At 40.0% G+C, this 72,089-nt stretch overlaps 1 protein-coding gene across 3 annotated transcripts; it reads left to right on the forward strand.

Moving 5' to 3' along the window:
- The first annotated feature begins 13,250 nt into the window (after positions 1–13,250).
- Positions 13,251–49,854, forward strand: LOC148020748 (uncharacterized). Of its 3 annotated transcripts, none has more exons than XM_087698567.1 (3): positions 13,251–13,565; positions 13,638–14,173; positions 14,269–14,834. In XM_087698567.1, coding segments are annotated over exons 1-2 (531 nt in total). In that variant the 5' UTR covers positions 13,251–13,563; the 3' UTR covers positions 14,167–14,173; positions 14,269–14,834. The 3 variants fall into 3 exon arrangements, with proteins under 3 accessions (XP_087554693.1, XP_087554692.1, XP_087554691.1); XM_087698566.1 differs by lacking the exon at positions 14,269–14,834 and adding an exon at positions 48,654–49,854 and having other exon boundaries at positions 13,253–13,565; XM_087698565.1 differs by having other exon boundaries at positions 13,263–13,565; positions 14,260–14,834.
- Positions 49,855–72,089: the final 22,235 nt, after the last annotated feature.

A 72,089-nucleotide genomic window follows, 5' to 3' on the forward strand; every position in this document is an offset into this window, starting at 1 on the left:
CAACAAGGATCAGAACCAACTCAAGTAAATTTAAATAAGAGGTACTCCTTCCAATTGAGCTCTTTTTATTGTGTCTTCCTTTTGCTTCCATTGCCTTTTGCTATTGGGTGGTCTTCCTTTTACTTCCATTGTACTACTAGTGAAGAGACTTCTTTCATTGCCTTCTTTCTTGCCCAATGGCAAATGAAAGTATGATCCCTTTTGTCTACTATTTGGTGCCATGTGGTTGGTCCTACCATGTGTCTAAGAGATTGGGTTTTTGGAAAGACAAAGTTGTTGGACTAGCTATATGTGAAGGTTGTTTTCCACATTTTGTCTTTTTAAGGCTATTGGAATATTTGGACTATCTAGAATGTGTTCATTTTTTATTCCACTTCTAAGTGCATAGTCACATTGCCCATTTGAGAGGGACTCTTTATTGGCAATTTAGCATCATTCAACTTGCAAACATTCTTCCCATGCATGCCTTTCTTTCTTGGCATGGTGGGATTTCTTAGTCTCATTCTCACTCATATAGTCCAATTGTGACTCTTGTATTGTCAATCCTATAGTGAACTTATTTCTTATGCTCTCAGTAATTACTATTTGGCACCATGTGGTTGAGCATGCCATGCATCCAAGAGACTAGGTTTTGGAAAGCCAAACTTATTGGAGTTTGTGTAGCCACATGTGAAGGTTTTTTTCCACTTTCTACATTTTTGGGGCTATTGACATATCTAGACTATCTGAAATGTATTCGTTTGTATTTTGCTTATGGAGTGTGTAGTCACAGAGGTGTTCTTTATTGGCAGTTTAGCATCATTCAACTTGCAGACATTCTTTCTGCAAATGACTTGCTTTCTTGGCATGTTGGGATTTATTAGTTCTAGGGATATTGACATATTTAGACTATTTGAAATGTATTCATTATTATTTTGCTTCTAGAGTGTACAATTGAAGGGAATGAGCCCTGAAGTGGAAGCAGGAGTGGAAGCAAGAGCACTCCAACAGTCGCAATGTGTGACTAGCCTTCCCTTTATTCAAATGTCACTTAAATAATAAAAAATGAAGTGGCAAGGATGGGTGCCCACCAACCTGCAATGTAAGGTGTGAGGATATGCAAATATTATCAGTATAACTAATACATGGGCGGCTAGGCACAAGCGCCTTTACCCCCAAAAACCTCCCACTTAAAGGCGAATGTACCACTAGTGAGGAGAGAACAAGCAAAAAAAGTGGCAAAGTACAAATGTACATAAGTACAACAAGATGAGGAAAGGCATCATCTCATCCAATGCCCATCAACTTCCTAAGGAAGCCAAAACGCTTCGATGAGAGACTTTAGTGTGCAAATCTACAAGATTTTGATCAATGGAGATCTTGACAAGCTCAATGGAATTGTTCTCAATGACCTCTCGAATAAAGTGGTAATGCACCTCAATGTGCTTCAACTTTCCATGGAAGACTGGAATCTTGGCCAACTGAATAACATGAGAATAACACTCATAGAATCCGAATGTACTGTAGGGACCACATCAATAATATCAAGGTCTACCACCAGACGACCTAACTAGAGTGTCTCCTTGCAAGCCTCAATGGCTGCAACATACTCTGTCTCTATGGTAGACAGGGCCATGCATTTCTACACTGACAACATCCTAGTATCGTTGGCTAGGTGTAGCTATATAGCATGCCACAACTCCCACTGCAAATGCTATTTTAGGACAAGTGGCTATCATGGCATACATCAAACTACCCACTATGGATGCATAATGCATCTTGGCTATCTTAGCCTTCTACTCATCAAACTATGGACAATCGGCCAGACTAAATTTCACATGAGAAGGTAAAGGACAACCAATAGGCTTAAAATCCTACAAATGAAACCACTCAAGGACCTTCAGGATGTACTCATTTTGTGATAAGTAGAGGAGGCCCTTAGAGCAAGCGCATATAATGCACATCCCAAGAATATGTGAGGCATGTCCCATGTCCTTCATCTCAAAGTTCTTATTGAACTGACCTTTCAAAGCATCCAACTCATCATGAGCACTCCTAGCAATTAACATATCATCCACATAAAGGATCAAAATCACAAGGCCACCATCACGAGCCTTCTTTGTGTATAAACATGGATCTATATCACTGCATGAATATCCATGTGAATGCATAAAGGCATCAAACTTGTGGTACCATTCCCTACGTGTCTACTTAAGGCCATAGAGGCTATTCCTCAATCTACATACTAGGGTTTCCCTGCCATGTTCTGCAAAGCCCTTAGACTGCTCCATCTAAATCTCAATCTAAATATTATCGTGCAAGTCCCTATGAAAAAAAGTCGTCTTAACATCCATCCAATAAAGATCCAAGTCAAGCTAAGCAACCAAAGACAATACCAAGCATAGAGTAGTCATCTTTACAATAGGAGAAAATACTTCATCAAAGTCCACACCATGTTCATGCTTTAAGTCCTTGGCAACCAATCTAGCCTTGTATCCCAGTTTGGGGCATCCAGGGGTAATTTTCAACTTGTACAACTACTTGCATGGCAAAGCACACTTGCCACTAGACAAAGGAACCAAATCCCACATATGATTTTGTTATAGTGAGTCATACTCTGACTGCATGGCCCTCTCCCAAGAGTGACTATCACCTCTGCGCATGGCCTCATCATAAATAAGAGGCTCACCAGCATCTGCCACCATAACATAATCCATAGAGGGCTCAAACTACATAAGCTATTGTCTATCTCTAGTTGACAACCTCAAAGTTGGTTGTGAGGCATATATATCATCTCATGGAGCATCAAGGACCTAGGCCACTAGGGCATCAGCTATTGTTGTAGGCTGTCTAGTTGGCCTTACAATAGTTAGAGGTTCCTATTGAAAGATCACCCTGCGTGCCTCAACAACATGCTCAAGCTACTTATGCATTTTCATCATGGAAAACATCATGGATGTGGATAACCTTCTGAGCCTACGAATCCCATAGGGCAATAGCTCATCTCACATGCATCCCTATAACCAAGAAAGATGCATTTCCTAGACTTAAGATCCAGCTTATTGCTCTTGTTCTTGGATACATGGCATAACACCTCACAACCAAAGACATCCAAATGAGCATATGAGGGAGGTTTTCTAGACCATACCTCCTCCACAACTTGATAGGTAAGAGCATTATATGGGGACCAAATTATCAAGGGTATGATAGTACTAACTGCCTCAGTCCAAAAATATTGTGGTAAGCCTATCTGGCTAAGCATACTATGAACTCATTCCTCAATTGTCCTATTCATGCACTCAGCCATACCATTCTAGGGTGGGGCGTTCATGGCGGCAGTCAACTGACACTTAACACCCCTCTCGTCACAAAATTGCTCAAAGGCTTTAAAGACATACTCACCCCCATTATCTAACCTTTGACATTTTAGCCTATGCCCAAATTGGTTCTCAACCAAACCAAGCTAACATTGAAATGTAGCCAAGACTTCCAATTTTTGCTTGATAGGATATGCCCAGACCTTATGCATATAATCATCAATGAAGGTAACGAAATACTTCGCACCACCTAATGACTTGTAGGGCATGGGTCCACATACATCTGAATGAACGAGTCATACCTAACTTTTATGCGTATTACATGTCTGCCTGTCATATAAACAATGATCGCAAGACTCAAAGCACTTATAGTCAAGGGGTGGAAGATATTGTAAACGAGTAAGCATTTTCATTTCTTTCAAGGACATGTGCCAAAGGTGACGATGCTAAAGAGATACATGTGGAACTGCATCGACTGCCAAAAATATGGTCAACTAGCCTAGATACAAGCAAGGGGTAGAGAGTATAGGACTTAGCACCATATGCAATGACAAAATTTTCATGGGTAATCTTCCATGAGGAATCATCAAAAGAGACTACATAATCTGCATTATCCAAAGTACTAGAGCATAGGTAAGGCTCTTAGTGAGAGCTAGTACTACATGACATGCATTATGAAGAGTAAACATGCAACTTGAACCAAACTGGACATCACCAATACCAACTATCTCCAATGCTAGGTCATTACCCAAACGGACAGATCTAGTCAAATTACAATAGGAGTGAAACCACTCTTTATGAGGGGTCACATGAAAAGAAGCATGTGAATCTATCAGCCAACATTAAGTATACCCTGACAAAGCATTGGTCAGTGTGAAGTATCAAGAGATGAAGTTGCAAATATGAAATCATCATTTGAATCAGTCTATAGAATATTAATCTCTTCAATATTAACAGTGGACTTGCTAGGGGCAATGCTACGATCATCATTTTTGTCATGTACTTTGCCCTTTCCCTTTTCTTTGTGCTTATCCTCGCGCACCTTATGGCACTATGGCCGAATATCCCATGTTTTCCCACTATAATGACAAGTTAATGAGGACTATAAAAAAAGTGAAGATGTGATTGGCACCGAGAACTATCAAAATAAAACATTTGTCCTCCCTTTTGATGTAAAGATTTGGGTCACCAAAACATGCAACAAAACCTTTAGATGCGAGGAACTGATCAATCTTAATATACCAAGCACGAGAGGCTTGCTTCAATCCATATAATGCACGATGAAGCTGGCATACAAGATGCTCCTTTCCTACAATCATAAAACCTTCAGGTTGCTCCATATAGATTTCTTCTTCAAGATCTCCATTGAGAAAATCCGTTTTGACATCCATTTGGTGAATTTCTAGATCAAATAGTGTTGCAAAAGCCAAAATCGTACAAACAGTTGTGTCAAACCTCATAGGTAGCAGAAGAGACCAACTAATAAAAGGCACAATAGATTGAGCAATGTAGCAGAAGCTTAGTACATGACCAACCAAGATGCATACATAATTAACAACATCGTGAGAGGGATAGGTTCCGGCCCAAAAGTAATGTCAATCAACCCATTAAGCATCAACTACATACATAAAGCTTAACAAGAGTATGTACATGTCACCAAGTCCCATGGTCTCACTGTAAGCCCCTCAAGCTCAACCGTGTAACCAAATGCTCAATGTAACATCCAAGTCTTAAATAGTAGCTCCCATTGGAACAAAAGTCGAATGCCAAATGAGCAAACAAAGCTCAAAACATCATGTGGAAGGCATCTATATATCCAATATCCAAGTAGCATATATTTGGGATTATCTGACCCAAAGTAACTTACAAAGCTCTTATTGGAGCATCAAATAACCATACATAACAGTGAATGACAATCAATGTCAAGTTTCAAAGCTCCAACTCAACTCAAATGCAATCCAAAAGCATAACCAAGCATATAACATGAACCATAAGCATTGGTACATCAACCCAAGTAGTCCACAAAGTACTTGGGAGCAATAGGCATATGCATTCATTGATAAAATAACATTTAGCCTTGCTTATTATAGTAGTAAAAAACCTATGTAAAATTGAGCAAAAGAGTGCTCAAATCAATCCCATAGCATTCCAATACATTGGCATAACATCCCCAAATGATCCAACATCAAATAGACATCCCAAGAAGCATAAGTGACCTCCAAACAATGAATGAAGTGATGTCTTGAATTGTGATAGCAAACTATCACAACTTGTGAATCAATGGGGCTAATCCCAAGAGCTCCAAACTCATGCCCAAGATGTCCAGAAGGTTCCAAGGATTGCCAAGTACCAGGGGAGGAGTGCCAAGAGCTAGAGGATGGGGCAAATTGATCAAGATGAGGGGGCAACAAATAGGTGCAAATCACATTGATGTTGTTGTTGTTGCTATTGCCTTTGTTGATGGTACTGGGGCACTCTAAGGTGCTCAAACAAACCAAGTGATGCCGTGAAACAAGTTGTAAAGGGGGGGAAGAAGTCTAGTAAAAGATAGAGCTCAATGAATACCTTGGGGTGAAGAATCCATGGATGCCATTGAAACTGTGAATTGAAGATTTTCTTCACAAGCTGAAGCAATGTCAGGTTCATCTCCTCAATGCCAGTGCAATGGCTCTGATACCAATTGAAGGGAGTGAGCCTTGAAATGGAAGCACAGAGTGGAAGTAAGAGCTATGGTGGAAGGAGCAACAGCAAGAGAGAGAGAGACACACACACACAAGATGTGGAAGCTCCAACAGTCACAATGTGTGATCGGCCTTCCCTTTATTCAAATGTTTATGAAAGAATAAAGAATGAATAGATAGTGATGGGCGCTCGCCACCTATAGTGTATAGGTGTGTGAGTATGTAGGTACTATCAATGTAACTAATACATGGGCAGCTAGGCACATACGCCTTTACCCCCAACAACAATCACATTGCCCATTTGAGAAGGATTCTTTATTGGTAATTTAGCATCACTTAGCTTGCAGACATTCTTTGGACGGATGACTTGCTGTTTTGGCATGTTGGGATTTCTTAGTGTCATTGTTGGTCACATAGTCCAATTGTAACTCTTGTATTGCCAATCATGTAATTGGCTTGTATTTTGTTGGGGGAGAGAGAGAGAGAATCTCCATTAACATGGCTGATGGTGCATACCATCAAGCTGCACTCTTTGGAGTTGGGTTAGCAATCCAAAATCCAAGCCGGCATATGCCTCATAACACTACCTTCCTTGAGTCCCCTCATAGCATTGACATTAGCTTTGATAAATGGCAACAAGCTCAACCACCTCGTCAAAGTAGTGGATTTGAAGAGTAGATGACTTCCTTTCTCATCCTTTGGCAAGTTTAGGTGGTTAGATGGGTGGGAGCATTAGCATGGAAATGCAATTGGATAATAAGGCAAAGGCAACTTGGTAGAGGAGAGTAGGCCATGGTGGAAAATTGGATGATGGATCCATTGGGCAAAGGAAATTTAGAGAGAGAGAGAGAGAGAGAGAGAGAGAGAGAGGGGGGGGGGGGGGGGGGGGGGGGCAATCCATCCTCCTCGAATAGTCTATGACATTCAATGCACCTATCTTACAAAGAGTTGGAAGTTGGAGCATTCCCTTAGCTATTAGGTTAGATGTGAAATTGAAGATACGGGATGCAAGTTGTGATGGAGACTCCTCAATGCCTTGCGCATCTCAAATAAATAAATGCAAGGTGGATGGGGACAGAGCAAGTAATAGAGCCCAAATTTTCTCAATTTAAGGCATTTCTTTATACATATATTTTTGAAAACTTTGGACCACTATGTGGGTGCCATGTAGGCTGAGCTCTCATTTGGCATTTTGGGTGCTTCATGCCTAGTGCCTAGCGCTTCATGGTGGGATTAGGTAGGTGTTGAGTCTATGTGGGTAGGTGTGCAAGAGGTTGGGAGTGCATTTTGTTGGGGGGAGGAGGTGCATGTGTGACATGTGACACTCCAAAAAAAAACATTTCAAAGATAATATAATTAGGTGCTCCAAGCATAGATTCCCTCAGTCACATCAAGAGAATGGCCAATGCTTTGCATTGGTGTTAGTAACAATTAGGGTATTTCACATCTTGAGGCACCCTTCAATATGCAACAAGAAGGTTTATACGAAAATATGGTATTTGGGTTGTCTCTCTTCTTTTTTTTGCTCTCTCTCTCTCTCTCTCTCTCTCTCTCTCTCTCTCTCTCTCTCTCTCTCTCTCTCTCTCTCTCTCTCTCTCTCCTACCATGTAAAATTGTCATCATCCTTGTCCTCTCTCTCTCTCTCTCATTGTAAAATTTTAAAAAATAATTATTATATGTAAAAGATAAATAAAAATGTTAATATTACATGCACATAATAAAATCATGAATACACATACAAATATGAATGCATGTATAATTATAATGAACATTTATATTTGTATGAAATATAACATACATATACATTACATATGAATATCTATATACAACCTTGCATTGAGGGTTGGGGCCCGCAAGGGGGGGTGTAGGTGTGGTACATGGAGTCTATGGTGTGAGAAGTCATCATATGTGGGCGGGGTGGGGGGTTGTAGGCAAGCACATGGCACCCACCTTGGCAACTGTGGGAGGGGCTTTGCATGCCATGTGCCCCCCACCTTCTCATGTGAGGTCCATCAGAATCATTTCATATACTAATTTGAGGTTAAAACGTGAGGCTCACCAAGTAGTCATGTGTAGCAAGGCTACACATGTGATGCCCATCAAATGCATGCATGAGGGGCATATTATAGGCTCTCTCTTTGGCACATCATTGATCACACACACACACACACACACACACACTCTCTCTCTCTCTCTCTCTCTCTCTCTCTCTCTCTCTCTCTCTCTCTCTGTGGACTTGAGAGTTGGGACTTTAATATTGCATCTAGCAAACAATAAAGGTTACATGTAGGGGTGATGGATATGGTGGTTCCAAAGAGCTTGGTGTCTATGACAGATATGTAGGTTTTAGTGGATATGCATACATCCATATGAAACCGATCCTTAGAGTAGTGGTAAAAATGGAAGTTAGCAACCAATATGATAACCAGCAAATCAGTGCAAATAAAGGCACAAAAATGTGCTAAACATGGAAACATCCTTTGCAAATTGACACTTTGCTTTTGTACTCTCTTGTAAAAAAATCAAATATGAAGCAATGTAAAATGTGTAGTCCAAAAGGCTCACATTAAAAAAATGTTGAAAGGAAAAGGGAAGGTCAAACCCTTTTGTCTCATGCTAAAATTGAAGGGTCTTTTAGACCTTAGCCAAGATGTATGCATTTCAATTTTATAATATCAAGAAAGGAAAAGGAAGAGGTTTGTCGGGTGATTTGGGGAGGTGGGAGGTTGAGGTGGTTACACCCTCTCTCTTCCTTTATCTTCTCCTCTCACGCTACATTTCCTTCTCTCTCATTTTGGCACAACACTTGCCTTCTTGTTCTTGCTCTTCTCTCTTGTGCTCCTTTGTCAAAACTTATGGAGAGTGAGGAAGAGGAAGAGGGTGAGGATGGAAGAATTGTCCAATTTCTTGTGTGCCTTTCTCTTGTGTGTTTGGAGAGCATGGATTCTTGGTGAGAAGGAGAGTTTTCTTACAGGTTTTTGTGGCTAGCAATGTATTTGCAGCGTCTACCTAGCCGGTTCGTGGTTCTATTTGTGCCGTGGCAGGGTGCTGTTCATTTGGTGCACTGGCCGGGAAACTGAGGTGGCTATGGAGCTTGCAAGGAAGAAGGGTTTAGAAGTATTATTTCAGCCATGACAAGGCTTGAGGATTTCAAGGTTGGAGGTGTCCACAAAGCCCACTTAGAGGCACCCTTCCAGCACGAAGAGCAGCTTGGTGGCACGCGGGTAAGTGTGGGGCAAGTTCTAGGAGGCTATTGGGAAGTCTAGCACGGCCGCTGACACACCCAGCCTAGGAGCTCGCTCACGAACGCCTTCCTGCTCTTTAGGAACGTGCAGGTGCTGCTACTGCTGTTGAACAGAGAAGCCCACCAATCGACCTATTCTCCCTCTCTATCCACCAAGCCGTTGCTCTACCATGCAGACAGAAGCTCCTTCATCTTCCATCATTTTACAGAATCATCTCGGCCCATCCCTTTGATGATGGAGAGGTTCGTGTGCGTGTGGCCCGCTGCAAAGACACGCTTATGACAGTAACGACGACGAATTCTTGACCTTATCCTATCCTGCAATTTCTTTCATTTTTAATGACGTTTTACATTATCTCAACCATACTAAAGCCAAGATTTCAAACCCATATGAAGAAAACCTTTCCTAAGGCTCATTCACATGCATCATCTTCTCTTACATAACCTTCACACCAATAGCACCTTTCTCCAAAATAAATGCAAGACTCTTTTCTATTTCTGCTTGTTTTATATTCTATAAAGCCAACTTCCCTTTCCTTTTCTCAAACACATTTTTTTTGGGTGGGAGAACCATAATGTAATATCTTTCGCAAGGGTGTGCTTTATTATTATTATGTCTTTCTGGGTTTTCTTGTGTGCTTCATTGGTGGTTATCTTTCATTCTATATTGAGTGTGATGTTGCTCTTGTGCACAAATTGCTGAAAAGCCCTATCTTTCGAGTATTTGCTTGAAGTTTTATTTGGCATGCTTTTAACCCTAGGCTTCAACGTCCTAGTTGTGTATTTCAATTTTGTGTGTCATTCCCCTCCTTATCCAATGGAAATTCAGAGATCTAAGAAGAAAATGAAGACCGAAGATTGAAGATGAAGTTTTTCAAGGAGCTGATTGTGGTTCTTCTTCAATTTTGTTCGCGGGGACGCTTCACACTTAAGCGTGGGAGGAAAATGATAACCAGCAAATCAATGCAAATAAAGGCACAAAAATGTGCTAAACATGGAAACATCCTTTGCAAATTGACACTTTGCTTTTGTACTCTCTTGTAAAAAAATCAAATATGAAGCAATGTAAAATGTGTAGTCCAAAAGGCTCACATTAAAAAAATGTTGAAAGGAAAAGGGAAGGTCAAACCCTTTTGTCTCATGCTAAAATTGAAGGGTCTTTTAGACCTTAGCCAAGATGTATGCATTTCAATTTTATAATATCAAGAAAGGAAAAGGAAGAGGTTTGTCGGGTGATTTGGGGAGGTGGGAGGTTGAGATGGTTACACCCTCTCTCTTCCTTTATCTTCTCCTCTCACGCTACATTTCCTTCTCTCTCATTTTGGCACAACACTTGCCTTCTTGTTCTTGCTCTTCTCTCTTGTGCTCCTTTGTCAAAACTTATGGAGAGTGAGGAAGAGGAAGAGGGTGAGGATGGAAGAATTGTCCAATTTCTTGTGTGCCTTCCTCTTGTGTGTTTGGAGAGCATGGATTCTTGGTGAGAAGAAGAGTTTTCTTGCAGGTTTTTGTGGCCAGCAATGTATTTGCAGCCTCTACCTAGCCGGTTCGTGGTTCTATTTGTGCCGTGGCAAGGTGCTGTTCACAAGAATGGAGGTTGCAAGCACTAGCTTATGTTGATCTTACCAATGACCTACTACAAATCAACCATGCTTGCTACATCTTCCCCCTCTCCTCATTTGGCAAGCTCGACAAGTTCAGCCTCCCTACTGAAGCCTCACCTAGTTTCAACACTTTGCCAATCTTGTATCCACATTAGTAATGATTTATTTGCCTCTTGCATTTGACTACTTCTTGCTCTACACATATGCACGTGGGTCTTAAGTAAGCATGACTTGGAGAAATCCCTTGTGGTGCTACACTATTTTGGCAACATATATTGTAATGATGGAGGACTCCTACAAGAAATCATCAATGCTTCTCTCTCTCTCTCTCTCTCTCTCACCCCCACCCTAATCATCAATACGACAATTGACTAAGAGGTAAGTCATCTTCTTTTCTCCCAATCTTTTATCCAACCATGTGAGATATTAAATCACCCCCCCTTTTCCTAAAACCATGGGTTTGTGATCCTAAATAATGTGGCAAACCCCCGTAGCCATGGCAAGGCCTTTGTTGATGTGTTCTCTCTCTCTCTCTCTTCAATGCATGGAGGTACATGCATGCTTGGATCCATGGAGGGAAGGCTAGACACAATTGACCTGGAGAGGACATTATAGAGGCAAACCAAGATACTGGTGGGCTGGAAAGCTTAGCCTAAAGCAACAATGAAGAAAGTAGAGGCCCAGTGATCTCTTGAGACACTTTCCTAAATCAAATCCACATTAATGCAACATGGCTGCACCGGGTTTTAATTTAGTTCAATATATTATCACACACACACACACACACACACACACACACACACACACACACACACACACACACACACACACACAAAGCTTGCCCTATTTGTGCCAACCTACAAGCTTTAGCTATTGAGGACCTTTTGGTGATGGGCCCCCCTCTTTAGTCCCTTTGTTTACTACTATAAAAGATTGTTAATTGTAAATAGATGTAAAGATGTCTATGGAGATGGATCCGTGAACTTTTGATCAACTCTCTTTGGGGTAGTCAATAATTGTTTTTATAGGACACCATTAACAACATGATACATTAAAATAAATATGGTTTGACATGGTCTTTTTGACTGGCTACCATGCTAGCCAGTCAAAAAGACAAGATAAGAGCAATAAAAAAACATAACATGTAAAGAATATTTTGAAGAGGAGGTTAAAAATTATTTCTTCCTTGAGTTAAAAGCAAATCCTTTTAAACTTGAGAAGAACCCACTATGCTTTAAGAGGTCCAATGCCATGCCAAGAGTTCTATGAGAATCAAGTTGCATTATTGGGGATATTCTTATAGAACTCATATTTAATTAATGTATATATGCGCATGTGTTGGTGTAAAAAGATCTGTTACTAAACTTTTTGATTAGTATTAAGTACTTCAATGCGCAAATGAGCCGTTTCCCAGTTTTGATAGAGGTGGGTGTGCGAGTCTCATAATCACCTACCATCCTTCAAGATGGTGTTTGAGCAAAATCCCGTTAAAGTATATACCCATGAGGCAAAAAAATTATTCATTGCAAAAAAACTTCCATGGTATTTATTAACATGGATTTAAAAGTTTTTGCCTCAACAACTCAAGATAGGAAGGAGGCATAGAAGATTCTTAGAGCCTTCTTGTGGTCTCATTAAGAAAGAAAACAAATAGCTCACTGACAAAGACTCAAAATGGCTACCTATGGGTGTGATCATAGAGAGCTTTCAGTTGATAGGAAGTGAGTAGGATTGGCTCAATTCAACTTGGATGTAGGTTAAGTAGGAGTAGCCCACAACAATAGTCAGGATGAAGGATAGTGTCCTTTAGGACATAGCTACACCTTCTGGCAAGCAATTGTGTCATTGCAAGTTTGTAAGGGATTATGTCGTCCCATCATCAGCCATTTTACTTAGCTTGCTCACCAAGTGGAGGAAGGAGTGCCCTTTGGCAACCAACACCACCTGGAAAATGAGAATTAAAAGAGTATGGAAAGCCTCTTCATTGTATAGGATCAATGTCTTCTTATGGCGACTAATATCAAAGAAGCTACCCCTTCTAGCAAGGCTAGCTAAGTGGATGAGAATATCACCTCTTTACACCTTCTGTGGACGAGCATAAGAAACGGAAAAGCATCGATTCTTAGATTGCATACATGTATTGCCGCTATGGAGGAATGTTAAGAGGTGGCTCAAGAGTGCCAATTGGAAAGACAACTTTGGCCTTCTTTGTTGACGTAATTGGATGAAGGAAGTTGGAGGTGGGTCAATGTCATCTCTGCAATTACCATTAAATTCATATGGTCCAAGCGGAATTCTAGTCTCTTTGGTGGAGGTGGAAATGAGCAGCTCAGAGTCTTGTCTAAGGCAGCTAAGACAGGAATTACTAGTTGTACTTGCTCAGTCCCGGAGTCTTGGATTTTTAAGTTGTTTTTAAGGAAGTCGAGTGCCCCGGCAATCGTTTTCTGATGCTTTATTTACTTTACCGTGACACTGCGATAATATATTTCACCGCATTACAAAACAACTCGAGACAGGGTACCGTAGCACGGTTGAGTGAGAAATAGCATACTGAAGGGGACGAGAAGATGGATATATTTATGACGAACATATGACGAACCACATCGGAGGATCCATTGCATTTATTCTATTACTGCAGATTAGACATTGCACATTATAGATATGGATTGATCAACTGAATCCATTGATCCTCTGCATTTCCCCAATCACTGCCCGAAGAAGCATTGCTGAATAAGACAATCATGTATGTATGTATTCTTTTTCTTCTTCTTCTGCCCTTTTTTCAGCATTCATGATAGGAAAACTCATGATGCAGGTTCAGAATATGGAGCCAAGCTCCTCTCCACCAGAGCAGGTCGATAGCATCACTGACAGCAGCGTCTAGCCATGGCCTGCTGCTAATACGAAAAGAAAGGAAGGGGAACCGAGCCTCCAACAAGCCTGTGAGGCATGCCACAACAACAGCGGCAAGGACATTAATTAGGGCTTTGCAGGGAGAGCAGCAAGGGGAAGGAGGAGGAAGGCAGAGGCGGCGGCTTATCGACTTCGTGAGAGTGATACCAGCATTAGCACAGGACTATTTCAAGAGCCCCTTCCGCAAAGCCCTCTTTGGCGGGATCTCCCTCCTGGGCGGCTTCTATGTTGCTCAGACTATCTCCCTCTCTTTTGGTGCCCTCGGCGTCAATGATGTCATTGCCGCAGTCCTCTGTGTCCTCTTCACCGAATATGTCACGCGGTTCTACTACACCCGGGCCGACCCGTCCTTCCCTGTGGCCCTCCTCAACAATTTCAAAATGGGGTTCTCGTATGGCCTGTTCATCGACGCATTCAAGCTTGCCAGCTGATATTGAGGTGAGCTTTTATCCCTTCCCTCTAAAATTGGCTCTGGAGACCCGTTGTACATCTCAAAACAACCTTTATTTTTGCCTATTCTGAAGAGTGCACAGGAAAGGGCGAGCTGTTTACACCAGCAAAGTGGCTGAGATTGATTCCCAGGGATGGCTCAGTCTTAATTTACCTCATCGTATGGGGGGTCTTGGCACCTTAACAAAACCAATCGCATTACAAAGGAAAAGCTATGCGTGTTTACACATAGTTTAGTATTTTTGCCTTCAGCTGCTTTTCAATGGCTCTAGTTTCATTCTCGCGAGCATAGATTCTGCATGCAGATTTGCAGTTGGATATGGTTGAATTCTGTTAGAGAGATGTTGTGGATCTAAAGAATGTCAAACAAAGATTTCCTCCCAGTCATGCTCTGAGTGTGTGCGATCACAATTTAGAGCTTTATTGACATAGGTAACTAGATTGACCTTCTAATGTGATCGTCTCCAGGGCTTTGGACAATCTGTTAAAAAAACAACAGTTTATGTACCTGAATAAGTAGACAAATCTGACATTGTATTGGGTCTTAGTCCTCTGGTGGGATACACAAGAAATATATTCATGTTTCTAACATACCCTTTAAGCTCCTTGGTGGTGATGCTGAATAGAGCGATCCCTTTTCTTGATTCCATCCTAGGGGTTGACACCACTTTGTATTACTATTCTGAATGATGTTTTTGTGGATGAATCAGCATTGTGATTAAATGGTTTGGTCTAGATGTAGATCTCCAACATTTTGATAGCAGATTGCCTGGAAACTTCCCTTGAAGACTATACAAAATAGGTGACTGGCCTTCAGGAACTACCCAAGGCCAGTCTAGGTGTTCCCAACCCAAGATTTCTTAGTTTTTCTTTCCTTTCAGATTAAGACAGAATGTCACGTAAAGACTAGTTGGCACACGTGCAGCTTCCATGTTACATTCTTGCTGCTGTACTTTGTCATTAGAAAACTGGTCTTTTTTAGCCTTTTTCTTCTCCTCATGTCTTTAATAATGGTATAATTTTTCTATACTAAGACATTTGATCTCATTTTAAGGTAAGAGACATGTCCTTGTGCAATGTTGTTAGAGTACATAGTAGGTCTCCGGTAATATTGAAGGGAGCTCTCTCGCTCAACCCCCGAGACCTACGGATCGCTTATTGGTCAAGTGTTTCAAGCCGAGCGGCTATGGCTACCTCTCACATAGCCGAGGCGCTCTCCCTACCTATGGGGTGTAGTGAGCTTACCTTGATGCTCGATCGAGTATCCTCTTTCTTACACACTGGTAGCTCCACGATCCTTGAGGCAAGCTCAAGCAACCTCAATCCCTCTCCTTCAAGCTCCATCCTCCATAGCCGTGTAAGACTAGAGAAGAGAAGAAGATGAAGAGAGGAGATGGGGAGCTTTTTCTCCTCGATCCCTCACTCTCTCACACTCACTCCCTCACTCTCACACTTCCTCACTTCCTCACTTAAGTACACACAAGAAGGCAAGAAGAAGAGAAGAAGAAGAATAAGCTTTTTGTCACACACTAAGAATGAGCTTCTCATTCACTTTTCAACTTTATATGCAAAACTCTAAATCTCTTTTGGGCGGTTATCCCCTTATTCCCTTTTTTACATGGCCAGCCGTAGCCTAGGCCATTTTTTCCATTGTCCTCCTATCTTCTTAGCTTTCTTCCTATTACCCATCTATCTTTACAATTTGCATGGGTGAGAGCTTGGTGCTCTTAAAATAAATCATGGTGCGCCTTGCGCTCTTTTACAAAAGTATTGACTTGCACTTTTTCTTGTACGCTTCTCTCCTTGATTTTATTGCACTTTTTGTGTTTCCAGATTTTTCTTGGCATGCCTTCGTCTTCCGTTTCACTTTTTCCTTGGCCTTGTCTTCTGCTTTAGATTTTCCGGATTCTCCACCTTGTTCGTTTGAGGGCTAACATTACTCCTCTTCTAGATGAATGCCAGTCCCATGGTACTCACCATCCTAGGTAGCAGGCTTTGGCATACACCGAAGACGTGGGTGGAAGGGACATCTATGGTTTGCCTTGGAGGAGTTTTGGTGGTGGTGCGGATAAGGTCGTTGGGGGTACGTTGTTGGCCTGGTTGGTTGGTGGTGGGGTTGTTGGAGTCGGTGATAGGGCTGTTTTTTGTTGGGAATTACATTGATGGTGGCTGGCACAAGTATTGGTTTTTGGGGGTTCTGTACGTGACGATTCTTTGGTGGGCTTGCATGATGATAAATGACAAGAGTTCAGAGTTGAGTGTTAATGAAAAACTGACGGTACTTTTGTTGGAGTCTTCAATACGTGCAATTGAAAACCTCTCGTATGGTCTCTTCCTAGGGGTTTGTGCTAGTCTTCTTATCTTGCACAAGATGTAGTTTGATTAGTTTGGGAGACAGGTCAAACTCTAAGCAAGTTGAGAGTATTGTCTTGCACTTGAGGACCCACTGTGTATAGATTGTGGTGCAGTTATTATGTGAGTGCACATGCATACTTAGATACTACGTAGCAATGTGTGGATGAAGCGGGGTTCAATGAGGTGGAACAAATTGTTGATGTTGAGGAGAAGTACACTTGAAGGCTTCTTGAGCCATTATTTGTGCTTTTGTCAACAGGATATATGATAATTGAGCTCATTGACGCCTAGATTAGATTGTAGAGGCCAAGATTAGATTTGATCGAGTAGTGGGGGTCTTCAATGTCGGTGGTTGATCGCCATTGTTGAGTATACGTGAAAAAAGAAAAAGGAAGTGCACTACCTGGGGGTGCGTCTACCTCACTGTGCAGTGTTGCATGGTGCCCGTGCTAGTGAAACTGGGAGTTGGTCGAACCTCAGGGAAGCGTGTGGTGAGATTTACCAAGGAATGCATGGCTTGGCATGGAGCCCTTTTCTCTTCTAACTGTACTTATTGTGGCCACGGAGGGGGACTTGGTTTCCTGCACTCACTCTTTATTTCGTTTATCTGTTGTAGAGTCATGCCCTTCTTCGTGGACCAGCTTCAGTGGCTCTTGTTGAGGCGGCTGCATTTGCTGTGTTGGCTCCCCAAAACCCTAGCAAGGAGAGTTCTTGTGAGGTTCAGCTAGTTGAGATTAGGGAAGCATGTTGCTCCTCTACTCCTAAGCCAATGTTAGGCTTAGGTGTCATGGCATGGAGTCCATGCTGTAGCGATATGCCAGCTTGTAGGGTAAATCTTTGATTCCATCTTCATTAGAGTAATCTCCTTCTCCCTTTTGCCTTAGTTCTTTTTTCTTCTCTTTTGGCATTTTCTTGTGCTCTTCTTTTAATCTCTTTGATTCTTTCTTTACCCTTTGTAGCTCTTCGTTTGATTCTAATCGAGTTCGTATGGGGATTTTGAGAGTGTGATCTTTCCTTTCCGCTTGACCTAACAATTTTTGAGCCTTGCTGCTCATGGATTGTCCTCTCACTCTCTTGTTGTTGAGATGGTTGGTCATTCTCCTTTTTATTAGTAACTCTCTCCATGTTGTCCTGCTGTTCCTTGTGGACTTTGTTTCCCTTTTGTTCCCGGATTGGTGACGGCTCACGCCCCAGTATGTTATACACATCCCTCCTTGGGCGTTTCTCAGTCTTGCTGCTGGCTAAACCCAGGGCCTTCTCCACCATTGTAGGGCTTAACTCCACCTCTACTTGGCGAGCTTCTTCTCCTCTTCTTATCTTCACCATGCCACAGTTTCTTTCGGTATCGAAGCTTCTCGGAAATTCTATGCACTTGCTGTAATCAACAGCCTACCCGACCTTCTCTACATGCTTTTGTAGATTGCACTGGTCCAGGGGTTGTTTTACGGCTTGCTCCTCCATGATGGCGTCTTCTAGGTTTAGGGTAAGCTTGAATGTGAACTGGCTGAAACTCCTCATTTCTACCATCAAGCCGTACTTTGCTTGCTCTTCCGTTGTGAATGGGAGCTTGCCACCTTAATCTTGCCACGGATGTAGAGTTTGGCCAAGAAAGAGAGAGTAGCCAATGACTATGCTTTGGACCATGCTCAAATGCAATGTATGCTTTCTGCAAGGGGGATTTTCTCTTCCAGCAACAAGCGGGGCTTCCGTCATGGCTCTTTGTGGGGTTGGTGGTCTTGTGGTGACTCGGACATTAAATGCTTCCGTATAGAGACTTGTGTCGTCTTGCATTCACTTGGCAACTCGTGAGAATACATGCAAGTCATATGCTTCAACCATAATGAGTAGGTGTAGCTCAAAGAGACATTACTTATTTGAATCCCATAGCATTGACTTTGATACATATCTCCTGCACTTGATTATCATTGCTTATGTGTGTGATGGCTTTGCTTCTTTTGGTATTATCTATACACAATCACAAAACACATTGTTTATTTATGTACACGTTTATAAATCCATGTCGCTTTGTGATGATAAAAACCAATTGTAGAACTCAGGATTATACTGAAGTGTGGCATACACATCCAGTAATTGTGGCAGCCTACTTAGTAATGACAGATATTTTGCAACATCGAGTAGCATAGTGCCTTGTTTGAGTCTACTGGCAATATGTAGCTTCTCCTCAGTGAGAATTTTATCAATCAGAGAGTTCTCTTGGCTAGTTCTAGCTAAGTCCATACCTCGAACGCTAGTCAGTACTTGAAAGGAAGTTGGCGGCACATAGGTCGGGTCTCTTTGAGACCGCCATTGGGCCAGTCGCTTCTTTGAGACTGTCATAATCTGGGCTCCGGGTTCGGCCATCGTAGTGCAGTTTTCAAACCAACGTTTTTAAAATTGACTTAGACCCTCTGATTGTTGCTTTAGTTGCTCTTATCTCTAAGAGATTTGGTTGGCAAAGCACTTCATTGAATGTCACAGCTAAGTATAGTTTGTCGGCTTCCTCGTTAGAGATGAGTTGTATGCATTCATATAAGAGTTTGCCATAGTGCTTGTTAAGATATTCTTGCTCTTCCCAAAATAGCGGATATGACAAATATTCCTCAAGCTGCTCCCCAGGGAATGCACCCATGTCCGTAAGGACGTAGGCACGTGCACATAATTTGAGTTTAGCATCCAACTCAGTTAAGCACTCTGTGACACTTCTATGTTCGATGAGGGCTTGCTCGGTTGCTATCTCATGTAAGGTTCTAGGAGTTTTCCTAGGCTTTAGCATAGCTGGGGGCTAAGGTCTAGATGAGCAAGATTGGTCACTACTAGGATTGCTTCTGTTTTCGGGTTTTTCATGTTTCTCCTGAGGCTTTGCTACTATTGGATCATGGTTCTCCTTAGATGTGACAAGTATAGTTTCGTCAACCTATTGTGACAGTGTTGTATCCACTCTTAATCGGTCAATGTAAGTCTTGCTATCGGTGGATTGAGCGTTGCAAGATGGTAATGGTTGCTTTGATTTATGAGAACACATGGATGTGTATGAAGTTTCACCGCCGTTAAGAGAGATGGCAATGGGTTCATTGGTGGATGGACTCCATGCTTTATTCCTTAGCTCTTCAGTACTCTTGGTCTCAATCTTCTTGGTGTCTACAACCACTTGCAACTCTCGTTGTTTTCGTTGTTTTCTCCTCTTTTTCTTGGGCAATTGAGGTGTATCCTTTAAAGATTCAGGACCCTGAACTAGGTGAGCCGTTGATGTGCTTGGTTGGTCCTTAACATTCTATTTTTTTGGCATGTCCTTATGGTTCATAGCCGTGGCCTATTGAACAACCTTGTTAGGTTGTGAGGGTACAATTGTCTCTCTATTTGGAGAGTCTAGCTCTTCAGCTAATTTCCCCATGTTTAGCCCCTCATCCAATTGAATTGGCAGTTGCTCGTGGTCGGGTGTTTGCTTTAGACTCTTGTCCTTACCCATTGCAACATGTGAAACCAACCTTCCTTCTCGGATAGGGTGGTTTAACCTGATTAAGCACTTAATTACAGCAATCAACAAATGAACATAAATTGAAATGCTCACTATACCTTCATAAACTTGGATAGTGGACACCCTGTTGGCCCCAAAACTGGCGCCCCTTTCGGTATTTCTTTAATTTCAATTGCTAATGGATAAATTACAAGTCGAGATTTCATGATCTTCTTTGCTGATTCAAAAAGCCGCTTGCTGTTCCTTCACCCAGGACTTGCTCTAATGGAACCCAAACTGGTCAAATGCTGCTCCAAATTCACAATAGATGGACTGGCATCTGAAATCCTCACAATTTCACGAATTTCCGGTGCTGATTTCAATGTACAATGCCTTTGACTGATGGCACGGGTCCCAAGGTGGCTGCTAAACCCTAATTACTGCTGTAATTTAGGGTTTACAGCAGTAAACTCTTTGTTGTCCACCAAATTTGGCTGTACTTTGCTACCAATGACTGAGAATTACTGAGAATGCTTGAGCATAGACGGGAGGAGATGAGAGAATGTTGTAGAGAGAGAGAAAGTCATTTGAAATGTATCTTTTGATTCGTAGCTCTGATGACAAATCTGATGGCACCAACAGCTTCAAAAGGTGGGTAAAACATTGGCTCTGGCGAGCTCACCTCTTCTACTGTCGCCTCTCTTGAGGCGGAAGAGAAAACCTGTTGTCCCCTGTCCTGTCGCGGCGTGCGATTCGTCGTCGCCTCTCAAAGCTAAATCTGATCACCTCCTCCCTCCACCAAGCTCAGAATGGCTGCAATTCAGCTTTCACCACCCTCCAACAGCCTTCTCCCTAGTTGCATGGGAAAGTTTTGCCAAGTGGCAGCCTTCTTGATGCATTTTCAGTCATTAAATTAAAATTTTAGAATTAATTAATTCTGAAAATTAATTTCAGTCCTTTTAACCCTGCCCAAAATTAAACATGCCCATCTGTAATGAAATTGGCTAGGCCATTTGCAACTTGGAGTGGTTCCCAACCTCTGTTAACCCTTAGACTAGCATTAATTAATTAATTAATGCTAGTCCCTAGTGTCACCACTGACACTTAATGGCCAAACAATTGTCCTAGGGTCCAACCTGGCACCAACTGACCACCAAAACCCAATTGGCATAACTTAACACAACTTTTGCCTTTAACACCCATTGCATCCCCGGGGTCCTTGGCCCGTTCCCATGAAATAACTGCCATGTGCATCACATGTGCTAAAAAGCCTTGCACATTCGATTAATAACTTAATCAAATGTACTAGCAAGATTAAAGCATCTCAAAATTTCACGTCCCCGTGATAGACCTCCCCCTTGAAAACCTTGCAATCGTCCTTGATTGCACTGCATTGGGCCAAAGCGAAAGTATGTAGCACTGGAATTTCAATGTGGCATGACAATCACCACAACATTGGCCACTGTTGTCGAACTGTTGCATATGCGCAAAACTTATTGAAAATTTCCAGCCATCAAAACATAATAGAAAACTGAAAAATAGTCCAAAACTGTTGCTAGAAACCATTGGATGCATCCATAACTCATGTTTCTCAACCGTTTTGACTTCAAAACCACAGTAAAGCATATTCTCAGCATAAACCATGGCTGAAACTGTCAATGACATTTGTTTACATGCGGCTGTCCATGGAATCAGCTGTAAACCATTAAAAACTGAGCATGACCTGATCATAAGCTGATCATGGACTGATATGAGAACTGATCACAAATGGCTGCGAATGTGATTCCAAACTGATCACAAGCTGATGGTAAAAAAAACAGATGAGAAACTGATGCAAAACTAATCCCAAAGTGATCATAAACGATTCTCAAACTGATCAAAAAATGAGTTGAAACTAATTAGAAATTGATCTCAAAACTGAGGCGAAAACTCATGCCAAACTGGTCCAAAAACTCATGCATAAGTATAGTCTCAGAGCCGCGACGACAACCATACTCATATATATGTGTCTCACAGTGACTAGTACACCGAGTAGTGACCTTATGGCAGACATACTATCAGCATAGTACCTTGGATGCATGCTGAATACATATGAGATCCACTACATACGAGAGCTGTCCAAAACCGGTGGAGTGGAAGTGCTACCTCCCCCTTAAGCATAAAGCAATGCTCTAGACCCCTGCTCTGCTGAACGTGAGTAAGCGCGATCCAAAGTCGGCTCTAACTGAAAGGCATCGAGATAATGTTGCAACAATTGAGGATGGTCTGCCAAGTCATCCTCTTCCATCCATTTTGCATCCATTGGTGAATAGCTTTGAAACTTCACCAAATATCTTTTGGAAACTTTACCTCTGACCTTCCTTTTCTCATGTGCCAAAATCTGCTGGGGTACCAAGATCTCATCTAGTTCCTCAACCTTTGGCTGAATTTCAGCAGATACATCTTCTGGCACATCACCACGAAAAGGTCTCAACAAACTGACATGAAAGGCATTGTGTATCCGCCAATGTGGAGGTAATTTCAGCCGATATGCAACATCCTTGATCTTTTCCAACACTTGAAAGGGCCCATATTATCTCATGCTTAACTTCGGATACAACCTCTCTCTTCCCTTCATCTTTTTCAGCCTTGCCTTTTCGAAACGCAACAATACATAATCGCCCTCTGCAAACTGCAAAGCACGTCTATGGCGATCAGCTGCCTGCTTCTGCTTGTCCTGTGATCTCTGAAGTTCATACTTTATCTTTGCATAGGCTGCATCCACGCTTTCCACAAAGCAATCAGCCTCAAAGATCTTATCCTTAGTGTGCAAAATAGGTGGAACCTTCTTGCCACCCTCAACCACCTCAAATGGAGCCTTGCCAATCTAACTATGCACCGTATTGTTGTATACAAACTCAACCAATGGCAAATACTGCTTCCACTGTGTCTTGTGGTCTGAAACATAGCACCTCAAAAGATCCAACACTGTGGAATTTGCTTCCTTAGATTGATCATCTGTTTGCGGATGGAAGGAGGATGAGAATTTCAGTGTGGTACTCATATTCTCAAAGAACCCCTTCCAGAATAGACTGGTCATCCGAGGGTCTCGATCACTGATGATCGACTCAGGCATACCATGATACTTGAAAATGTGCTGCATAAATAATTGTGCCATATGATCAGCCTTTATCTTCTTCCTCACCGGAATGAAATGGGCTTGTTTGCTAAACCTGTAAATAATAGTCCATATCCCATCATTCCTTGTAGGTGTCCTAGGAAGCTCAAAGATAAAGTCCATAGCAATGCTCTGCCAAGGCCTATTTGGAATAGGCAAGGGCTGCAACAAGCCCGACATCTTTTGCCTATCATGCTTTACCTTCTGACATATGATGCATGCCCTAACATATTGCTCTATATCATGTCTCAAAACTGGCCAATAAAAGAAATGCTCCACTGCCTTGACTATGGCATCAATACCTCTGTGTCGTGCATACGGAGGAGCATGACTTTCAATGATCACTCTAGGCCTCAATTGCTTTGTGACACACAGTCGTCCATGCATCATCAGAAATTCATCTCTTAGCATAAAATGCTGATGCCTTTGGCCATTGCAAAGTTGATCATAAACATTAGCAAAGTTCGAATCAGCAGCATATTGCTCTTTCATGGCATCCAACTCAGTGTGATAAACCATAGCGACGGCTGAAATTTGTGGCTTACGTGACAGTGCATCAACCACAACATTCTTTTTACCATCAATTTGTACAATCTGAAAATGAAACATAGAGAGAAAATTTGCCCATCTCATATACTTCTTTGACAACTTTGTTTGCGTCAGAAAGTACCTCAAAGTCTTATGGACTGTCTGCACTGTAAAATCAACCCCCAACAAATAATGTTTCCATGTAGACAGTGCATGAATTACAGCCAAGAGCTCTTTCTCATAAACCTGTAAATTCCTCTCTGCACCGTGGAGAATTCGGCTCTCATAAGCCACAACTTGGCCATCTTGTATAAGGACAACCCCAATGCTGTTACCACATGCATTACACTGAACCACAAATGACTTCCTTAGATCATGCAACACAAGCACAGGGTCTGAAGTCATCTTTTCCTTCAACTTTTCAAATGCTAAAATTTCCACTGCTGTGCATCTAAATGGCACATCTTTCTTTTGTAAAGCATGCAATGGAGATGCAATTTCAGCAAACCCGCATACATACTTTCTATAGTAAGAACATAAACCCAAGAAGCTGCAGATCTCATGAACATTCTTCAAAGTTGGCCATGAACGCATTGCTTCAACCTTAGCAGGGTCCATACGAATACCATCAGCCGATACAATATGTCCCAAGAAGTGGATTTCATGCAAAAGGAATTCACTCTTCTTGTCATTGATAACCAGCCTATGCTTATGTAGCTCATTGAAAACAATGTCCAAGTGCTTTCTATGCTCCGTCTCATTCTTTGAATAGACAATCATGTCATCAAAGAAAGTACCCACAAATGCTCTATGCGGCTGAAAAATGCGATCCATCATCCGATTAAAAGTGGCAGGAGCATTCGTAAGTCCAAAAGGCATGACAAGAAATTCATATAACCCAAAAGATGTCATGAAAGTTGTCTTAGGTACATCCTCTGGTCTAATGTGTATCTGATGATACTCACTTTTCAAATCTATACAACTGAATATTATTGCCCCCTGCAATCTATCCATAACATCATTGATCCGAGGGATCGGAAAGCGGTTCTTTATTGTGATCTTGTTCAGAGCACAATAGTCAATGCACATACGCCATGAACCATCATTTTTCTGCACCAAAAGCACTGGAGAACAGAAAGAAGATGAGCTAGGCTGAATTAGCCCTTTTTCTAACAGCTCATTTACCTGACTCATAATCTCCTGTTGGGCTGCACTGACTCTATAGGGTGGTTTATTAGGAGGGCTACTTCCAGGGATAAGGTCTATGCTATGATCTTTGGGTCTTTCAGGTGGTAGCTACCCTCGAAGTGATTGAGAGAAGCAATCAGCATACATTTTCAGAAATGACATGCGATCCTTTTCTAATTTAAACATATTCCCAACATTCTCACTATCATCCTTATCCTTAGCAAAAACTAAATACGCTAAAAGATGATTTTTCATTACTTTAGAAATAGCAGCTGTAGATACAACAGGGACAGATTCCCCTTTCAACTTTACATCAAGTGTGAGTGTCTTTTCCTTATGTTGAATAGTGATCTCTTTTGCATATGAATCAATCACTGCATGCATACGGTGGCACCATGGTATACCAAGCAATACATCACAACCCTCAAGTGGAGCAATGTAAAACTCTTCGCTGTCCACATATCCCTGTATGTGCAACCAAAGCTTTCCAATGAGTGGTGTGAGAGGTTCTGCATGACCCTTACATGCCATTTCAACTTCCCCCATGGCTCCCATCTCATCCTCTTCGATGCCTAGACGGGTTGCCATGTTAGTAGAGATGAAGTTGGCTCGTGCACCATTATCAAAGAAGATCAACGCATGCTGATTCCTAAATTTGCCCGATGCTCTGCACAACTCAATAGCATCATCATTGGGCTGATCACTAACAACATCGAGCACCAATCCCATTGATGTTTGGGCCTTTTACCCTTAGGATCTCCCTAATTTTCTGATTTTGCAGCTTGCTGCCTATTGGGACAGTTCTTTGCAATATGACCCTCCTGCTCACAAATAAAGCATTTATTTACAGCCATCAATTCCCTACGTTGTGCCAATGTTTTCGAGCCCTTTCTTTGTTGTTTTGGTCTCTTTTCAGGTTGGTTTTTAGATATGCCCCTTTTTTCAGCCTTAAACAACTTTTTATTCGGCTTCTCCCCGCTCTCTTGGAAGCCCAAATCCTTTCCACGTAGCAAAGCATCGTCTGTAGCAGCAGTCTCTATGAGCTGAGACATGCTAGACATGGTGGATTTTATGCCAAAATCCCTGATTCCTTTGGATAGCCCACATGCATATTTTTCCACTTGCTCATGAAGGGGTATGGCACGATAAGAAGTGACGGGCAGCAATGCATCCCAAAACTTCTTATTGTATTGCTCTAAATTCTTGCATTCCTTTGCATCAAGCTTGTTCCAAGCTGTTATGATGTCCACCTCAAAGGTACTAGTCAACCAATTCGATGCAAACATTTGCTTGTATTGTACCCATGTTGACGGTGCTCTACCTTGTATCAAGAGCATGGACCATCACTGCAATGTATTCCGCTTCAAGAAAGTGGCTGCCTTTCGAATCTTAGAGGATTCGGTGAAGTTTCCCCCTGAAGGCCAAAGCTTTCAGCCTATCTTGTGCACCATTGAAGGACTCAAACTTCATTGCTTTTCCACCCTCATCATAGTCTTTTGCTTCCCCTTTGGGAGTCAAGTTGTCATACACTGGTTGCTGCAAAAAGGGTGCATTTGCTGTATTTACATCATGACCAAGCCCAAATGAAGCATTTGGATGACCAGTAGTCATCCTTTGAGCCCCATAAGCATTCGGAGGTGCAGATGCATTGCCAAACATTCCACTTTGTGCCCCAGGCATCAAGCCAATGCTACCATACATAGGGTTTTGCACATTTCCAGCCATACCTGAATACAATGGGCCTTGCACACCATGCATTGGCTGTTGCATACCATAGGGATTTGTGCCATGCATTCCCGTATGCGACCCTTGGCCAACCATTGCATGAAAATTGTGCTACCACCAAAGTATCCTGGCTGCCCCATCATAGCATGCATGCCCGATTGTCCAAAATCCATTGGATTGGCATTTCCATAATGGCCTTGCATTTGCATTCCTTGCCCCATAGGTACCAACTGTTTAGCTTCATTGGTCTCTTTAGGAGCTTCAAGTGAAGGATTTGGCACTACCTTTGGTAGACCTTGCTGTCCCGAAGGTGTAGAAGTTGACTTCTTCTTCTTGCCCTTGCTGTCCTTCTTCGGAGCATTCAAAAATCAGGTGAACTGAGGATCCTTTGCCAATTCAGCTAAGAGATTTGACTTGCACAAAGCTTTGACTTGCAATCAGGTGAACAAAAATCAGCACTAGCACAAAGCTTTGACTTGCAATCAGGTGCCTCGGGCTCAAATCAAGAGATTGAGTGATTATCCCGGCGATGGAACCATGAAACCAGCCTTCCTTCTCGGATAGGGTGGTTTAACCTGATTAAGCACTTAATTATAGCAATTAGCAAATGAACATGAACTGAAATGCTCACTTTACCTTCATAAACTTGGACAGTGGACACCCTGTTGGCCCCCAAATTGGCGCCCCTTTCGGTATTTCTTTAATTTCAGTTTCTAATGGATAAATTACAAGCCGAGATTTCACGATCTCCTTGGCTGATTCAAAAGCCCCTTGCTGTTCCAATAATCAGCAAAGCATTCGGGCAAATTGCCCCTTGATTTTCACCTAGGACTTGCTCTAATGGAACCCCAACTGGTCAAATGCTGCCCCAAATTCACAATAGATGGACTGGCATCTGAAATCCTTACAATTCCACCAATTTCCGGTGCGAGCAAATTGCCCCTTGATTTTCACCTAGGACTTGCTCTAATGGAATCCCAACTGGTCAAATGCTGCCCCAAATTCACAATAGATGGACTGGCATTTGAAATCCTTACAATTCCACCAATTTTCGGTGCTGATTTCAGTTTACAATGCCTTTGACTGATGGCACGGGTCCCAAGGTGGCTGCTAAACCCTAATTACTGCTGTAATTTAGGGTTTACAGTAGTAAACTCTTTGTTGTCCATAAAATTTGGTTGTACTTTGCTATCAATGGCTGAGAATTACTGAGAATGCTTGAGCATAAACTGGAGGAGATGAGAGAATGCTGCAGAGAGAGAGAAAATCAGCTATCTTTTGATTCGTAGCTTTGATGACAAATCTGATGGCACCAACAGCTTCAAAAGGGGGATAAAACACTAGCTCGGTTGGCGAGCCCTCCTCTTCTACTGTTGCCTCTCTTGAGGCGGAAGAGAAAACCTGTTGCCCCCTGTCCTGTCGTGGCGCGCGATAGTCATTGTCGCCTCTCAGAGCCAAATATGATCACCTCCTCTTTCTCCACCAAGCTCAAATGGCCGCAATTCAGCTTCCACCACCCTCCAACAGCCTTCTCCCTAGTTGCATAGGAAAGTTTTGCCAAGTGGCAGCCTTCTTAATGCATTTTCAGCCATTAAATTAAATTTTTAGAATTAATTAATTCTGAAAATTAATTTCAGCCCTTTTGATCGTGTCCAAAATTTAACATGCCCATCTGTAATGAAATTGGCTAGGCCATTTGCAACTTGGAGTGGTTCCCAACCTCTGTTGACCCTTAGACTAGCATTAATTAATGCTAGTCCCTAGTGTCACCACTGACACTTACTGGCCAAACAATCGTCCTAGGGTCCAACCTGGCACCAACTGACCACAAAAACCCAGTTGGCATAACTTAACACAACTTTTGCCTTTAACACCCACTGCATCCTCGGGGTCCTTGGCCCGTTTCCATGAAATAACTGCCATGTGCATCACATGTGCTAAACAACCTTGCACATTCGATTAATAACTTAATCAAATGTTACTAGCAAGATTAAAGCATCTCAAAATTTCGCGTCCCCATGACAACATGCCTCCATTGCTTCTTATCAGAGCGGTGTTGTGTTTAGAGCTGTTTTTCTCTTGCTCAGGAGGTTCGGATGACTTTAGTGTAGAACCAAGAGATGGTTTAGGGTTCCTGTCCTGTAGGCTTGGATGAAACCAGCTAAAGAAGTCAGGGTTGTATTGATGGGAAGCATAGAGTTCTAGGATTGCAGGGTTTCGAGTGAGGCAGAAGACATATGCGCTAACATCAAGTACCATGCTTCCTACCTCAAGCCTAGTAGCCACATGTAGATCTTCTTCTAGAAGCAGTTTATCGTACAAGGGATGTTTTTGGACAGTGGCAAAAAGCTGGACCATTGCCAACACTCTTAATGAGGTTGGGGCAACGTACGTGGGATCATGTATTGATGTCCAAAGGGCTTTTCTTTGCTTGGCGAGTGTCATTAGTTGGTGGCCAATTTTGACTGCCAGACTCTGGTTGAAGTACCATTTCTGCACAAAGTTACCTTGTTCTTTCCCTTTTCGTTTGATTGCTTCGAGCTTTTCCTTATTTGGCTCACATTGAGTAATATAGAGTGAGGGTATCAAGCGCAATTCTCTAGCTCTGGCTTTTGGGATACCCTTTATGACTTCCTCAACAACAACTACATAGGGAGCAAACATGTTGTTGCTTGTCCCAAGTCAGGAGTTCGGCTATGAGCTTTGTGTGCTTTGGTCTGGCCTTCCAATGTCCACATGGACGTATGCACGTGTGATGGCTGTCAGCTTGTGATCAAGCTTAATGAGGCACTTCATCTCTGGTTCATTGGTTAGATGCACTATCTCTTTGGCCAAATCTTTGAGAGATTTCTCCTCAAGCCTAGGCTTTAGGTGCTTTGTAAGCACTGGAGATGTCAAGGATGTTGGTTGCGATACCTCTTCCATAGGTGAATTGCTAAGGACACGTTCTGCAAGGGGTGTCATCTCGGCCAAAGGCTGTGACTGCTGTGATTCTTGATTGGAAGTCAGGGTTGTTTTCGTACGTAGTACGGACTGATCCGTACGGTATGGTACGGTACGTATTTGTACGATTTAGTATGAAAAAATGGGCACTTTTTGGCCACTCTACTTTAAGTTTACAACTTTTTTTTTTTTTCCTTCTTTCTTTCTTATTTCTTCCCCAAGCCACTCTCTCTCTCTCTCTCAACCTTCTCTCTCTCTCTCTCTCTCTCTCTCTCTCTAGCCTCTTCCTCTCTCTAGTTGCACTAGTACCATGTACGAAAGGTTTGATACTATACCATACTTTAGGTACCGTACCTACATATTAGTACCATAAGGTACCAACTTAGGTATCGTACCTACGTATTAGTACCATAAGGTACCAACTTAATGGATGCATCTTTCGCATTCGAACTGTACTTTGGGACGAGCTAAATGCTCCTTATATTAATATAATTCTCCCATGAGATTAGGTTATTTGAGATTCAAACAATTTCTCTCAACCTTCTCCCTCTTAAGCCCACACTTCTCTTATTTGTTTGATCATGCATGTATGATGTATCCATTCCCATCTATGTAGTTATAAGTTGTAGGTAGCAGTAGCGCATGTTGCGCATTCCGCATTAGGTTTTGGCATGTTACCCTCAAGTACTCATTTTATATGCTCTAATAGCATTGCTATCTAGACTTGAAATATCTATTTTATTATCTTGTCTAAAATAATCAAGTTATTTTTTTGTTGTACTAATATCGTACCGTACCTTATAAAATCTTAAGGTACCATTTAGTATCGTATTTTATCGTACCGTACCGTATCATACCTGACAACTATGCTGGAAGTAGTAGTGGCTAGTTCAGTGGACTGGCTACTATTGGTAGATTGCGGTGTCAGTTCTTAAGTAGATCAGAAGTGGTCATATTCTTTGTTGCCCTTTGTGTATTCACTTGTGCAGATTGAGCATTAGTTGAGCTAGTCACGGTGGATTGCAGAGGCATATCCTTAGGCTGAGAATTAGGGGTGGTGTCATGTCCCGCATCTTGGACATTTGGAAGCTCAAATGGAGATAGAGATTGGGATTGCGTAGCTGCACTTGACGAGTGCTGTTGTGCTTTCTGTGTCTATTTAGGGGAAGAGGGTGTAGGAGACTTGGGACTCCTAGGTGGACTTGTTACTAGCTGAAAAATTTGCTCTTGGCTATGAGACGATTCTGCCATTTGCTTTGTTGAACAATCAGCCTTATCATGAGCAGTGTTGTGCTTGTGGTGCTGATTATCCTCTTGGGAAGTCAAAGGCTCCTTGGGCACTAGTGGCCTTTGTGCACACTGAACGGTTACATCTGATATCCGCTTGTTGAGCACGCTAGGCTGAGGATCTATCTTTCGAATAGTCATGTTTGGTTTCTTGATTTCAATCGTAAGGGGTTCAGTCACTCCAGTGTTGTTGACTTGAGACTTGGATTTTCATTTAGATTTCCTCTTGTACTTCTTTGCTTTTGATACGATCTAGCCTTTCGCTGATAGAGGTGGTTTAGCAGGGGGTTTTGGTACCCAAATCCATTGGTTACCTGCGTAGTACCCTTGAGCATGTAGCAATGCTTCGGATATCCATCACGGTGGCGTGTTGGCTCTTCATCATTGATATCTTCGTCTATAAGGCTTGGGCTTCTTTTGTGGTCTTCTACGATATTTGTAAGTCCAAAGCGTGTCTGTCACGAGGACGTGAAAATTTGATGCTTTGCTTATGTTTAATTGACATTTGATTAAAGGATTAATCAAATGTGCAATTAAAAGATGCACATGTGTTGCACATGTGAGGTGCAAGTTACTTTTTTTTACAGTTGAAGGCCCAAGGACCTTGTGAAAAAGATGGATGTCAAAGGCAAAAGTTGTAACAAGTTACACTTGTTAGATTCTAGGTGAATTTTGGTGTCAATTTGCCCCTAGTATCATTAATTAGCCATTAAGTGTCAGTGGTGACACTAGGGACTAGGCATTAATTAATGGATTAATGCTTGTCCAAGGGTCAAATAATGCATGGGACCACTTTGGGTTGCAAGTGGTCTAGCCAATTAATTTTTGGATGGGCATGGTCAATTTTTTGGGCATGGATTAAGGGCTGAATTAATTTTCAGAATTAATTAATTCTGAAAATTAATTAAATGGCTGGAAATTGCCGAAAATGGATTAAGAAAGCTACCACTTGGCAAAAATTTCCCATGCAAGTGGGGAAAATGCTAAATAGCGTTGAAGGGAGAGGGAAATCTCGTTTTTTCATTTTGGAGCTGTTGGGAAGAGGTGTTGGACTGTTGCTGCCAGCTTTTGGGGCTATTTCCCAGCCATTGGAGACCATTTTGGTGATGGAGATTGCATATTCTTGACCTTGGGAAGCTGGCAATTGCTGCTGATGCACTTTCTCCTGAAGATCACAGTCTCTGATGCTCCTATTGTTGTTGGTGCATCTGTTTGGGGTTGGTATATCAGGGCAGCAGTAGATTTTGATCAGTTTTTCGCGACAAATCTCAGAATTTTCTCTCTCTACAGCATTCTCTCATCTCCTTCAGTCTACTGTCCAAGAATGTTATGGTAAAGTGTGTATTTCATTTTATGTGTATCTATTTATTGCTGTAATTAACTCTTAAATCAGGTTATCACCACCCCAAGAATGAAGGCTGGTTTCACTGTCCTTGGCATTGTCTCCTGACCTTCTTGTTTCAAGCATGGTCTCGCTCATTGGTTCTCTCTGTTCAACATGCGCTTGTATCAACTCTTTCAACAAGTCCTTGCTCTCGTTACTTAGCTTGCCTGGTATGTCAGAATGTTCCTTGTCTTTCCCTCGAGGTTTGATGAGGTCACACTTACTAAAGGTTGTGATTATCCTCACACCCGGTAGTGTCAAGTGTATCCTCTGTGCTACATAATCGGTCTCATACTTCGTCGGCCTTTTGAAGGGTCTTTCTAGGAGGGTTTCCTTTTCACAATTAGCACTATTTGGAGGAACATGGAATAGGATAGGAAAGCTTTTAGTTTTAATAGTTACAAGGATTTTGCACTTCCCTATAAGTGCTTGTGGGTGTCCCTCGTAAGGACTAAGAGTTGCATTAGTCAGTGTGAGCTTTGGTTGGCCTAGTAGAGTCTTATGCTTCATAGGTCAAGATATTGAAATCTGCTCCTTCATCGATGAGAGTACCGACACTATGCTCTGTTTTTGTGTTGAGTTTGACCCTAAGATAGGCAAGTGGTAGTATGTCTTCATCTTCTGGGTCTTGGTTTATAAATTCAAGCCTTATGATGCATGCCTTTGAGTCCTCAATTGCACAACCAGATGTGGATTCTCCACTGATATCTTGGGTTGTCTATGTAGTGCTGTTCAAGGTGCATCTATCGTCAGGACTGTCATGTCTAGTCATTCTCGTAGTTGTAGCTTGATGTTTTTGCATTCCGCTTTGACTAGATGCAGTCCGAATGCAACCTATACATGTTTTTGTGGTGTGGCTTTTTTGCCCTTGTTGGTTAGATTGGCCCATTGAGGTTCTAGGGTCTCTGTTTGTCTTTGTTCGGGTATGGGCTTTTAGTTACTGTTTTGCAAGTGAGAATCTATGCTTGTGTAGAGTGTAGGATCTAATTTGGAGGACTTGTCACGGTGCGTGTTTTCTCTCAAGTCTACTTGGGGAGGTGTGGAGGGGGGTAGAGCCTCCTCTGTGGGGGTACCCCGCGGGGGGGGGGGGGGGGGGGGGAGGTAGCCCCCCCAGGCCTGCAGGGCCGTTACGCTAAACACCATGCGCGATTTGAAGGATTGTTCGTAGTCAAGTTTTGAACTATTTGCTCTAGATTTCAACTCGGTGATAACTCTATGATGTGCTTTCGGCTCTATACGGTCTTTGGGTCGGTTTCAAGGCTTAGATATGCCAAATTTGTATTCTGTTCACCTATCCAATTTTGACAGTTTTCTGTTTGATTGTTAGAGGTTTGATTTTCAAGAGTCCCATTATTAAAATCGGACATCTGATTTTGGGTTGGTCCTATTGGCCGATTGGACAAGGTCCGAGTTTGAGTGATCCGATTCAGGTGGTCCGATTATGGGTTGGTCCGATTTTGTGTGTCCTATTTTCATGCGTTTGATTTTGGGAGTCGGACGTCTAATTTGATAGGTGTTCGATTTAAAGTATCCGATTTCTAGGTAGTCCGATTTTGGGTGTCCGATTCTAGATGGCCCAATTTTCGTGTCCGATTACGGGATGGAAAATTGAATAGGGTATGTTCGATCGGATAAGATGGGTTGGTCCAAGTCCAAAAATTGGACCGGTCGAGTCCGATTCTAGGAAATCGGACTTTGGTAACAGTGTTCGATTTCTGCGGACAAGTTTCCAGCGATGACAAAAATCAACTCAATTCTAGTGATTTTGGTTGAGGGGTCACACAAACTTCCAGAATGTAAGAATAGACTCTAATGAAGGATTGTATATACCTAGAATAGTAAATAAACTCTAAAATACTAATCGGTAACAAATCAAACCCTCTTGCCCTATTATGACAGCAGAAACCCTAATGCACGTTTTCCTTTTTTAATTTATTTTTTCCTACCCTAATGCATCCAAATCACAAAGAAAACACCTACACTACTTCAACCTGCTTTTCCAAATCCAAAAAACCAAAAAATTACTTGCTAAGGAGATTGAATACCTCTTTAAACTCCCTTACTTCCTACCTATCTACCTCAAGCACCGGTTCGGGGAAAACTTTGCTTCAATGCTCAATTCGGAGTACGCAAGCACTCAAGGCTTGAATCCGTTGGTCCCGGCGACGGAACCAAAATGAATGGAGCTCTCTCGCTCAACCCCCAAGACTTACAGATTGCTTATTGGTCAAGCGTTTCAAGCCGAGCAGCCATGGCTACCTCTCACATAGCCGATGCGCTCTCCTTACCTATGGGGTCTAGTGAGCTTATCTTGATGCTCGATCGAGTATCCTCCTCTTTCTTGCACACAGGTAGCTCCACAATCCTTGAGGCAAGCTCAAACAACCTCAATCCCTCTCCGTTAAGCTCCATCCTCCATAGCCACGCGAGACAAGAGAAGAGAAGAAGATGAAGAGAGGTGATGGGGAGCTTCTTCTCCTTAATCCCTCACTCTCCCACACTCACTCTCTCACTCTCTCACACTTCCTCACTCCCTCACTTAAGCACACACAAGAAGGCAAGAAGAAGAGAAGAAGAAGAAGCTTTTTGCTACACACTAAGAATGAGCTTCTCATTCACTTTTCAACTTTATATACAAAACCCTAAATCCCTTTTGGGCAGTCATCCCCTTATCCCCTTTTTTTACATGGCCGACTGTAGCCTAGTCATTTTTAGGGGACTTCGGGAGCACATTCTGGTTCAGTATAAAGGTCATTTTATTTCCGTTTGTACATATACGGGTTTGTGCAGCATTTTCACGATATTGTTATGATTAATTAATGAGACTTGGACAGAAAATCTTCTTGCCTCTTTCATTGGCTTGGGTAGTTTTTATATCTGGTGTTCTAGTAGCTCTTGATTGGCCACCTCAATGAATGGGTTTAACGCTATATCGTGGTGTTGAATTTCACAGTGGGGTTTTGGTCGGAAAGAAACAATATTCAAACCCCATTGATGTAAACTATGAAAAACAAAAAATATTGAGCACTTTGCTTGAAAAAGAAATGGAAATGTACATAATACGATAGGTGATATGCGGTTTTTTAAGTCCATTTCCTTTACCCTGGCTTAGCCAATGTTCCTTTCAAGGCAACAGCTATCTGTTAAGTTAGATTCAAGTGACAAGGCAAGTAGATTTGATACAAATTCTTAATTAAAGGAGGGTTGCTTTCTGTCAATATCATCGTGTTGAATATTATGTGACAAAATCAGAGTAATCTCTGATTGTTTCCACAATGTTTATTTGGGTTTTTTTAAACACTCAATTTGCTTAGCCGATTAAGGCAAGGCACAGTCAACGGGTTGTTGCGCACTTCGTTTTTCTAGCTTTAGTTTTCAATTTTATTATGAAGCCTTTGTTGACTATAACTTAATACCTTCTTACTTTAACCCGAAACTAATATAATAATGAAATAGACAAACATGAAAAACAAAACCTAAAGACATATAACCAATAATGCACGAAATAATTGTAGCATGTGATGCTAAAGAATGTTGAAAATTGATTAATTTTATGTCTTCAATTAGAAGCGCTTTAATGAAACTTCCTTCAGTTAATACAGTTCACTTTCTACCCTTTTCCGTGTAAAGAAATCAGATTCGAACCTTTACCTTAAAAAAAAAGTGCACTTTAGCATTTAGCTTGATTAACGAAACTTCGACGATTGTTGGTGTGGTTGTCATTGGTGGTGTGGTGAAAGGAAAGGTGAAGGGTGTAAATGGAAACGGAGATGCAGCAGAAGAAGTGGGTGGGTTGGGTGCGAATTGGAATCTAGGTGATGATGATGTGGATGTAAATTCATTCAGTTTATTTTCTAAATTTAATATTTAAAATTGAAATATGGATGATGATGGAAAAGAAGAATGAGATGTTTCACCAACTTCAAATAAACCTTGAGAATTGAAACTTGAAGAATAAGGAGGAGAAGGAAAACTTACAAATTTTTCTTATGAGCACCTCTTCTTGTCTTTACATATAGATATCGGTCCTCTTTAGAACTTACGCTATTGTGAATTGATTGAAAAATTATCTTTTTTCTCTCGATTATCACCAAAAACTTGCAAAGAAGTAGGAATAAAAGAAGTTGAAGTAATTAAGCATACCTAATACAAGAGTAGATGGAGGAGAGGAAAAAATAGGCCTATACTTTGTGCTGGTTTTTCCAATAGGATGGTGAGTCCCATATGGAGTATTTATCCTTCTTGCAAAATTAGTAGATTTGTGTACTGAATCTATAGGAGATAAAACACATTTACCTTCTCGTAGTTGTTGAGCTTGATGCATAAGGATGAGGTCGTACTTAGTTCGTGTGATCTCATAGGGTCTACCGACTCCATGGTGGTCCATATGTCTCTCCACTTGTGTCGGATCCTTGTGGAGCAAGCTGTGAGGCCCACTCTTGCTCGGGTCTTTGCATGGAGGGTTTTGGAGATTGAAGTGGTGTGGAATTATTCGAAGTCATCTTTGCTCTGTGAACCAAGAGCCTTTTTCCAATGATGAGCTCTTTGATCAAAAGCCTAGCTTTCTTTGGTGAGTACCTAGCTCTGATATAATGTAAAGAAATACTTGTTTGTAGATAACAACACAATTGTACAAAAAAAAATATATTGATAATAAACATAGTTAGGGCTAGGGTAACTTAGAGACAATGAACGTAGAAGATGAATAATGAATGAATGAATCTATATGATGCTTAATGTAGCAAACACACTATGCAAAGTGAATATGGACCCCCGAACTCCCGTTTCTCTAGGATTGGAGAGTGTGTCGTACTTTGATTTATCTCGAATCATAGTATACAACCTTGGGAGAAGTTTGGCAGCAACAAATAGAGTCTACAAAGGCTGGATCAGTGTTAGATAGGGCAGATAGAAGTAGAATCAGCAGAATGTAGATTGGATGCTGATGTGGCAGTTAGGTGACTGCAGAAATCTGCAAAATGCAGGCAGGCTGAGGATGTGGCAGTGCAAGAGACAGTAGAAAACAGGAAACGCAGGTCTGGGTGATGGTGTGGCAGGCAGGCGGCAGTAGATCGGGTCCAAACATAGTGAGCAGCAGCTGATTTGGCAGTAAATGGAGGCTGAAAATAGGTTGCCAGCTGATAGAGAGGGTTGGACAGCAGAGGCCAAGTGATGGACAACAATGGACAGCAGCTCGAACTGAGATATCCTCTGCAAACGGGGTGTGGAGAGCAGAGATAGGCACTAGCAATCTACAAGTAGGATTGTGGCCGAGTGATGGGCAGCCTATCTATTTATAGATGGATGGGTCCTCCCAAAGTTGAATAATTGGGGTTTGGCTTATGGGATAGAGACACTCTCTAGGGATGCATTTCTTTTGAAAGTTGAATAATTGGAGTTTTGGGGTTGTAATAAAGAGCTAATTATTTTATAATACATTTTTAGCTCAACACATGCTTTGTGCTCAAGTTATGCTTTAGAACACTTTTGGTTAGAGTTTATGGATACATCCTAAGTGTTTCCGACAACAATTAGAGTTCCTTTTTGGTTATTTATGACTTAGCTATGCGAGCTGGAAATTTCAGCATGTGTTGGGTGGTAGCATAGTAGAACAACAAGGGCCGATGTTCTTTGATGAGCAGAATAGCAATGACCGATGTTCTTTGACTATGATACCTATGCTTTTTTCAGTTTAATATCTACTTGTTTTTGTCACATTGCAGTGCAATCGTGGACAATTACAAGGATTTCGGGGGGGGGGGAGGGGGATATGTCATGAGGTGTCAGAAGTGGTGCAACAATGGAAGCATAGACAAGTATTGAAATAAACAGTTGAACACAAGACAACAGAGAAAGAAGATAGAACACTGCAAAAGAAGAGAACTTAGAGATATGCTCGAGAAATGGAATCCATATACCAAACACGAGAATGATGTGTACAACAGTGAGTCTTTGGCTCCAAGGCACTGGCATCGTCTCCCTCTCTCCACAGAAGTTGTAGGTGATGATGTCATTGAATGAGGAGGGAGCTGGGTATATAAAGAAGAAAATAATGCCATAATAGGGGCAAGTCGGCCAGCATTTAATGCTAGTCAACCAACATAAAATGCCCCAAATAAGTATCATGATAACCATAATAAAATGCCTAAATAACCTAGCCATGCCCAGACTCACACACGAGCTTTTTGAACTGCTAACACCCACTCTTAGATCATGGGTGATGTGATACAATACAATGATACAACAATAAAGGCTAATTATAGTTCATAAAACAAATAACCACTAGAGTAGAACCATGGATACCCAAGTAGTGGGTGATCAAGTTACCACCAAGGTGCCTTAGAGAGAACTTGATGTCGATGGCAATCGTACCAACTCCTAAAAATAGAGAAGAGTCATAGCAGATCTCTGTGTCTGTTAACAATGTCTCGCAATAGCATACAAGATCAACCTATCCAAAATGCCTATGAATATATCTGACCATGGATTCCCTGCATGTGGCTAAGACCGCCAGAGTGTCCCCTCATGCGAGCTTAGACTAGGAGCCAATCTCGCTCTCCCTCAAATGTCTCTCTGGAACTTATGCATCGGTATACTTGTATAGATGAGTCTCGTCGATCCCATCTCACCACCCTCTCACATTCCCTCTTTGGTACTAGAGAGCCGTGAGGGATAACCGCATCACATGGACTAGAAAGCAATAGAGGAAGGGGTAGTTAAATCCTTCCCTTGGCCTAAAGAAGTGGATCCCTACCGCACCTTGGACTTTCTCTTGGCCGAAGGATCGGAGTTGGGAGTTTGAGGAAGAGGATGATGTGTGAGAAGTCCACATCCCGCTTCTTCTTTTGCTCCTTTGTCTTCCGTGAGGTTGCTAACTCCTTGTAGTCCTTTCGCAAGTGTCCCTTCTTACCACAGTGATAATACTGGGCCTTCGACTTCTTCTTGTTATCCCTCTTTGAAGCTGTAAAGGTCTTACTGGAACCTTCGTAAATGAGATGGAAGCCTCCCTTGTAAATGCAAAGATGCCTCATGCTCAAGCAACATCAAGGAGGAATAGCTCCACATACAATGTACCAAATCTGCGTTTGCACAAATCAGGCTTTCATCACAGCACTCCAAGTAAGATAGTGAGGTCCATGTAACTTATCATATGTAGAAGTGCACAAAGGAGCCATTGGGAGAGGATAATAATAGAAGTTAGAGAATAGAAGGTATATAGAGAGAGAATATAGCCAAACCTACAGGAAAGACTTCACAAAATGAGAGTTCACATGCAGTGTAACAAAAAATTTGACTAGAAATGAAGGCCAACTGCTGGAAAATGAAGAAAAACCAGTCAAAAACAGCCAAAAACAGCAAAAATGGCTTGTACAAATAGTCGCCCAATCACGGTTATGTTGAATCGGAGATGGCAGCTATTAGCTCTGCACAAAGTGTAGATAGTAGAGAGAGTGCACGACTTGATTAGTTCCAAAGTGTGTGAGATAAAGTACAAAAGTACAACCCTTAAGACTTTAGGGTTGTGTAAGTGCATTAAGATGTGCTCACACATGAAAGTGTGTAATGTGTGACAAGTGACTGAACTGTGTAACATAAATACATAAATAAAGAATAATATGACTGGGGGAGGAAACCTCTCTTATGGAGAGTAAAAAGTGCTCCAGTGTCCTACATGCGGATCATCGACACTCCTGTGTGAGTGTAGGTGTGAGTAAAACCCAACATAGCTTGTACTCTATGTTTGGAGCTAATGTGCTGAAAAGGGCCTCCATCGTCATGAGGGGTGCTGTAAACTCTATGTATGAAGCTAATGTGCCAAAAAGGGCCTCCACCATCAGAAGGGGTGCGGCAAACTTTGCTTTGATGATCTTTGATCTCATGAGGTACTGATGGTTTGCTGTAGCTTATCCATGAGAGCATGATAAATTGCACTCTCTCCATCTATGTACAAAAGGATGTAGCCAAAGCAAGGGTCTAGATAGGTGCACGATACATCATGGTTGGTGTAACCAATATATCAACCAACCTTGCATGTGTGGCACTCATGGAGGTGTGAGTGATGGCACTTCCTCTGCAACATGGCTAATGCTGCATATCCTCATGTAAGTGGATATCTGGCTGCTTGTGACATGGTGAATCTCCTAGTGGATGTGGTAAATGTAACCCCCAAATAGACATAAGAATCCACTGTGTCCATCTATCTTACTCCTAGAGTGAAAATGGACCCCCATCCATATTCGGGCTGATGTGTGAAAGATTAGGATCTTGGTTTTCCCATGATTCACAATCAGTTCCTTGTGTGCCAAAATCTTATAGGGGATGGAGATGTTGCTGTAGACCCTTCTATAGGCTTCGACTTAGAGACCAAGATGATATCATTAGCATAAAGCATAATAGTCACCAATGTACCTGCTATGGCCACCCCAATCGCCACCTCTTGTGATGTGGTCCTCTTATCTTGTTGACGTAGACTTCAGTCTCCAAAGAGTACAGATGTCATGAGGACATGTATTTTTGAAACCTCACTTAACATGTGGATTAATGGTTAAGTAAATGTTGCACATGTGAGGTGCAACCGGGGTTAGAGTAAATTTACGAGATCGGATCACGGGATGTCAAAGGCAAAAGTTACTATAAGTTATGCCGCACAGGTATTTGGTGGTATCTGGTGCCAGTTCTTGGCCTAGGTCTTTCATTTGTTCATAAGTGTTAGTTGGTGACACTAGAGAAGTGGTGTTTAATGGTAGTTAACACCAATCTGATGGTCAAAGATGGCGCAGAGACACTCGGGAATGAAAGTAGCCTAGCCAATTTAATTATTGGCTAGTCAGATTATTTTTCAGGGTACTGAAATAATTATTAGATTAATTTTCAGTATTTAAAGACTGAAAATTAATATTTAATTATGACTAATACTGAAAAAACCATTTTGGAAAGGTTGCCACTTGTCAAAAATACCCATGCAAGATTGGAAAACGCCTTTAGAGGCTGGAGAGAGGCATTTTTAGTGTATTCAGCTTGCAAGAGAGAGGGAGGAGATGCTCCTGGTCTGATTTGCAGCCATTGGAGGACCTTTTGAGGCAGCCAGGGGTAGGAGAATAATAATCAACAGCAGGTGATAGCATCTATAGGCTGTTGAGATAGGGCAACAGTAGTAAATGATTGATTTTCTTTAGTTCTTTGCATCTACAACTACTGTGGTAGGGCAGCAGTTGCATTTGACTGATTTTCAATCATTCTTCGTGACAATAGTATGAATTTTCTCTCTCTACAGCTTTCTCTCTCATCTCCTAGTCATTTCGCAACCTTGCTCCGAAGATCTTAGCATTTGGATCCTTGGAGGCTGAGAAATTGCAAATTTCTCTGCTGTAAATCCTAATTTGTAGCAGAAATTAGGGTTTAGTAGCAGCCTTGGGAAGTGTGTAAGAAATTGGAAGCTCCAAGACTTGGATTTTTGAGGGCTGAAGGTGAATTTCAACAAAATTCAGGTGGAGACTAGCCAATCATTGAATTTAGGGCATTTCCAGCGTCTATGAAGTGAATGAAGGTCAATTAAGTGCCCAAATTAAGGGACAAAATAGATTGAAGACTTGTTGGGCTCTTTGGATAGCAAGCGGAGTTTGGATTGTGAAGGGGATCGGGAGAATCTCGTTGTAAATTAACTTTTTCTTCAATAAAACTAAAGAAATACCGAAAGGGGCGCCAATTTTGGGGCCAATCGGGTGTGCATTGTCCAAGATTAGTAGGTAAATTTGTATTTATTATTTGCTGTTGTAATTAAGTTGTAATCAAGGATTTACCACCCATCCACAGAAGGAAGGCTAGTTACATGGTTCCATTGCTAGGATACCATCAAATCCTTTGAATTGGTGGGCCCGTGGTACTTGATTGCAACTTGGGACTATTGCATTATTGCTGAAATTGTTCTCAGCAATGAATTACAGCAAGCATGTCTTCACATAGTGATATAGGATCAAGTGGAGAGGATGCATCACTCCTTGGTCAATCACGTGGTGAAGGGAAAAATGCAATGACTGATGTTAGGCATGGTTCTCAACATGGACAACATGCTGAGAATGTGGGAAATGACCCAAATGTTGGCACTTCAATGCATAAAGAGGCTGATGACTAGCAAGGGGCTGAAGAATTTGATGATAGCTTCAAGGATCGAATGCGTATAATAGCAAATCTTTTTAATGAATTGGCAAAGAATCCCCAATTTACTCGATTCTTGAATGCCCCAAAGAAGGACATCAAAGGCAAAGAGAAGAAGACACCTTCTATAGCTTTGGGACACCACAAGAACCGAAGGAAATGCCTAAGCCTTCTTTAGAAGAGCCAAAAATGCCTCATGAGCACAAGCAATTGGTATCCGTGGAGCAGCAAGTGCAAATGCATGGCCAACTTGGTAGTTCCAATTCGTGGGAACATGGGTAGCAAGGCAATTATGCACATGCAAGCATGGGACATCAAGGATACTTTGGTGGTGGTACCATTTGTCATGCTATGGTTGGACAGGCACTGCATACGGGAATGCATGGCACAAATCCCTATGGTATGCAGCAGCCAATGCATGGCTCATAACACCCAATGTATTCGGGTAATGCAAGTGGAATGCCTAGCCCCATGTATGGCAGCATAGGCATGATGCTTGGGGCACAAAGTGGGCCATATGGATATGTATCAGCACCCTCAGGGACTATTGGAACACAAAGATTTGGTGCTGGTCATGTAGGTGCTTCAGATAGTGCTGGTTTTTATGCAAATACAGCCAATGTACCCTTTTTGTAGCAGCCCATTTATAATAACTTGACTCCCATAGGTCCGCAGAAGGACTACAATGAAGGTGGCAAAAGCGTGAAGTTTGAGCCTTTCAACGGTGCACAAGATAGGTTGAAAGTACTTGTTTTTATTCAGCAGTTTGATGCAGCCTTCTTTTGGAGGCAACTTCACAGAGGCATCTAAGATACGCAAGGCAACCACATTTTTGAAGGGAAATGCATTGTAGTGGTAGTCTACACTTCTTATTCAAGGGAAGTCACCTACCACTTGGGTCCAGTTCAAGAAAATGTTTGCTTCAAATTGATTGACAAGTATCTTTGAAGTAGACATTATGACAGCTTGGAATCAGTTGAATTCCAAAGACTGCAAGAACTTGGATTAGTATAATAAGAAGTTTTAGGATACATTGCTGCCAGTTACTTCTTATCACACAGAATTCCTCCATGAGTAGGTGGAGAAATATATTTGTGGTTTGCCAAAGGGTATTTGGGATTTTTGCATTAAGTCCGCTGTTTCCAGCATGTCTCAGCTTATATAGACTGCTACTACAATCGACACATTGCTGCGTGGAAAGGATGCAGGATTCCACGATGATGATGCCAACTCACATGTCAAAGAGTCAAAGGTTGAGAAAAATGGTAAATTTGAAAATAAAGCTAAAAATAAGAGCAGAAGCTGGAAAGAGGAACAGATCGTAGAGAAAGAGTGGGAAAAGTGATGCACTGGTACGAAAGCCACAAATTTCGGCTGTCTCAGTATGGTTTATCACACTGAGTTGGATGCCATGAAAGAGCAATATGTTGTTGATTCGAACTTTGCTAATGTTTATGATCAGCTTTGCAATGGCCAAAGGCATGGACACTTTGTGCTAAGAGATGGATTTCTAATGATGCATAGACGACTGTATGTCACAAAGTTGTTAATGCCTAGAGTTATCATTGAAAGTCAAGCTCCTCCTTATGCAAGACACAAAGGTATTGATGCCACGGCCAAGGCAGTAGAGCATTTCTTTTATTGGCCAGTTTTGAGGCATGATGTAGAATAGTTTGTTAAGACATGCATCGTATGCCAGAAGGTAAAGCATGATAGGCAAAAGATGCCGGGTTTGTTGTAGCCCTTGTCTATTCCAAATAGACCTTGGGATAGCATTGCAATGGATTTTATTTTCGAGCTTCCTAAGACACCTACAGGGAATGATGGGATATGGACTATCATTTGCAAGTTTAGCAAACAAGCCCATTTCATTCCGGTGAGAAAGAAAATAAAGGCTGATCATATGGCACGATTGTTTTTGCAGCACATATTTAAGTATCATGGTATACCAGAGTCGATCATTAGTGATTGAGACTCTTGGATGACCAATTTATTTTGGAAGGACTTGTTTGAGAATATGGGTACCACGTTGAAATTCTCATCATCCTTCCATCCGTAGACTAATGGTCAGTTTGAGGAAGCAAATTCCACAGTGTTAGATCTTTTGAGGTGCTATGTTTCATACCACAAGACACAGTGGTAGCAGTATTTGCCCTTGGTTGAGTTTGCTTACAACAACAGAGTGCATAGTTCTACGGGCAAAGCTCCATTTGAGGTTGTAGAGGGTGGTAAGAAAGTACCCCCTATTTTACTCACAAAAGATAAGATCTTTGAGTTTGATCACTATGTGGAAAGCATGGATGCAGCTTATAAGAAGGTTAAGTATGCACTTCAAAGATCATAGGATAAGCAAAAGAGAGCAGCTGATCGTCATAGGCGTGCTTTGCACTTTGCAAAGGGCGATTATGTACTACTGTGATTTGAAAAGGCACGGCTGAAAAAGATGAAGGGCAAAGAGCAATTGTATCCAAAGCTGTTTATGAGATACTATGGGCCATTCAAGTATTGGAGAGGACCAGTGATGCATGCTATAGGCTGAAAATGCCTCTACACTGGCGGATACACAATGCCTTTCATGTGAGCTTGCTTAGACTCTTTCATGGAGATGTGTCAGAGGATGTCTCTACTGAAATTCAGCCGGAGATTGAAGAGCTCGATGAAATATTGATACTAGAGCAGATTTTGGTACACAAAGAGAGGAACATTAGGGGTAAAGATTCCACAAAGCACTTGGCGAAGTTTCAGAATCATTCACCAATGGATGCCAAATGGATGGAGGAGGATGAATTGGTAGACCATTCTTAATTGTTGCAGCTTTACCTTGATGCTTTTCAGTTAGAGCCAACTTAAGTTCGGGCTCAATCAGGTTCAGGAGAGTAGAGGTCCAGAGTATTACCTGATGCTTGTGAGGAAGTTAGCATCTCTGCTTCTCAGTTATGGACAACTCTCGTATATAGTGAATCTCGAATGTATTCAGCATGCATCCAAGGTACTGCGATAGCAGTATGTTTGCCATGAGGTCACTACTTAGTATACTAGTCAGTGGTCAGTGTGAAATATATGCAGATGAGTATGAGTTTCATTCGGGCATTGGAAGTATACTTATGCATCAACTTATGATCAATTTGGCATGAATTTTGTCTCAATTTTGATAAGTTTCAGCTCAGTTTTTGATCATCTTGAGAACCGTTTATGGTCACTTTTTGGATCAGTTTTGCATTGATTGCTGGTTAGTTTTTGTAATGAGTTTGTGATCAGTTTGGGGTCACATTTGCAGTAGTTTGTGATCAGTTCTCAAATCAGCAAGTGATCAGATTATGCTTAGTTTTCAATGGTTTACATCAATTCCATGGACAACATCATATGTTATGATGCCATTGATGTTTTAGCCATGGTTTATGCTTGGTTATGCTATGCTATGGTTTGATTTTGCTAGATGAGTTGAGCTCACGAGAAATGGATATACCACAAAATAATCTAGTAATGTTTTTTGAGATTCTTTGTGAGTCTTATGTTATGTTATGTTAGATGGTGATTTTCAGCATATATTGGGCATATGGAATGGTTGAACAACAGTGCACAATGTTAGGTTGACTATGATGCACTATGGAAATTCCAGTGTAGTACTTTGCTTTTGATGCATTTGGCAATGCAATCGACGACGATTGCAAGGATTTCAAGGGGGAGGGTTGTCATGAGGACATGTATTTTTGAAACCTCACTTAACATGTGGATTAATTTTTAATCACAGGGTTAAGTAAATGTTGCACATGTGAGGTGCAACTGGGGTTAGAGTAAATTTACGAGCCCGGAACTTGAGAAAATCACGGGATGTCAAAGGCAAAAGTTGCTATAAGTTATGCCGCACAGGTACTTGGTGGTATCTGATGTTAGTTGTTGGCCTAGGTTATTCATTTGGCCATAAGTATCAGTCGGCGACATTAGAGAAGTGACGTTCAATGGTACTGAACACCAATGTGATGGTCAAAGATGGCGCAGAGACACTCTGGAATGGAAGATGCATAGCCAATTTAATTATTGGCCAGTCTGATTATTTTTTAGGACATTGAAATAATTATTAGATTAATTTTCAGTATTTAAAGGCTGAAAAGTAATATTTAATCATGGCTAATATTGAAAAAACCATTTGGGAAGGTTGCCACTTGTCAAGAATATCCATGCAAGACTAAAAAACGTCTTTAGAGGTTGGAGAGAGGCATTTTTAGTGTATTCAGCTTACAAGAGAGAAGGAGGAGATGTTGGTGGTGTGATTTGCAGCCATTGGAGGACCTTCTGAGGTAGCCAGGGGCAGGAGAAGACCAATCAACAATAGGTGATAGCATCTACAGGCTGTTGAGATAGGGCAGCAGTAGTAAATGACTGATTTTCGTGAGGACATGTATTTTTGAAACCTCACTTAATATGTGGAATTAATTTTTAATCACATGGTTAAGTAAATGTTCCACATGTGAGGTGCAACTAGGGTTGGAGTAAATTTACGAGCCCAGAACCCGAGGAAATTATGGGATGTCAAAGGCAAAAGTTGCTCTAAGTTATGCCGCACAGGTACTTGGTGGTATCTGGTGTTAGTTGTAGGCCTAGGTTTTTCATTTGGCCATAACTATTAGTTGGTGACACTAGAGAAGTGGCGTTTAATGGTAGTTAATGTCAATGTGATAGTCAAAGATGGTGCAGAGACACTTGGGAATGGAAGTAGCCTAGCCAATTTAATTATTGGCTAGTTAGATTTTTTTTCAGGGCATTGAAATAATTATTAGATTAATTTTCAGTATTTAAAGACTGAAAATTAATATTTAATTATGACTAATACTGGAAAGAACATTTTGAAAAGGTTGCCACTTGTTAAAAATGCCCATGCAAGACTGAAAAACGTCTTTAGAGGCTAGAGAGAGGCATTTTTAGTGTATTCAGCTTGCAAGAGAGAGGGAGGAAATGTTGGTGGTTTGATTTGCAGCCATTGGAGGACCTTTTGAGGTAGCTAGGGATAGGAGAAGAATAATCAACAGCAGGTGACAGCATCTTTAGGCTGTTGAGATAGGGCAGTAGTAGTAAATGATTGATTTTCTTTAGTTCTTTGCATCTACAACTGCTGTGGTAGGGCAGTAGTTGCATTTGACTGATTTTCAATCATTCTTCGCGACAACACTATGAATTTTCTCTCTCTATAGCTTTCTCTCTCATCTCCCATCATTTCACAACCTTGCTCCGAAGATCTCAGCATTTGGATTCTTGGAGGCTGAGAAATTGCAAATTTCTCTGCTGTAAACCCTAATTTGTAGCAAAAATTAGGGTTTAGCAGCAGCCTTGGGAAGTGTGCCAAAAATTGGAGGCTCTAAGAAATTAGGGCTTAGCAGCAGCCTTGGAAAGTGTGCCAGAAATTAGAAGCTCCAAGACTTGGATTTTTGAAGGCTGAAGGTGAATTTCAACAAAATTCAAGTGGAGACTAGCCAGTCATTGAATTTGGGGCATTTCTAGCGTCTATGAAGTGGATGAAGGCCAATTAAGTGCCCAAATCAAGCGGCAAAATAGATTGAAGACTTGCTGGGCTCTTTGGATAGCAAGGGGAGTTTGGATTGTGAAGGGGATCGGGAGAATCTCTTTGTAAATCAACTTTTTCTTCAATAAAGCTAAAGAAATACCGAAAGGGGCGCCAATTTTGGGGCCAATCGGGTGTGCATTGTCCAAGATCAGTAGGTAAATTTGTATTTATTGTTTGCTGCTATAATTAAGTTGTAATCAGGGATTTACCACCCATCCACGGAAGGAAGGCTGGTTACAGCAGGAGAGAGTGGAATCCCTAGTGCCTGCAGCCTTTGGAGTAATCTATCTTGTGGGACTGTCTCAAAGGCTTTGCAGAAGTCCATAAAGCAGCAGTAGAGTCTTTTCTTCCTAGCTTTTGCTTGCTCGATCATACCTTGCAATGTGAAGGTGTGATCTAGTGTAGAGAATCCCAACTGAATCCGCCTGGTCCTGCAGCTCTCAATCCCCCCCTTTCTACATAGGCGCTCAACTTTGCCTGCAGTATGCGAGGTCATAGAATTATAAGCCTTAGTTTGTACATAAAGATTGTCTAGCTCTTGCAACATTACACATCAAAGAAGAGGGCAAGAGAGAGTGTGAGATGCCAAAGTTAGCTGAAGAGCAAAGGATAGGAGGCCAATTTAGTGAGTTATACGATGTCTTAGGCCCAACAATACATGTTAGGATATACTAGTAAATATTACAATCGGAGGTTTTCATTACTCCATAATAAAAATTTAAAAATTTTCAGGTTGCCAGCCCCGTTGCCATTGTTACAGCAGGCTGTTGCCATTGTTTACTGCCTGTAATATCTACTCCAGCAGGTCGTCGCCATCTACAGTTGTAGCCATTGTGATTTTCAGCACCTTTGAATTGTCGCCATCAGTCACAGCACACTGTGGAGTGTCTAGGACTACATCTGCTGCTGCTCAGCCTCTGTATAGCAGTCCTTCACCCATGTGGAATCAAGCATTTGTGATTTGCCTTGGGATCTGTGGGAGTACGATACACTTCATCCTCTTCCCTCAGCCTTCTTCATTAAGAGCCATCAGCCATTGGGCAGCCTCAGCTCTGTGTGCTTACATTGTATCTCTATTTTAGTATGTTTTGAGTTATTCACAGTAATTTATTTCTGAAGTCATTTGTTAGTCTACGTTGTGTTTCTACTATTCAAAATTTGTACCCCCTTACATCCCATTTACGATTGTCTAGAAGACATCCATTTTTGTCTTTCTCGGCAATGCCTGCATGAGCACCCTTGGGTTTTGCTTGCAATATTCTCATGTTTGGTCTATCAATGCTGTGACTCATTCTACCACTTCTCTAATGTCCAAGCATGCCATGGATCCAGCAATGTTACTTCCCTTTTGGGGTGACTTATTGTGTCAATGGTGAATTCAGCTGTGCAATGATGGTCCAAAATCAACTTCACCTTACTATCTTCCAATCTTTTAGTTACACTGAAGATAAGGCATAAGTGTCTTTACTGCCAAACCATCGACTATATGAGATTAAAGAATACTAAAATTTCATGTCAAGTGTGATAGTAGTTTTTGGTAAACATCTAATAAGAGTGTTGAGCCTCTCAAGGTGAAAATAAGTTCAAGCAAGGAGGATAGTATGCTCATACTACTAAGATGATGATTATCATATGTGGGGTGTCCAATTATGATGATTATCATAACCACTTTTGTTGACCCCACCTACTTTATAGTTCATATTGGTCAATGAACACAAAAACAACTCAATTTAGAGTGCATTAGATATTTTCAACTTTAAATAGGTTCTAGTTTGCATGTGTATTTCCTTGAACTAATGACCATCTATTTAAGTTGCTCATTACTTGTATATGATGATATGCCAAATGCCATCATCTTTATGATGGTGGCTTGTCAACCCTTTTTCCGAGTGTCTATATTCAATCCCTTTTTATATCTCCCTACGTACTTGTTTCATCTCTTATCAACGACAACCAAATTTTCTAAATGCACTTCCAAGTTTTGCATCATTTCCAACTTGTATCTTTTTTGGCAAGAACCCAAGAGTTCCTCAATTGAATCTAATCATAGAGTGGTGCAATTTCTATCAAGATGTGAAATTAAGTTAGCACATGAACTAATATGGTTACTTTCAAATAGAGCCCTGAAGTAGATATCATGAAACGTAGTGTTGAAACTATTCTCATATATGAAGCTTTTGATTGATCTTTCAATTGCATCCTTAAAGAAAAGCATAAGGTTGTGTATATCATTTTACCATGTCTCAATTTATTTGTGTATTGCTCAAATGATTTATAAGCTGTATCAACATAATGTTGATGTTTAACATCACTTATTATGCGTGCAAGTGCCATCCACCTTGATAATTACATTTGCACCATCAAATAAAAAACTAGTGAGCCATATATAAGTGGTTCATTCCTTAGCAAATACTCTAGTAGTGCATTCATTTGATTCGATGGAGTACAATAAATGACACTTTTCAAGCCATAAGAGAAGTATTCTTATCACTCGTGATAGATTTAGTATTATCAAGATCTTAAAGGTGCTCTCTATTTGAATGGTTCAAGTGATATAAATATGCACAAGTGAATTTGGAACAAGTCTTCTAACAACTTTATTTATCAACCATTTTGGTATGGGACATATGAGAATCATGGCATGCTCAAATGCTCAATAAGTATAGACATAATAGCTTAATAAGTGTGGATGCAAACTTTGGTACTAGTAAGCATAACAAATATATATGGTAAAAACAATATAAACATATTTGAATTGTTTTGTAGCTTCATTATGTTTTTCCATTTACATTCAAGTCCTAAGATTAAAAAGTCACTTTCTTGATGGCCAATGAGACTTGTATCGTCACATTGACTAGATAATTGAGAATTTGGTTTGCTATTGTCCTCCTTATGGTTAGTAGGAACTTGTACTAGCTTTCAAAAGCACCTCAAGGCTCTTGAGTTTGCCTTATAAAAATTTTGTTTCTAGTGATATGAGTAGCTTTAACATAGTTGCAAAAGCTAATGCCATTGGTATAATGTTGGAACATTAGTTATGACCAAACATACTGCCTTTCTAGTGAAGTGGAAATTGTAGATCAAGACTAAGCCAAATTTGATGTTCATATTTTATTTTCTTAATTTATATATAAAATAAAAATGCACAAGTAGCATTTCTTTTCTATTTTATAGTTCGCATAAGTAGCATACTTACCAACATGGTCACAAAATTAAGAGAAAAGTTAACTTGAATTGATTGCATATGAAACCCTTGCCCATTAGATTTCTCAATAGAGAGATTCAAACTTGTACTCGCCATGACCTAGAGAGATCTTATTGGTTTACATAGATGTAACTCAATTATAACTTGGCAAAGAGAACCCCACACGACCTTAACAAACTAGAAAGATCTTAATGCTTACAATTTAGTTTGAATTACAATGACAAAATTAGAAATCTAGCTTTAAAAAGAATGCTTGTCCATACAAATGAAGGATCTCAAGGTGTGATTGGGGCCTTTGGGCTTCTTTGTAGTAGTTGTCTTTTTTAGCATTTTGAAGGTTAGTTTATACTAGACTTTAGGTCTTCCCTTCACGTCAATACACTCAAGTTTTAAATTGTGGTAGAGAAAGTGATGTGATAATTGGCTCTTACTCACTTTGCATCACTTTTATGAATGTCAATTTTTTCATCAAACAACAATCCTTAGTATATCCCCAAAAAAACCTACTTTCTTAAAAGGTTTTTTGTCAAATAATAATCCCTAGTACATCAAAAGATAAAAGTCCCTAAATTCTTAAAAGATAGGCCATGACTTCCCTTGGAGCTTAAAAGCAATTCCTTGATCAAGGCCAACTAGCAACATTTGCACTTGATATTCATGGTTGAGCTTCTAGTGAAGGATTCCTAAATTCAGAGTTAGTGCCATCTAGTAGTTGACACAAAATTTTGTTTGCAACTACCTTTGCCATGATTTGACTACATGAGAACAACTTAATTGCCCTTCAATTTTGTGGTGTTGAAAAGTGCTTTGATCAAACAATCTTTAAGTCTTTTGTTGGGAAAAATGTCCATTGGGGTGTACTCTTTTCCTTGGAGATATATGGCTCAATAAACACTTAAAGTATATTGCCCATTAGAGATAGAAAACTAGGGTCCACTTTGAGGAGTTATGGTGGCCTCAAAGTATAATGTAACTTGGAGGTTGGAAATGATCCCCAATTTGATGATAGATGAGATTAGTGTGTGTATAATCAATTTGAAACTAGATATGTAAGTTTTTAGACCAAGTATGATAGCTTTAGGTGTGAGTATAATCAGTTTGAAGCTAGATAAGTAAGTTTCTAGACCAAGTATAACAAATTTAGGGATGATGAAGCTTAGAGAGAGTTATGGATGTAGAAGTAGAGAATTAAGATAGTGTTTGCAACAACAAGCTATGGAGGATGGGGTCTAGAGTTGCAATGGAGAAAAGATTAGGGTTGACAGGAGGGAAGAGTGAGCTTCACTCTCTAATACCATGACAAAAAGGTGGAGTATTATTAGAATCCGCATATAATACCTTCATAATGACAAGTAAGATCAAGCTAATCAAAGTACACTCAATTGGTACTCTAGCTTCCTTGTACCAAAAGTGGATAATATATCCTTGAATCACTCCACCTCCTTAATCGTTATGTAGTCTTGATGGAGTAGGGCTCTTTCACCTTACATCAGAGTATGTTATCTAAAAACTATGTAATACATTCATGGATCCTAATGCTCATACACGTTAAGCTACCCTTTCTTCTTAACAAGCTCAATGATTTAAATGGCATTTGCATGGCACTCAACGAACGTTAAGCTAGGTATTGTTTTTAGCACTAACACATACACATACATATACATACACATATGCATATATATACATATGTGTGTGCGCGTGTGCACATGCCTTCAATTTTATGCGCGCGCGCGCGCACACACACACACACACACACACACACACACACACACACACACACACATGTATATATGTATGTATGCAAAAGGCCAATGTGGCCTATGAGATGAGAACCAATACATTTGTATTCAATGTTGTTTGATCTTGACAAAGCTAAAGCAAAACAACATGAAATTAATGTATTCTAATATGGGTTTAAACTCTATTAAAAAAAATCTCTAAAGTTGAAGATTATATATAGATGATATTGAGATGGGATGGTCTCTCTATGGGTCTTTGGGTTAGCATATAATCTCCATTTTGAAATGGTCAAGGGCCGTTTTGCTAATGTGTTGATGAGTGAGTCTCCTATGGCTCCTAATGATGGCTCTAATTTGATTATGGTATGGGCCTCTTAGTTGTCTAGTGGTCGAGTTGATTGCGCTTTGCAAAGTGCGATATCCCTTTATAGATTTTGCAACAAGATGGAGATATGGTCTAGATAGACGGTATTGGATCTGTTGAACTAGTGGTACTTTTGGAATGTGATCTGTGCAAGAAGTTTGCCATCACTACCCTTTGCTTGGGTCCCTTTGGGTGGCTGGTCTCGTGTATTGTGATGTTGTGCGGTACCTTTGAAGCTTTAGGAGAAAAATCTCTAAGCATTTTCGGTTCTCATATTGAGAGAGAGAGAGAGAGAGAGAGAGAGAGAGAGAGAGAGGATAAGAAGTTTTTCTTTATGGTGAGTACTTTGTTACCCTTATTCTTCATTATCTTTAGTTAGTATACATGCACAATGTGTATTAGTACAAGGGTTGTAATGTACAAAGCACTTGGAAGATAAGCCCTTTGTGAAAATATGTATGGTTGTTGTTTATGTGAATTTTGATACACTCAATCCATTCGTCCTTAAGCATCTCCATGATCAAATGATACTTCATCTTAATACATTGCATGAAAGATAAGATTTCATGCCAATTGGATAGTACTTTGACTATCAAAATGTAAAATGTGCACCTCTCCCTAGTAATGCGTGATCTCCCACTAGATGAGTAAGCCATATGGCTTTCTTGCATGCTCCAATAGCTACAACACATTTGGTCTTAGTGATAGATAAGGCCGTACATGGCTATAAGCAAGAAGCCCATGAGATTGCCTCTCTTGTGAATGTGAGAACAAAACATGTCTACTTCTTAGAGGTCCCATTCCTTGCAAAATCAGTATCTACATACCCAAGGATCAATGTATCTTTTCTTTTGAAGCAAAGGCACATAGCTCTAGAGCCATTCAAGCATCTCATGATACTCTTCAATATTTTCCAATACTTCTTTTGAGGATTTACCATAAACTTGCTAACCACTTCTACTACATAAGTAATGTTTGTACATGTAGCAACCATAACATGTATCAAGCTACCAATTGTGGATGCATAAGGTATCTTTGCCATTTCAACCTTTCATTGATTTGATTTAAGGCTATCCTTGGCTAGATTTCAAATATGGAGGCAATGGAACTCTAATAGCCTTTCCCCTCTCCATATTTAAATGCCCAAGTACCTTCCTAACATATTCTTTTTGAGATAATATAAAATATTATCTATGTTTCTCATAATTGTATGCTAAGAATGTGACTTATGTTCCCCAAGTTTTTCATGTCAAAGGTTTCATATAACATTTTCTTCAATGCATCCACATCCATGAGCAATTACTTGCTAGTAAGCATGTTTTCAATACAAAGATCAAGATCATAAGTCTATCACCCATAGCCTTCATTGTGTATAAGTAGTAATCGGTCTCACTCTTAGTATAGCCTTGAGATATCATGAAAGCATCAAATGCATGATACCATTCCATGGGAGCTTGCTTCAATCCATATAAGCTTTTGTGGGGCTTGCATGCTAAGTGTTTCTTACCTTGCACAACAAAACCCTCTACTTGTTACATATAAATATCTTGATGCAACCCTTGAAGAAATATGTCTTAATATCCGTGTATAAGCTTTATATTTTCCTTGGCAACCAATGCAAGCATCATATGAAATATGGTTATCTTGACTATTGGTGAGAAAATCTTATTAAAGTCTAGGCCCTTTTCTTGATTAAGGCCCTTGACCACTAATCTTGCCTTGTACTTAGGTAGTGCATTAGATGGAGACATTTTTAGCTTGAAGATCCAATTGCATGGCAATGTGTGCTTAGACCTAGGCAAATGAACCAACTCCCAAGGAGCATTCTTAGTTAAAACGGTCTATCTCTATTGAGATATACAGTGTGAATTCCAAGAGGAGGAACAGTCACCATATAAGTAATATATACGATCTATCCCACTTGATGTAAGGTTTAGACAACCACAAAATGTAGAGATGGATATATTACAATTAGGTGGGTAACATCCCATATGGATGGATAGATTGTTGGGATAGTCAAATGCTCAAGTTGAGCCAATGTGATCTATAAGAGTATTTAAATCACTAGAGAGGTATACTCCATCTCTTGATTATCTTATGGTGACAAATTGTGGAGAGCCTTCATCTTATGTTGATACTACGACTAGGGACCATTTCTTTGTGGACTATTTATGTATCTTTTCCTCATTGATTACCATTCTCTAGGAAGCCCAAATCCTTCCCACGCTACTCTCTAATGAAATGGTAATGAACCTCCATATGTTTTGTATGTGCATGAAACACTAGGTTTCTTGCCAAATATATGGTGTTCATGTTGTCATAATAAATGAACTTTGATTATTGTTGGTGTATGCCTAAACTCTTAAGGTCCCTTTGCGCTTAGATCTAGAGTCTTAGCTAGCATTTAGATAGTATCCTTAACATATGCATAAAAGTTTTGCTTGTTCACATATCCTACTACTAAATTTTCTTGCATCTCCACATAGAGTTTGTAGGGTTTTTTGTTCATTCTGGAATTATACTTGATGTTAAAGAAAAGTGCATGGGGTAGCTTTGCTTGGAACTCTAGGGTTGGTTCAAAATATCTTCTATCTCACTCCATTGTATGCCTAAACAAGTGAATTTTTGTTTTACTTTTTGGTACCTTCTTCTTCTTATCTAGTTTTAAGGCTTTGTACACCACATCAACTTGCATGGTACTTTCTCCTTCTTCTTTAGTAGATTTAAGGCTTTATACACCACATCAACTTGCATGGCATCTCTAGTTGATGTTGCCTAATTTGGTTCTTTATTGTTACGACTCCACTTTGTTTGTTGAGGTCATAAGAAGTGAGAAATTCAATGTATATGTTGTAGTCAATTGTAGCTTTGAAATTTTCCATGTATCTTTGCAAATGTGCATTTGCCCACTAGTCTTTGGCCACCACTTCTATTACATTTTGGATTTACTAGTATTTAAGATGATGGTACTACTAAATCTCCCTCTTGAGATCATCTCTTGCTTGCTCCTTCATGAAGGGTAGATATGACTTTCTTACTTTTTCTTGAATAGCAATCTCTCTTGCTCCTACCACTTCAAAGTACCTAAACATAGCGCAAGCTAGCGAGATGATTTCAACAATAAGAAAAATTTCCCTATTAAAACAAAAAAGTTCTCTATTAAAATGTTTCCTATTAAAACAAAAAAAAAGGATCTTAGAGTGTACTAAGTTTCTTAAGTTTTAGGTTTGATGAATCTATTAGTGTTTAGTGGGTCCCTTCTCCCCCCACCCAAAAGAGTGTAATTCTTTTTAGGATAATGGCGGATGAATTGTGGATTTGCCAACTCATAAGTGTGCATTTTTTGGATATGATGTATGTAAGCACTTATTTATATACAAAGTGATATGATATACAACTATTTTTGTAGCAACCAGTCATAAAAGTGAAGGTTATATTCAAAGACTACATAGTGATCCATGTCATATGGGCATATAGAAACAAGAGTAATGTAGGTTAGGACATTAGTTAGTAAGTCTCCTAAGCCTATTCTACTGGGAATGCACAGTTTTTCCTCACTTAAAATCCAATCCAGATATAGGTGGAGGATTTTGTTTTCTTCTTATACTTGATTCTAAGTTAGAGCAAGTACTCGAAATGACATAGGGGTGACATAGATGGAGCTGTATTCATTCGATTTGATAGCCTAACATTGTTCAACATTGGCCATTATCTAATAGCTAATCTTTTCCCACTGTGCATAGAGCGAATCACTTTTATAAGAAGATGGACTTGGATTTTGCTAGGTGGTCCATATCCTTTGGCTTGAAAGAGATAATTAGGCAGCCCTTAAGAGCTTTTTCTCACAAAATTTGAGTTGTAATTAACACTTTAGTAATCACGGGAGGATTGCTAAATACGAGTTCAAAATCTTCCCATAAGTAGGGTAGAGACTTAAAGGCTTTAGCCATACTCTCATCTAGGAGGCCTAGATCTAGCCTTTCATAGCTAGGAGCAAATAAGGTGAAGGTGTTATATTGAGATGTTTAATGCATGTGATTATATTGTTACCTATATCATTGGCTATATTAGGATGGATGGTTACTTATAAGAGAGCTTCAAGCTTGAATGAGAATTTGATTTCGTAGGATATGTTTGGTTGATACAATTAGCTAACTCAGATTGGAGATTTTGATGAGCTTTAACTAGGGCTTTCTCAAGATTGGATTAAATATGTGTTTGCAATAGGTATTGTTGGTCCTGAGTGCCTATTGTGGAAGATACACTAGCTTCTAAAGATTGTGCCCTTGGGGTGTTCTAGCTTGCAAGGGCATAGTTTCTGAGGGGTTTTAGGGCAAGAAGGAGCCATTGAGGATTCTTCATGTTCCTTTTTATTGTTCACAACCTTGGCTATTGATGGTTGGTGAGGCTTCATGCTCTTAGATGTGATCAAATGTTTACATAAGTGTTCATGCTGGAGTTTTGCTATCATAGAGGGAGTTAGCAGCATGGTTGTAGCATGTGTTCTCTTTTTGTATATGATCATATGTTTAGATTTTGAGTCTTGCATTTCATGGCATGACTTCGTGATTGTTTTCAAGGTTTGGGCAATGTTTGTGGTCATGATCGAGAAGAGTTAGTTACAAATAATGGTGCTACTATTGTCTCTAATAGAAATAGATGGTTGTAGCTTTCAAGCAACCAAATCCATGGATCTCTTACATAGTAGCCTTGAGTCTATAGTAAGACTTTTAAAACCCTTTTTTTTGTATTGATGCATCGTTAGTGTCTTGGTCCATATCGATGAAAATTATATGTTTGTGGTTGTTTAGCATGAGGAGTAGCCTCAATGCTCTTGCATTCTACTTTCGAAATCCACTTTTGGCTAGTCATGGTTGGTTTGGGTGCCATGCTCACTAGTTCCTGATGGTTTGCTTGTTCTTGAAGTAGTTTGTGGAGCAAGGTTTTAACCCCTCCTTAGGGATTTTACTAGGTGAGGTTGAGAACATTAATCATGTACTTGGCTTGTTGTTTGAATGGTGGATCCAACAAGGCTTCTTTCCCAACTCCTTATACATTAGGCATCATGCAAAAAATGATAAAAAGGATTTCAAACTCGATGGTAAACATTGCCTTGCACTTTCCTAGGCGGGTGTAAGGTATGGCCCCCATATGGGTTGACCTTGGTTGCGGTCAACATTAGTTGAGGTTGCCCAATTTTATTCAACTCTTCATGTGTCATGATATTGTTATAGGCTTCCATGTTGATCAAGCATTTATCGTGTGCTCTCTCTTTGTGATGGACTTGACTCAAAGGTAAGCCAATGGTAAATGTTTATAACTTTTAGGGTCAATCTTCGTGATTTTAACAACATGCATGACAACCGGTAGTAGTATTATTAGAGGTTCATACAAAAGGTGTGCTAGTGGATAATATTTTTTGATGCAACTTCCATTGAAAATGCCAATGCCTTTGTCATCTAGAGTCTTGAGCTCCATGTTGCTCATTCAGCCAATTTGGTACATATGGAGAGGGCCAAGATCTCTAAACTTCAATTTTTACTTATGGCCTTTAATGACATGGAGCAACTATGGTGAACCTTTCTCAAAGTCTCTCTATTTGACATGTTTGTCAAATTGTGCATTTCATCTGACCTTCTTGTATATTGGGGGCTGTGTTTCTAGGAGTCCCATTCTTTATGGGTATTCAAGTTTCAATATAGGTGGTTGGCTCAATATTCTCTACCATCTTATCATTCTTGCACCACAACTCTTAAATTAGGTATGAAGAATTCCACTGATAAAATTGCATCAGTGTCATATCTTAGTTTAAAACTGTTGGTATCTTAGAGACCATTCGACATGCCCACAAGGCTATCATTGCCTTGTTGTCCCAACCATTATAGCTGCGATGAAGAATTGCACTGATAGAATTGCATTAGTGTGAAATGTTGGTTTAAAACTATTGGTATCTTAGAGGCCATTTGATATGCCCACAAGGTTGTCGTTACCTCATTATTTGAGTCATTATGGTTGATGCTATCTTGGTTAGCACATTGATCATGATCTTGTTTGTGGCTTTTGCTTGGCTTGGTATGAGGGTAGTAAGGAGATTGTTTTTGGTGAATGGCCATTGGCATGAGGGTAATAAGGAGATGATTTGTAGTGAATGATCATGAATGTGGACAATAGATGAGTGAGCACTTCAATGATAAATGGTGTTTGTAGCCAATATGCCTCCATCTTACTTCTCTTTTTCAAATCCATCCTTATCCCTAGAGTGTCTCTATTTTACATGATGGGGTCCCACAACAAGCTACCTACATTCTTGAAAATGTGCATGAGATTCAAAAGATGATTGATCTATAGTCGAGTCCTCTATAGCAATAAAGAGCTGATGCATTCTATTCAGAAGTAACTCTTTATGGAGTATTTTCCACTCATCTCTTCATTCTTGTAAGAAGTTTCCTAAGGAATCCTTCTTTCATCTTATGGCCCTTTGGTAGGAATGTTGTATATACCTAATAAACTACCTTATTTATCATCCTCGACCTTTGAGGGTTTGCATATACAACATGCATATGGTAACTTGAAGTGAGTAGTCATACATAAACCATTGTGATCCTAAAAGTGTATGTTGGGAGAAAGCACATAAAATAGAGACTCATTTCCCTAAGCACTCTCAATAACCTAGAAACTCATGAATGGTCCACATAAGAATGGCCCTTGAGCTAGTTGGTTGCTCATATCATCCATTATAATCCCCTCCCACAACTCCTTGAGCTTGTCAATTAGTGAATAGAAATATATGTCCATATCCTTGACTTTATAGCATCTAACACATGCAAGCTACGGATTAGGTATCTTTTCTTGGTAGAAAGCAATGGTAGAATATTATAGCTAACAATGACCACTAGGCATAAATTGTAGGAGGTTGAGTGCAATCCAAATGGATTCATGCCATCCATAGTAAGACCAAACTGAAACATTGAATTGATGTGATGCCATGCTTGCAAGTCTCCTAGGTGTTCATTGGATACCAACATGGATCTATTTAGTGCATGGCATGTTGTTGAGCTTGCCATGCTCTTAGTTTGAAACATTTGACAGTCACGTGGAATAAGTGGAAAGTGTCTAAGAACCTTCTAGGGGACCATTTGACCTTGCAAGCCTTATCAATATTTGTTAGCATCACATTTTGGGCATGTGGCCATTAGCCCATATTCACCCTGGAAGATCACATAGTCATTGGGATAGGTATGTATGCTATTGTAATCCATGCCTATCCTTCACAACACTTGCTTTGCATCATCATGAGACAAAAACATCACGTTTCTAAGATAGGCAATATGTGGCATCTCAATGTCTTGGATATTGCAAAAGGTTAGAAAATCTTACTATTCATTACCTAATATTCTCCAATAATAACAAGGTAAAAGTGTTGTGTACCTAAACAACTCGATTACATTTGCATTACTCCATCCATACTTTGCTTGTATACTCAAGAGCACAAGAAATGTCTTTAAATGGGATACCCAACACATGCGATATAACGGTATGGGGGCCTCATCTTTTAATGGATTTGAAAATAATGTATCCATAGGTAGTAATGCCTCAATCATCATTCCATATTAAGCTCCAATATTTAATAACTATATGCCTAGTTTCCAATTTCATCTATTATCGAAGGCACACTGGAGGAAGCAGCTTTCATAAGGTTAGATTATGCGGGTGCTCCTTGCATGGTATGGTCACAAATTCTTCTCATTGGATGTAGTAGATCTACTAGTTGGATATACCATCATCGGGTGCTCCTTGCATGGTATGGTCACAAATTCTTCTCATTGGATGTAGTAGATCTACTAGTTGTGATATACCATCATCGGGTGCTCCTTGCATGGTATGGTCACAAATTCTTCTCATTGGATGTAGTAGATCTACTAGTTGTGATATACCATCATCACCCTATACTAATTTGATGGGCAACACTTCGGGGAGTTTATTATATGTATATTTTCTATATCACGTGCATTCAAGGCCTATTTTTAAAGATCCTTATCAATGACTTTTTCTTGAGTAAAATATAATCCTTTTCTATTCAAATTCCAAATAATCCACTTAGATGATACCCTTTTGTATGCAAAAAATATATAAAACTTGTATTTGAAAAATCCATTGTATTGAATCCATGTGACACATATTTATCAGTGACCCCTCCTAGGACAATGCACTGGTAGAACATCACATTCAGTGCATGTATCCATATCACAATATCCATGCAAAATACATACGCTTTACTCACCACACTAACTCATAGTTTACAATTTCTTGATCAATAATTTCTAGCTAAAACTCATTGTAGCATCATACAAGCTTTATGGACAAATGATACTAACTCATAGTTTATGATTTCTTGATTGATAATTTCTAGCTAGAACTCATCATAGCATTGCACATGCTCTATGGATAAACCATTGTTTGATTAATAATTTCTAGCTAAAACTCACTGTAGCATCACACATGTTTTATGGAAAAATAACATTTTTGATCAATTGCCCACTTACATTGAGTGCATGGAAATGGCATGTGTTGTTTGAGTTATATCTCTTAATCTCCAATATGTTGGTCCTCATCACTACTAATTTTCACTACAACTAAAGCAAGATGAACATTTTCATTGTTCGACTACTCTCATACTTACTCTATCTCCTACTCTCTCCCTCTCTTACTCACATTTTCTCTCTTTTACTATCTCTCTCTCTCTCTCTCTCTCTCCCTCTCTCTCTCTCTGTGCATAGTTTCTCTCTTTCTCTTTCCCCCTCTTGCATGTTCTCTCTCTTGCATTTTCTTTCTTTCATTCTCTCTTACTCTCCCTTTCTCATAGCTACTTGTAATACTTTAAAACATTAAAACAAAAAGGAAAAAATAGCCCCCGTCTGACAAGCCATCAATGCCATCATCTCTACCATCATCATCATTGTATCTTTGTCACATCAATGTCATCTCTCAAGCATCATCACGTGGTCCATAATCATTGGAGGAGCATCGTAAGAGCATTATGAAAGGTATGATTGATCAATTGTAAAGGTGGGATGCAACTCGATTCGAGGACAGAAGCTTGCAAATCAAGTAGAGCTTGCACACATCTAGAGTAAAGCTCACTATGATAATCCACTAGCTTAAGGCTATATGAAGCCTCAGTATAGGCTAGAGAGAGAGAGAGAGAGAGAGAGAGAGAGAGAGGAGAAAAGGATAGTGGGGGAGAGAGAAGGAGAGAGATAGACAGATAGACAAAGTAGAAGACAACAATAAACATGGAAAATAGAGAGAGAGGGAGAGTGGGTAGCTAAGTCAAGGATCCTTAATGCTATAGAGATCCTCTATTATTCGAAGTACTTCACCATTCTCTTCATCTTGTTCACCTACCCAAAGCAACCCATCTCTCTCCATCCCTTGATATAATCACCATGCTCTTATCATACTTCCTAGCCATGGAACACGCCATGGAACCTCTAAAGATTATGCCTTAATTCATTACTCAACCCACCCTTCTAAGCAATATTCCCTGATCTCTTAAATCCCTTTACACTTTTTCGTACGTTTTCTCATGCTTCTACAATTTTTGGTTTGGAGTTCAAGTCGACAAAGATCGTAGAAGGAGAAATTCCATGATGTGTTGACAAAGATGGTTCATAAATGAAGAAGTTCGGAAGTTGGACGCGAGATAGCACATACTAATGACGCCCGTAAGCCCAAGTCCATGTTACTCTTTTGTAGTAATCTCATTTTGAAAAGAAGCATATATATTTATATATATTGATTAAATGAATAGTGTAATAGCTATTAGGCAATTCAGGATCCTTGTGGATACCTAGGACACTAATGACAAGTAGGGGAATAAAAACAAACCCTAGATGCTTAGGAGGGAATTCAAATGGAATTAACCTCCCATGATAGCACCTTTGTACACACATCTACTCTTAAATAATATGGTTATTTTCTACTTAGAAAAGAATAATGAGATTGCTTTGTTAGTAGCATAGATTATGAATATGTAGTTAAGATGAAGTATTTAAAAATCGACATTACTAGCTTGTTATTAAGACCAAAGGCCCAGACTTTATCCTTAAAAAGGAATAATAGACCTTGATACCCAAACAAGGTATCACTGTGTTTAGGTAGGACTAACTTGTTTAATAAAAGATTTGAAATTCATGACCTGTGTCTTTTGAACCTATGTTTGTAATTTGTGGATCTATACAAGCATTTATGCACTTGTTGCATTAAAAGATTGTTTGAATAAATATATGTGGTTTTCTAAAAATAAAAATATATTTTAAATATAGGTTAAAACCACAATTGATGCATTATGCCTCCCCCAAGGATGGTTGCATCGGCTTTGGACCAAGGGAGCTTGATTTTCCACTCCAAATTACTAGGATTGGCACTAGATGCGAATTTCTCCCCATAGGGACTATCATAGGGCAAGAGATGCCAAGGAACATGGGGGGGCTTTGGTTGTAATTCATTGGGTGCTCTAGGACTAGCCTACCCCCTACGAGCCTGGGTGGATCTCCCACAAGGCCTACATTAGTTGTGAGTGGGCTTTGTAGTTTTATTTTTGGCCTTTGAGTGGAGTCTGTACACAGACTAAAACAATTATTAAGTTAAATATTGAATAAACATACATTCCTTTCAAAGTAAAGAAACCTTAGAGGGCAGTGGATGGCTAGATTCTGGACGTGTCTTGCCAAAGAGGTAGGGTGGTCTTGATTCACCAAGAGGCTTCCATTACAATTTAAGTGCTAGTTTAGGCAATCTAGAAAGAGCCAAACATAGTGTGTCATCAATAGAACCTAATCAGTGCCATTTAAGGGGGCTAGAGCTAACTTTACCCTATGGGTAGAGGGGTTGATGCATATCGCTTCCCCCTCGTTTCTCACTCTCTTTAAACCAAGTGCAACAATGGTTTGCTTCAGTTTGAGGGATGATAGCAAAGCTGTCACTTTAGAGCGGATGCTAAATGGTTGATAGGAGACTTTAGCATTTATATTAGATTCCTATTTCATGTCAATCCTTGTGGGGTTGAGGTGGAGCTTCCCCTATAGGGTAGACTTAGTAGCTCAAGATTACGAATGTTTGGTTATTCAAACAAGTTTTAGATTGCAGCAGTCTTGATTACTTCTTGATGGGCTACAAAAATATGTGTTATCAATGTTTGTTTAGGTAGGCACATTACATTTAGTATCAGAACAAAAAGGCTAAATATTGTTTGCAAGGTTATAAAGCTCATATAAAAATTAAACTAGAAAGAAATTCTCACGATCTATCATATCCCTAATATTTGATGAATTTTTTGCTAGAATGATAAAGTCTGGAATCATTTTCTGTGTTTTGGTCTATGTTTACATCAGTTGTGCACTCCTTCAACTTTGGATGGAGAGACTAGTTTATGCATATTTTAGATCAAGTCTATAATGCCTCTCCATTATATTGAGAAAGGTGATGGAAACGTAATGGGGTATAATACTGCATTGACACTAATTGACTTCTATATATATTCGAATCAACCTCAAAAGATTGCAATGTATGGAAAATTCAAAGGTCATTAAGATAGTTATTTTTGAGGAATCTAGACTTAATACAACCCTTTTTACAAGGGGATGGCAATTCCATTTGAATCATTACATCTATGAGGAAGTGACCAAAGTGATTCCAACTAATAGAGTTGCTATTTGAGGCTGCTCTCATGGAAATAATTTTATAAAGAAGGTTATCTTGACCTTCCCTAAAAAAATTGAATCGTAGATGTATTTATCAAACCCCCATCTTACTGTACCATTGATCTATTCAAAATTCATGGGTAAAGCTTATAGTAGAACCCCATCTATGATGAAATGATTGTGGCTATTAGTAAATAAATTGAATAAAATATGTTTCATTTCTCTTCAACCTACAAAAAAATTGTAGTTTTGGAAGAAAATCTTAAGTTGACATATGGAGAATGTGTTAAATAATTTCTTGCACATTTTCAATCCCAAGACATTCCACCTATCATTGATCCTATTGAAATATAAGAGAAGAAATCCCTTCTTAAGTGGATCAAACCTCTAAAATTTGATGGGAAAGGAAAATATGTCAAAATCAATGCAAAGTTTTGGATAGAATCTGTGGAAGACTATTTCCAACAAGCTATAGGAATGAGCACCCCCTAATTATGCCATGTTGGCCAAGCTAAAGCTAATAGGGGAAGTGTGTCTTTGGTGGAAGCAATGGTGCAGGGACAATGGAGTCTCAAAAACTATTGCTACATGGGAACTCATAAAAGAAGCTATGCATGGAGCCTTCCTATCATGCCTCTAAGATGAATGAGTTCTTTGAACTTCACCAACTAGGGTTGATCTTGGAAGCATATTAGTCCTGATTTGTAACCCTTCAAAAGTACACTCTAGCAATGGATATCCCCCAACAAGAAGCCAAATTTTGTCGAGGACTCAATCCTCCTTTAGATACTCAACTCGAAGCCATGCGATCCATGGATTTGTAAGATGCCTTGATAAGAGCAAAGCTGCTTAACCTTCAAGCGCAATCAAGAAATAGTAAATATTGGGATCAAGGAGGTTAGGGGACCTCGCGCATTTATAAAGAGAATGCAAGGGAAAATTTAGTTTGATGCAAAGAAGAATGCAAAAGTCAATACATTGCAAACAAGGCCAAGTCACATTCCATAATGCAAAAGGAATTCAAGTAACTATGCAAGGCAAAGTTGGAAAACCTAATATCCAACTAGCAAAAGCCTCATGCATCACCCATGTTTGAAGAAAAGGTCTACCAATCTACTTGATCAAGCTTAATAAGGTTGACCAAGATAAAGAAGTAGAGCAACAATCTTCTTGGATAAAGGAGTACACTTATGTCTTCCCAGTTGAATTGATAGAGTTTCCTCCTAAAAGGAAAGTTGACCATGAGATTCAAGAGCTAGACTGGTAGGTAAGCGACCTTATCAAATGAAAATTCTTGAAGCCATTGAAATAAAGGAATAGCTCAACATTAGACCCAAAAATTCACCTTGGGGAGCTCCAATTCTATTTCAAAAGAAGAATGATAGTACCCTTCATCTTTGCATAGACACCATGGCCTAAACCAAGTGACAATAAAAAACAAATACCCGATTCCCAGGATTGATGAGCTTGTTGACAGACTTCAAGGGGCAAAGATCTTCTAAAAAATTGACCTAAGGTTAGGCTACTATCAAATTAGGGTCAAAGAGGAAGACATCCCAAAGACTATCTTCGATACAAGATATGGACATTATGAATTCATTGTAATGTCTTTTGGGCTACCCTAGCCACTTTCAATAGGTTGGTGCAAGATATCTTTAGACCCTACCTTGATGATTTTGTTCTAGTATTCTTTGATGATATCTTAACTTAGTACAAAGAAGAATAAGACCACAAGGGTCAGCTCAGTATTGTATTAGATACCTTAAGAATACATAAGATCTAAAAAGAGCAAGTACATGTTCTTCAAAAGGCAAATAGAATATCTTGAGTTTATAGTATCGAAGAAAGGGATTGCAATAGATCTTGCCAAATTCAAGGATGTGTAGGAAAGACACCTCCAAACTCAATTAAGGAAGTGTGCGCTTCCTAGGCTTAGTTGGGTGGTATAGGGTGTTTATAAAAAACTATGCTTTGATAGCCACACCTCTTACTGATCTACTCAAGATGCAAGTTTCTATTGTGTGGACTCCAATTGAATAATCCAATTTTGAGAGACTCAAGTATAACCTTGTAACAACTCTTATCTTCAAGCTCCCAACACTTACAGCAAGAGTTTGAGACCACGATTGATGCAAGTTCTCTTGCATTAGGTGGTGTACTCATGCAAGCAAGGCATCCCATCTCTTATTCCTCAAGGAAGCTAAAAAGTCATGAAAGGAACTATTCTACTCATGACTTGGAGTTGATAGCCATCATCCATGCTCTCAAGTTTTGGAGATATTATTTGCTTGTTGGTAAAAAATTTACCTTAGGAATAGATAATAAGAGTCTCAAATGGATCTTTACCCAACAAGGTGTAAACATGAGGCAACAAAAATGGATCGAAGTCTTGCAAGGAGAGAATATAGTTGTAGATGCTTTAAGTCACAAGGTGTTTCTTAATATCCAATTTACAAAAGAATCCTCTTGAGAAAAATCATTAGCCACTATGGTATCAATACCAAGTAATCCCATCATTCAAATAGAAAATCAAGAAGATGAAAGGGACCCTAAATATCAACTAAGGAGAGACATGCAGACAAAGGATTAAGATTCTAAATCACAACTTAAATATTGAGATTTCTATGTTAAGGAAGAGCATGCATACCTTCTAGCCATGATTTGAAAAAGAAGATACTCCAGGAGGTACATTATTCTTCATTCTTAGGAGATCCTAGCTACACTAAGATCCTCAATGCAATAAGAAAGAGCTATCACTAGGAGAAGTTAAGGGGCGATGGACTAAGGTATGTCATTGAATGCCTGAGTTGTCAAAGAGTGATGAAAGTCGAGCATGTTAAAATTCCAAGACAACTTCAACCTCTTGATATCTTGTAGATGAAGTGTAAATTCATTAGCATAGATTTCATAATAGGATTTGCCTTCAGTTCAAGGAAAATACAACTCTATTATGGTAATTTTAGACATGTTGACTCAAGTGCTTGGATCAAAGAGAGAACGGAGCTTCAATGGTGGATGCTATACAGGAGAGAGAGAGAGAGAGAGAGAGAGAGAGAGAGAGAGAGAGAGAGAATGAATGACAGTGTATGGGTATAATAGTATATCTCTTTTGGTTTTCTGGATAGGTATATAGTACACAGAGTACAATGTTAGGCATGTCGAATGGTCAGGTACATTGCCCTCTATTCCCAACAATCCCCCCCTAAAGGCAATGTACCTAAAGGTAGAGGAAAAATAATGAGCTAAGTCCAAGTATGTACAAAGCTAAAGAGACTATACCTATCCAATCCCCATCATCTGTAGGTAATGGGCAGACCGCTCTACTGGAAGACCCTTCATGAGAATGTTTGCAAGGTTATCATCAATGTGCACCTTGACCAGCTCAATGCTCTTGTTGTCATGTACCTCCCTAGTGAAATGATACTTCACTTGTATGTGCTTTGTCTTTGCATGAAAGACACGGTTCCGTGCTAACATGATAGCGTTAGAATATCAAGCTCTCGTTACTCTTTAGTTAGTCTATCTTTATGTGTGTGACAGACATTAGCTAGATACAACTGTACACGTGTGTAACATTCCATAAGTTGGTGTAGTCAGTGACTTAACCATAGTTAGTCTTGGTTAGTCATACATATGTGTGTAAGGCTCTTTCAATTAGAATGATGGAAGAATAATAGAAGAAGAACAACAATGAGCTGAGGCTCATCTTTTGCTCCACTCTATCTCTCTCACTCTCTTCCAACATGGTATCATAGCATTAACACTTGAAGCCTGAAGGCTTGGAAGTGGCCATTTGACGTCAAGACATTAGATCTGAAGAAAACGTCATTAAAGGAGACTATGCTTGTGCAACCCATTTTTTTGCAGAAGCTATATCTTGCTACAAAAATGGTTTTTGAAGAAACATCTCGTTTTTCTTGACCGTTTTGACGTGATCTACAACTTTGCAAAATAAAGTTTTTTCAAATTTCTCACAGATTTTGAGATATTCAGCATAGACTTGTGTAAACTAGCTATTTACTACAGTAAACAATAGGTGATTCGAGGGCACTGGTGGCTTTCATCCTAACAATGTATATGCTCTTATTATCATGCATTTGAGCATGATATTGAAGTGTTAAATGCTCAATTTTTGAGCTTATTTGCAGGCTCGAAATAGTGAACTGGTTGCTATTTTGAATTTGAAAACAATATACATACATGGTTGAAGTATCTATGATGCTTATTTGCTACTCACAAATGCTTGGATTATATCACTTAAGTGATAGATGCTTTTTGGGATATTGTGAGTGCTGAAAGTCTAAAGTTTGGATTGATTTGTTGCGGGTTATACCAAGGTATTGACTCGTTATTGTCTATAGGAAGGATACGTATCATCTTTACTTGATATATATATAATATATTCTGATCGGTTGGACATGTATCAACTCCTGCATAGAGTGGCAACTGAATGAGATATTTTGGGACTGTTTTGAGGTCTGAATACTCTTGTTTTAATAGAGAAAATAGCGTTGTTGGTTATAGCATTGGGTTGGTTGTATTTGGTACTACTACTTGCATACAGTACAAATATTGATACTTGTATGGACATAGTTGGTTGCTGGGATGTTTTGCCACTACCATAGAATGTTTTGAATTGATTTGATCTTGGTTTATGCTCAGTTGACTGTGTTTTGTTAGTGTCGAAACACAGTTCATAGCAAGCAAGTTGTCAAAAAAGCTGTCTTGAATAGTAGAAAACTAATCCTAAACTATAAGAAAATGAGTCAAATACTTATAGGTTGTATATATCACTAAATATCTAAGCTGCAACTATGGCAAAATGCTCAAGGCAGTGACAATATCACTCAAACTGTGGAAGAAAACCTGGACAACAAAAAATTTGCTTTATGGAAGTTTCGTATGAAGAATTTTTTGGTTGGCAGAGATTATTGGGACTTATGTACAGATGATTAGGCTGAACCTGAAATGCATGAAAGGAATCTGACAAATGATCAGAAAAGGGCTCATAAGCTATGGACTGAGAGAGCATATAAGGTGTTACATTGGTTTTCCTTATGTATATCAAATGCTATGGTTATACAGATTACTGGATGTAGTTTTTCAAAGGATACATGGGACATACTCATGAAGAATTATGAAAATGTAACACATGTAAGAAAGATTCAACTAAAGCAATAGTTCAATAATATGTCTAGAAATGACAGAAGCATTCAGGCCTACACTACAGAGATCAAGAACATAGCGGATTAGCTTGTTACCATTGGATCTTTAATGTCTGAGGATGATATGATTACAGTGATATTGAATGGACTTTGCAAAGAGTATAAAGCATTTAATATGTCTATTTCTTTGAGAGCTGAATCCTGTGATTGGGATGAGATGATTGCTTTGTCGTTGCGTGAGGAAGTTAAGCTTGGGCTAAATACAGGTTCTAGTATGTCTCAAAGCAGAGACAATGTTCTTTACTCTAGCCAGCATGGTAGACGCGGTAGAGGCCGTGGCTCTTTTCGAGGTCAAGGAGACACTCGAAATTCTTAGACAACATCAGCAGAATGCTTGGCATGGCATAAATACACATGGCCAGCGTGGATCTGGCGGCTTTAGAGACAGGGGGAGATTACCCCATGGTAGAGGTGGTGGATCTAGTTCATGGCAATCAAATGATTAGTCAAACAGAGATAATGACTGTCATTACTACGGTAGATATGGACACATTGCAAAGGATTGTTACAATAAGCAGCAGATATGAAAGCAAAGGGCAAACAGTATTGGCACTATGCATCTTCTAGCGGTGCTCATGATGAGCAGGTTGATAGATTGTTTGCTATGCAGCATGTGTCTAAGAATGCATCTAGGCAGAGTAGACAGATGAGAGATGGTACATTGATTTAGGGGCTTCAAATCATATGACATCCCATGGAGAATGGTTTGATGAGATGGTTGCAGGTTCACATGGTTATGTGTGTACTGGGGATGACGCCCAACATGACATTCAGCACACACGAATTGTTCCGTTGTTGATGCTTGATGGCAAAAAAAAGAGACTGCATGATGTACTACATGTACCTACAATAACCAAGAATCTTTTGCTAGTTGAACAGATGGCAAAACAGAATCTGCAAGTGAGATTTAATAGAGATGGATGCTTTATTGAAGAATATGATAATGGCTGTAAATTGATTGCTAGAGGTCAAAGAGATCGCAGAATGTTTACTCTTGATGTGTCAATTCCAGAATTAAAAGCATCCATGTTTGCACATGATGATGTGCTATACGGGATGTTGAGATATGACATAAGTGGATTGGCCATGTGAATGTACAAAAGCTGAAATCTATGCAGTAGAAGGAGATTGTGCTTGGACTGCCTAGGTTTAAGTATCATGACTTTGGACATGTATGTGATGCATGTCAGTTTGGAAAGCGGACACTGTTTCCATTTATGAGGCATGTACGGAATAGCTCACGACCCTTGCAGTTAGTACATTCACATGTATGGGGTCTGTCTCATAATGCTTTGTTTGGTGGTACTCGTTACTATGTATCCTTCATTGATGATTTTGGCAGATATACTTGGCTTTACATACTGAAACATAAGGATGATATGTTTGATGCATTCAAGGACTTCAAGAAGCATGCTAAAAATGAGTTGAGCTGTAAAATTCATGTCGTAGATCAGATGGAGGTGGAAAATATGTCTCTAATTACTTTGACAGGTACCTTGCTAAAATGGGATGAGAAGATAGTTAACTAGCAGCTATACACCGCAGCAAAATGATGTAGCTGAAAGGAAAAATAGGGTGTTGATGGAATCGGCAAGAGCTATGCTGAATGAGAAGAGTTTGCCAAATGGTTATTGGGTTGAAGCATTAGTGATTGTTGTCTATGTGCTGAATAGAACCTCTACAGCAGGGATTCATGATGTAACTTCATATGAGAGATAAGCCTAACATTTCACACTTGAAGGTATTTGGTAGCATTGCATATGTTCATGTTCTTGATGAAAAGATGAAAAATTTGGATCCTAAAGTTGTCAAGAGTGTGTTCCTTGGTTATGCATAATATCGGAAAGCTTACAAGTGTTATGTACCGTCTACACATGGGACATTGATTAGCAGAGATGTTTTTTATGAGCTGGCATCGTGGTATGGTAATCCT

This window comes from Lygodium microphyllum, chromosome 18, assembly GCF_053477565.2.
Source record: "Lygodium microphyllum isolate KBCC chromosome 18, Lygodium_microphyllum_v1.1.10, whole genome shotgun sequence".
NCBI classification, from domain to species: Eukaryota; Viridiplantae; Streptophyta; class Polypodiopsida; order Schizaeales; family Lygodiaceae; genus Lygodium; species Lygodium microphyllum.